This window comes from Vigna unguiculata, chromosome 4 (assembly GCF_004118075.2).
Source record: "Vigna unguiculata cultivar IT97K-499-35 chromosome 4, ASM411807v1, whole genome shotgun sequence".
NCBI lineage: Eukaryota > Viridiplantae > Streptophyta > Magnoliopsida > Fabales > Fabaceae > Vigna > Vigna unguiculata.
Genome location: NC_040282.1, coordinates 41,057,491 through 41,110,962, shown reverse-complemented (window position 1 = coordinate 41,110,962; position 53,472 = coordinate 41,057,491). Strand labels below are relative to the sequence as shown.

The window sequence follows — 53,472 nt, the reverse complement described above, 5'->3', positions numbered from 1 at the left end:
CACTAATTACTCATGTATCTCTATGTTTTGTTTTCCACTTTCATTCTTCTTTATTAACTTGTTTCTTTTTATTTATTTACTCTCTTTTTTCCCTTTTCTTCATTTATTTTCGTTTTCTATTTTTTATTATTTTATTTTCTAAAAAAAACATATTTGAAAATTATAAAAATTGCAAAAAAATAGAAAATAAAAAAAATAAAAATGTTCTCTTTCATTTCATTGTGTCTGTCCGGTCCGGTCGCTCGTATCGTGTTACACTTTTTTTTAAAAAAAAACACCAAAAATAGTTTTATTTCTCTTTTAGTGTTTGTCCGATCGCTCGCGTCGTGTGACACATATTTTCAAGTAATTCAAAAATACCAAAAAAATATAAAATTTCAAAATATAAAAATATCAACGTTTTCAAACAAACAAGCTTCTTAAGAACTATGTGATCCTTGATTTCACCGTGAGATACGTAGGAGCAAGGCCAGTCCTTGTCAGGTTCACCTCCCAAAATATCAAATCTTTTTCTCAAATAAGTTTTTCCAAATATCTTTTAAATAACTACGTAATTCTGATTTCTCATTTTAATGAGAATACGTAGGACCAAGGTCAATCCTTGTCGGGTCCAAAAAATTAAAAAATATATTTGTTTCTTTTTAGTATTTTTGTCTTATTATTTTTGGGGAAAATTAATATTTTGAATCTTTGCTTCTAGACTATTTTTCTTTTCTTCTTCTTCTCTCCTTTTGGGTTGTAATTTGAGCTTTGATTAAGGCATTTTCGACTGAATTTGTATCACGATTATTTAATCTTGCTTCGTGTGCTCCAAGGAGACCAACTAATTTACTTATCGATAGAGAAGATGGATCCGAGGAAGTTTTTATGGAAGCTACTATGGAATCATATTTCTCTGTGAGAGTGATAATAATTTTTTCTACCACTTTTTTTTCCTTAATTTCTTTTCCATATAACTTCATTTTATTCATTATTTCTTTTATTCTTCCATAGTATTCTTCAATGGTCTCAGATTCCTTCCTTCTGATGGTCTCAAATTCTCTTCTTAGATAGTGTAGTTTAACGGAGCGTACCTGTTCATTGCCTTCAAAATATCCCATGCCCTTTTTGCAGTTTCTGCATCCATGATCCTCCTGGTGATAGTTTCTCTCACAGCTTGTTAAAGAACAAACAATGCTTGGGCATCCTTTTGTTCAGAATCTTCTAGCTTTTTTCGTTCCTCCTCAAATAGAGTCTCAATATTATCTGGTTTTGTATAACCAGATTGAACAATATCCCACAATTTTTGTGAGATAAAATATGTTTTTAGTTTGAGTTTCCAAAGGTCAAAATTTTCACTAGTAAAAACTGGTAGGGGGACTGAAGAAAAGTGAACAATGTTAGAAGCCATAGATTAAGAGAAAAAACTCTCTTCTTTTGGAAGTATAAAAGGAAGGTTTTGGAAGTAATAGATAATTTTTCTACGCCCAATAAATGATCAAACGTAGCTCTAGTACCACTGCTAGTATTTTAAGGTTGTGAAAGGGATAGTTGAAGGGATAGAGAAAATGTGTAGATAGTAGAGTGTGAAAGTAGTAGTTGGAGAAGTGTATTTGTAGTTGAGAGTAGTTGTATTGGTTGTTGTGTTAGTTGTTCTTCATTGTTCCAAAATGGTAGCATACATGGATATTTATAGACCCATAGATTATTCTAGAAACTCCTAGCTAGAACTAATGCAAATACTCCTAGATTTTTCTACATAGTTGAATGTTCTTGATTTTTCTTTCTATCCTAAACTTTTCTCCAATACTCTAGAAGTTTCTTTACATTTCAACAACTATATCTTATATTTTTCTAGATTCTTCTAGAATTTGCATTATTCTTTAATAGTATCAAATCATTTGAGAAGGCTTTAATTTGGCATTGGAAATGATGTGGATGCCATTTAGAACCTAAGCTTTGGAAGGGAAAGGAATAACCGACGGTTGTATTTCCCATATTCTGCAATGAAACAACTTGCGTGATTAAATACTTATTAATAATAACTAGTCTGAATACTTTCTTTTTTTTAGTATTAGTTTATTAAATTAAAAGATCATTGCATATGTGAAGTTTTGATTACAATAACAACACAGAATTTTGAAACTTCAAAGTGTAACCAATTCTGGACAAACCCGATAATGTGTGGTACACTTTCATTTCGTGAAGAAAAGCAGATTAATTTGACAAACATGTCCACATTCTTGCAGTTACTAACAAAAAAGGCAAAGAAAAAGAAACATTCCTTAACTATTCAAATGAAAGTGTACAAGTATTTGAGCTCTTCATGCAAGACGATAATTCTCTTGCCATATCAAGTTTTTCTCCATGAGTATTATTATCAGCATCATTGCCAGTGCAAATTGTCATTGTCCGGAGATATTTTGCATTCTCCATAATATATCTTGCGAATTGAAACTCGTCTATGGAGCCACTGTAATCTTTAAGAGAACAGGTTTTAAGGTGTAATAAAATGCATGCAGGAACAGGCTCTGGGTATGGCAAAACTACTTCTTCATGGCCCGCAAAATCCAAATTAAGACTGATCTGATAACAACAATCATAAAAATATATATATTAATACTAATGTTTGAAGAAAACATAACAGAATTCATACTTGAAAAGCATAAATCATTAAACCTTAAAAATGCAAATGACAAGAGTTTGGAGCTTGGGACAATGCTTGAGAACTTCCAAAACCACATGCCAATCCTTGCTAAGTTGCACCATCAATTCAAGTTGAACTAAATTCTGAAAGTCAAAAGCCAGATTTCTTTGATATATCTGCAAGAGATACAAAATAATATTAAAACTTCAGAAGTCCCATTTTTTTCCATTAGAAATGGAGAGTAACAACAAACAAGTGTAACAGGCATTACCCAGTCTATGAACAAAACTTCAACATCCTTAACAATCTCCAATGGAAGTAAATGTTCATGGATGCTGGCCCTAACCAACTTGGGCAATCTGTTAAACGTTCCTTTACTTTCACAAACCAAATTCTTGACTTCCATGTCCTCAAGATTAAGACACCCAGAGAGAAGATTTGAAAGATCTAGATCTTTTAATAAACGAAGATGATTCAAATGCAAGATCTTAAGCAAGGGCAAGTCAACAAAGCAAATATCTTCCACTGTTAGGTTGGTCAATTTGAGAACTACAAGAGTTTTGCAGCTAAAGACCACAGAGGGTAGGACACAACTCATATCGAGATCGAGGTGTCGAACCTTAGCACTTCCACTCACTGCAACCTTAATCCATGTTTCGATATTTAAAGGATGCATAAAATAACATCTGAGGCGAAATCTACGGAGGGGTTGGTCCATATCACGCCAAAGCAAAAAAGAGTATACTGAGTGAAGAAAATGAGAGTATGCCTCTTCGACTTTGTCAGAAGAAATATCTGTGTGATTGTAATCAAAATCGAAAGAGGGAACTGAACGCCATAGAATGTTCCAGCGTTTGGAGAGAACACTGGTTGCAACAACTTCTTTGGTTGGAACAAAAGATAGAATGTGAGAAACTATTGAGTCTGGCAAATTACTGATCCTATCAGCCATGCTTTAGAATAGGAAGATGTGAATATAGCTGTTTCAGTTTCTTATAGGAATCAACTCACTAACTAACATATCAAATCCTTTGAGAAGAATTTGTTTCGTATTGGAATTGATGTTCATGGCTTAAAGAACCTAAGCGTTTGGAAAGTGAAAGGATGAATCTAGGGTTGTATTTCCCAGACTCTGAACTGAAACGACTTATGCAATGCTACTGCTTATTAATTGTACATAACTAATGATATTATTTATTAGTATAGTACCTGGTCTCAAATTGAAAAAATATTTGAGTTATATTTTAGACGTCGTTGAGGAAACAAAACAATTAATTTTTTTTTTTAAAACAGTAAAAGTAATGTAAATATTAAATCATTTAATACTATCTCTTATTATTGGAGTTATGTTGTTATATATAATCTTTAATAATATGTTAAGTATTTGGTATGTTTTGGCAAAATTAATTTATAATTTTCATATTAGTTGCATAAAATTAAGTGCGTAGTTGGTAATTATCTTTTCTTTTTTAAAAATTAGTTATATTGTATGTTAAATATCGTATTGTATTGTATTATGCTAAATTAGTTTTATTTCAAGATTGAAATGAGGAATTTATTTAAATAAGAAATTCTCCAAAAAAAAAATTAAATATAAGGAAAAGTTTAAACAAATCTATCATATAAAGATAAAGTTTCAAGAAGCATGGAGAAAAATTAAACTATATATGGTAATCAAGGTCATATTAAACAAGATTGTTCTTTTTTTTTAACTACGAAAGACAAGTTTGGAGAGAAGACGTAAGCAAACAAATATCATCAAAAGATAAAATCATGTAATACTACATGGGAAAGCAACACTTCCACCTCTTCAAGTAGTTCAATTAAAAATAAAGAAAAATAAATCGATCTTTGCTTGATATCTAATACTGAGTAATGAGTAAAAGTTATTTTTAAATTGTTAATAAATATTTGTGTTAAATAGTTTAGTAAAGTTTGTATTTGTTTAATAGAAGCTAACTTTATTTATTTTTAATATTCATATACATTTAAGTCGACATATATTGAGCGGATATTAACCATAAAAAATGTTAGCATCAATTTAGTGATAATAATCTTATTTAATTTGAATATTTTATTTTATTAAGTTATCGTTACCCTATAGTGAACGTTAAATATAAAATAAAATTAAAATAAATAAAGATAATATTGATTTAATTAGCGGACACTAATCTTATATATTTTTAAATTTTATTTATTTAAGTTAGCTTTCGTTAAATGGATGCTAAATATTAAGAAAAAAAAACTAAAATAAACAACAAGGTAATTTGCTAATAGGTAAGATCCCTGGGCCTAGGTAATTATTACCTACAAATTTTTATCGTAAGTAATTCATAGTCAATTCACAATTTGTTTACAGATTTTATCTATTATCTACGGATCTCGGTTGAACCTTATTACATTTTTTTTTCTAATAACATTAGTGCGGGATTAGTGGAGTAATCTCATTTATTTTATATATATATATATATATATATATATATATATATATATATATATATATATATATATATATATATATATATTTATAATTTGTGGGTTATAGGTTAAACTAAAGCCTATATATCTAGTTGTATGAGTATGAATTTCGAATTTTTCGATGAATCGAAGTCTATACTCATGATATAGGCTTTGCTTCTTTTGAAGCCTATACTCATAAGTATATGCTTCAGTTATCCTTGAACTGTTATCTAGAGTTACATAGATATTTTTAAAGATGTCAATGCGTCATTATAGGCTTTAGAACAGAAGCCTCATCTAATGTTGTCAAGACAGAAAGCATTCCACCATTGTCTTTGGTGTATTGAGTAGAGGCTCGGAAGGAGATTATTAAGATTCTGTTAGGTGTTCCAAACTCACATAGTAACATAATCCTCCAAAGGCAGTTGTTAAAGTTTGATCAAATGATTGTGTTCGGTTGAATGAATTAGCTGTACATGAATTGCTTGATTTAAATATTTGAATTTAGTTCTTCAGCTTTCATTTTTTCAAATATACTAGCTTACCCTTTGTTTTGTGATTTTTTTTTCTTTTTTTCCACTATAGTCATGCATTAAACAAGAGAAGGGATACTACACATGAGAAACCTAGAAGTGGTGAGGAATAGAGTAGCTGTGAGCAACTATAGTTGTGTTGCTTGTTTTATTACATGTTATTCCTCTATTTTTATTTTAAAAGCTTTTACTTTTGAAATATTTTATATTAATACTATTTGATGAATAATGTAATATATTTATATGGTCATACTTGTGTAGAAGAAAGGATGAAATACTCTGAATTAGTAAAAAGATTTAGGTTTTATTTTATTTTTGACAAAAAATGTTAAGTTGAATTTTTAAAGTTTATTACTCATTTAGATCTCGTTTTTTCCCAAAAATAAGTTGAATTTTTAAAGTTTATTACTCATTTAGTCGTTTTTATTCCAATTTGAAGATCTTTATAGGGCAGATTAATAAATTTAAAGGCACTACTACAACAGAGAGTATTAATGAAGCCATTTCTCAATATTCGTGGCATGTAAATATGCTCTGTTTTCTTAATTTTTTCAATTATAAACACAATTACACAACATTTTATAAACAATAGCTTATTCATAAACATTATTTGTTGGCACGATAGATTAACAATATTATATGCTGATTAGAAATTGTGGTTAACATCATTAATCCATAAAATGTAAAAGATTACATTACCATAAACGTATTTTCTTAATAGCTAAATCCTGTCTTAGCGAGTGATATTTTCTCATTATAAATACCTCAATTGATACTTAATATTACTACACAAACAATTCTGAACAAAAGGAAAAAAGAGTTTAAACTATACTAATTTAAGGTGAAGAAAAATAGATTAATTTGAAGCATAACAACATTCTTACAACACTAAAGCAAACAAGAAGAAAGCAGCAGTTACTGCTCAAAACTTAACTATTCAAGTGTAAAACTATTCTCGAATGAATTTAAAGCATTTATCATATCATGTTTTTCCTCATGAGTAAGATTAAAATGAGGGCAAACTTTCATGCTCTGTAAATATTTTGCATTCTCCATAATATACTTTTGAAATTGAAGCTCATCTGCAGAACCATTGTAACCTTCAAGAAAGCAGGTTTTGAGGTGTAATGAAATGCATGCAGGAGCAGTTTCTGGGAATTGCCAAACTACTTCATGGCCTTTCCGGTCAAATAAATACAAAACCTGATAAAAACAATCATAAAAATATATTAATACTAATGTTTGAATAAACGACATCAACAAACATCATACTTTGAATCATCAAACCTTATTACAAATGCGAATGGCGAGAGTTTGAAGCTTTGGACAATGCTTGAGCACTTCCAAGACCCCAAACCAATCCATGCCAAGTCCCAAAGTCAATTTAAGTTGAACTAAATTCTGAAACTCAAAATCCAGGTTTTGGTGATCTATCTGCAAGAGATACAAATAGATATATTATCTTATTCTCTTAGAAAAGGAAAATAATAACAAAGAAATCTAACAGGCATTACCGAATCTATGAATAAAACTTCAACATCCTTAACAATTTCCAATGGAAGTAAATGTTCATGGATGCTTGCCCTAACCAACTTGGGTAATCTGTTAAACTTTCCTATAGTTTCACAGTCTACATGCTTAGCTTCCAAGTCCTCAAGATTAGGACACCCAGAGAGAAGCTGCGAGATCTAAATCTCCTGAAAAACTAACAGAAAACAAGTGCAAGATCTTAAGCAAGGGAAAATCAACAGAGGAAATATCTGCCACTCTTGTGGACACCAATTTGAGAACTACAAGAGTTTTGCAGCTTAACACCACAGATGGCAACACATGTGTGAAGTGCAGATTAATGTCCATATGTTGAACTCTACCACTCATTGCAGCATTGACCGAAGTCAGGATATCTGTAGTATCATAAAACTTAGAGAAACAATTGAAACGAAATCTATGGATGGGTTGGTCTCTATTGCGAGAAAGCAAAAAAGAGTTCACCGACTCAAGAAAACGAGTATAGTCATCGAAGTCTTTGTCACGATCAAAGAGGTCTCCAACATAGTCGAAATGGAAAGAGGGAACTGAACGCCATAGATGGATCCAGCGCTTGGAGAGAACACTGGTTGCAACTACTTCTTTTGTTGGAAGAGAAGACAGAATGTCACAAAGGATATCATCTGGCAAACTGCTGATCCTATCAGCCATGGTTGAGAATATCTCAAGGGTACATAGCTGCTTCAGCTTCTTATAGAACAACTCACTGCCTAAGGTATCAAATCTTTTGATAAGAGTGCATTGGATTTGATGCGCATGCCATGAGAACCTTAGCGTTGGGAAGTGAAACGAAACACCTAGGGTTATATTTCCCATATTTTGAATTGAAACAACTTAAGTAATGGTATCACTTATCACCTATTAAACGCTGCCACTGATATTACTCAATGAAAATAAATGCTCCTTTCAGTTTCTTTTTTTACTGCACCAGTTCTTTGGTTCATGGTAATAATCATAGATGTATCATAATAATCATGTTTTAAAAATTAGAATACCAAAAGTGTACACAGCTGTTTCAGTTTTCTTATAGGAACAACTCACTGCTCAACGTATCAAATCATTTGAGAAGGCTTTAATTTCGCATTGGAATTGATGTGGATGCCATTTAGAACCTAAGCTTTCGAAGGGAAAGGAATAACCGACGGTTGTATTTCCCATATTCTGCATTGAAACAACTTGCGTGATTAAATACTTATCAATAATAACTAGTCTGAATACTTTCTTTTTTTTAGTATTAGTTTATTAAATTAAAAGATCATTGCATATGTGAAGTTTTGATTACAATAACAACACAGAATTTTGAAACTTCAAAGTGTAACCAATTCTGGACAAACCCGATAATGTGTGGCACACTTTCATTTCGTGAAGAAAAGCAGATTAATTTGACAAACATGTCCTCTTGCAGTTACTAACAAAAAAGGCAAAGAAAAAGAAACATTCCTTAACTATTCAAATGAAAGTGTACAAATACTTCATGCATGAGGATAACTCTCTTGCCAAATCAAGTTTTTCTCCAAGAGTATTATTATCAGCATCACTGCCAGTGCAGATTTTCATTGTCCGCAGATATTTTGCATTCTTTAAAGGACAAATAAAGAAACATTTTCTTCTACGGCCTTAGAATATCAGAGGTGTACATAACTGCTTCAGTTTCTTATAGGAACAACTCACTATCTAACATATCAAATGCTTTGAGAAGAGTTTATTTTGCGTTGAAATTGATGTCATGCCATGAGAACCTAATCGTTGGGAAGTGAAAGGAAAAATCTAGGGTTGTATTTTCCATATCCTGAATTTAAACGACTATACTGTATTTTTTTAATATTAGCTTATTACTTTAAAAAATACATGAGTTATATTTTAGACGTTGAGGAAACAAACAGTGAATGTTTTAAAGAACGGTACAAGTAGTGTAAATATTAAACCATTGAATAAGTTACTATCTCTTAATCAATTTAATACATTACTAATTATATATAATCTTCTAATTGTTGGTGTCTCAAATACGAGGTATAATTGTAAAGTTGACAGTAACATTGATGTACTTGGTATATTTTCAGTAAAATTTGTTTATAATTTCGATATTAGTTGTACAAAATTAAGTGCGTAGTTGTTAACTATCTTTTATGTTTCAAAAATTAGTTATATTGTATATTAAACATTGTATTGTATTGTATTATGATTATGATAAATAAGTCTAATTTAATGATTGAAATATGGAATTTACTTACATGACTGTACAAAAACTAGTACTTTCAATAGTAATTTATGAATATCATTAGTGCTCCTACATATATAATCTTATAATTGTTGGTGTGTGCAATATAAGGTATAATAGTATTAAAATTGACAATAAAATTGTTTTGTAATTTTTTTTGTAAAATTATTTTGTAATACTATTTGAATATTAGTTCTGTAATACTGTTAAGATATTATAATTGAATTCTGCAGTTTGGGGTTTAACATTAAGCCAATAACATTTTAAGAAGAATTTCTCAAATTTTAAGTTAAAAAGTTATTAATATATTTGAATAATTTATTTATTTCAATTATCTATTTTACCATTAATGAAAATTCATTTTTGTATATGTCATTATATGCAAACGATTTATTTTTTTAATATATATACTTCTTTTGTAATTTTACTTTTTAACAAATCATATGTTTTAAATTAAAATAATTATCATACTAATTATCATTATCTAATAACAAATCATATGTCTCTATACAGTATTTTACATATTTTTAAAATAAAACAATTTAAAATAAAAAATATTTTAAAAATAAAAAAATTTAAATTGTAATTTTAAATACTATTTGATATAATAAATTATGTGAGGGCGCAAAAGAAAAATGGTAATTTTAGAGTGGAAAGTGGATTATACAATTAGAAATCCATAAATATATGTTGAGTAATTGATAGGTTAGTTCTCATTAAAATAAATAACAATTCATTTTGTTATGATTTGTCGAGGAATATAGAAAAATGAAAAAAAATAAAAATATAATAAAAGAAAATTATTCAAATTAAATTGTTAAAAAATTATTTTTCTTTAAAAATTTGGATATGTGTCACACATAAATAGCACAACGTTCTTGCATTTTAGAAAGCCACGTATCACAAAAATTAAAAGTAATAAAATTTTCTACTTTTAGTTAAATTTTTGTATGCTGCTTTTTGTGTTAGATAAAAAATTTTCGTACTTTGTATGATTTCATTTGTATATTATATAGATAGATGTGACATCTTTAGGTTTAATCTACTTTAGGATTTCTTTTCAATTTGACTTTAAATTTCGTAATTTTATTTAATTAGGTTATTTTTGTTAACTCTGTCATATTAGTTAACGTAACAGTGTCCAACATGAACTGATATTGTGATATGATGTACTGTTGAATGATGTGGCCGTTATTTCAGTATAACGTCCTTTTTAATTTTAAACATATAAGTTAAGGGTTAAAAATTGGTCAAAATTGGATTTAGAGTTTCATTGAAGATACCATAAAGTATAAAAAATTACGATAATATATATTTATAAGAACAAATTTACATACAATATAAAGATAATATAACATTTTCATATAAAATAAAATATATTGATAATAAATTACAATAAACAAAGCATTAACATTTATATGAAAGTCAAAGGCAAATTATTATAGATATAATTACTAATTTGGTACCCAACTTTTTAGTTAAGTTTAATTTAGTACTTATACTTTTTGTTTGTTTAATTTAGTATCCCAATTATCTAAAAAAATTCAATTTGGTCATCTCCGTTAAGTTGACATTAACACCGTGTCTGTACAGGACACGTGTCAAGCCATGAAATTTTTATTTTTTTTATTTCTTTTTAATTTTTTTTTCAAAAAATTTAAAAACTGTCACGTGTCAGTTTATCATCGTGCCACGTGGCAGCTTACATTCATGACATGTGGCAGTGGTAATAGTTGTATTCAATTTAGTACCCCAATTTAAATTTTTGATTCAATTTAGTATCCTATTTTTTTAAAATGATTCAATCTCGTCCTTTCTAATTTGAGACCAAATTAGTAATTAAGTTTAATTATAACTTATATATACATGTTAAAATAATTGTTTTGAATTTATACATCAAATTGCTACACCTAAATATTCAAATTATTTTATTTTTTGCAAGTGTAAAAAATTTCATGTGTAAAAAATTATAAATGTTAAAATATAAAAAAATAAAATAATTAAAGTATTTAGGTGAAATGATTTGTTGTATATATTAGAAAAAGTTATCGTAACATGTATAAATAAGTTATAGTTAAGCTTATTTACTAATTTGGTCTCAAATTGGAGAGGACGAAATTGGATCATTTTAAAAAAATTGGGTACTAAATTAAACCAAAAATTTAGACTGAGATACTACATTGAAAACAACTATTACCACTGCTATGTGTCATGATTGTAAGCTGCCACGTGGCATGATGATAAACTGACACATGGCAGTTTTTAAAATTTTTGAAAAAAAAAAATAATAAATAATAAAATAATAAAAATTTCATAGCTTAACACGTGTCTTGTACGGACACGATGTTAACTCTAACTTAACGGAGATGACCAAATTGAATCTCTTTAAATAATTGGGGTACTAAATTGAACAAACCAAAAGTTTTGGTACCAAATTGAACTTAACCAAAAAATTAGGGTACCAAATCGGTAATTATACCATTATTATAATATAAATAACTGAATGAATTAAAATAAAAATAATCGATAATATAATTCTTAACAATATACAAATATTATAAATATAATCATTTCATTTTCTTTAAATTAAAATTAAAAAATTACACCTCACAAAACCGAAATTTACTATTTTGAACAAATCCATTCTTTAAATTAATGACCATAAACTTTTCATTGGTCAAATTTTCAAGGCTTAAATATAGTCCATATTTTTGTTGTTTTTATTCAATTTGGTCCCTATTTTCGTTTTGTGTTTAATTAGGTTCCCATTTTCTTCAAATTGTGGTCAATTTGATCCTTTACACTAATGGTGCTTAAATAGTTAACGTTTTTTAACAGTACATGTCACGTCACGTGTCAGCTCCTGGTTTTTTTAATTTTTTTAATTTTTTTTTAAATTTTTTAAGTTTTTTTTTTATTTTTTTTTTAAATTAAAATTTTTTAATTTTAAAAAAATTTCACATGTCAAGTCACAATTGTGCCACGTGTCAATGGTAGTGCCACATGTCAGTTTGTGGTAGTATTATTTTTTTTGTTCAATTTAGTCCATATATTTGTTATTTTTGTTCAATTCTGCTAGCCATTGATACTCAAATAAAGGAAAATGGTTAGATGTGAGAATAGCATGAGGTCTTGTCATGAGAATGACTTCATCTTTCTTATGACATAAAGAACTAACCCTAAAGAACTAACCCTGTGTGTGGTAGCTCGGGGAGAGCACCTCAAGAGAGTAAGTTGTATCACCACAGGTGCAAGACTTCACTAATCTGACTCTAGAGTACGTATCCACAGTGGCGGATCTTGATTAAGATTTTTGGGGGAGCCAAAATATTATACCTAGAATTTATATATTTAATATTTTTGTCACTCATTCACTTAAAATTAATACATAATTTAATATAGTTATAACTATAACAGAAAATACACATATCTAAATGATTGTCATTCATTTTTTCATATTTTTTAACTTGTCAAATAATTGAATCATAACTAAATTTTTCAGCTATTTTTTTTTTCAATGTAAATAATCATATTATATGTAAAATATTCATTTTCCATTTTACTAATGTGCACATATCAATTCAAAAGTCATCACAAACTTTCACTTATACGATGAGCAACCTTATTGTCTTGTCCTCATCTTCCATTCTTTTTTATCAATTTTAAAAAATGAATTTATTCTTTTATTTTTTTATCAATATACCTATCTATAAAACAAGTTTAGGACCAATTTCTTTTATTATAATATAATAAAAAATTGAGAGACATAATTACTAAAAAAAAGTATGATGATCGAGTTATAATTAAAAATCCTTTATAAAAAATCACATAATACATTACTGCATATACAAAAGGGTACTAAGATAAAAAAAAATGGCTAAATATTAAACAATTATTGCACTACCAAGTGAGACAAGATAAATAATAAGTTTCTGTTTAACCTCTTTTTATTCAATAATAGAAGAAAGAAGAAATCAGGTAAGGATGAGAGATGAGTACAATACGTAAAAGAACTCAAAAAACAATGTGAAGAGAAAATAAAAATGATCTTAACAATTTTATTTTATTATATTCAATTTTATATTGTACTATTTATTAACATTAAATGTTGTACTTTATAAAAGAAATAAAAAATACCTAATTTAATTTTCATTAATTTTCGATACACTATTATTTAATTTAAAGAAATAATTATAATTTAAAAAATTTTGAAAATATATATAATTTAAAAATTCTAAGAATATATAATTTAAAAAAGTAGGAGAGAGTTCGTGGCCCCGCCTGCCCCATTGTGGCTCCGCCGCTATGTATGCGGATAAATTGAGTCTAGTTGGATTGAGTTAAATATGTTCTATGGAGTTTGTGCGAATAAATGAAAAGTTTTGTATATGCAAAAAGGAAATAGTATTTTATTATAACTGAAATATTTTATGTAGTTAGCTTAGTCTCTTTGTTTTTCTGTCTATTTGTTGTTGTCTTCCTCATTTGCTATGGTTACTATTATGAAAATTATCAACTACGCACTTAATTTTATACAACTAATATGACAATTATAAATTTATTTTGCCAAAAACATACCAAATACTTCACAGAATATATATATATATATATATATATATATATATATATATATATATATATAACAACGTAACTCCAATAATAAGATATAGTATTAAATGATTTGATATTTACATTACTTTTACTGTTTTTAAAAAAAATTAAAAGTTTTGTTTCCTCAACGATGTCTAAAATATAACTCAAATATTTTTTTCAATTTAATAAGAATATTTACACTACTTTTTTCAATTTGAGACCAGGTACTACTCATAAATAATATCATTACATGAGATGTTTCAATTCAGAATATGGGAATTACAAGAGTTCGGGTTTTCCTGCTGGGAAATACAACCCTAGGTGTTTCGTTTCACTTCCCAAGGCTTAGGTTCTCATGGCATGCGCATCAAATCCAATGCAAAAGTAAATTATTATCAAAGGATTTGATACCTTAGTCAGTGAGTTGTTGTATAAGAAACTGAAGCAGCTATGTAACCTTGAGCTATTCTCAACCATGGCTGATAGGATCAGCAGTTTGCCGGACTCAATCCTGTGTGACATTCTATCTTCTCTTCCAACAAAAGAAGTAGTTGCAACCAGTGTTCTCTCCAAGCGCTGGATCCATCTATGGCGTTCAGTTCCCTCTTTCTATTTCGACTACAATCCCATATACTCCTGTGATTATGACAAATACAAAGAGGCATACACTCATTTTCTTCAATCGGTGGACTCTTTTCTGCTTTCGCGTGATAGAGAGCAACCCCTCCATAGATTTCGCCTCACATTTCACTGTATCCTTGAACACACCCTATCTATCAAGACATGGATTACGGCTGCAGTGAGTGGAAGAGTTCAACACCTCGACATCTATTGTCATCGGGGCATTGTCATGCCAACTGTGTTTAGCTGCAAAACTCTTGTAGTTCTCAAGTTGAATTTGATAACAGTGGAAGATTTTTCCTTTGCTGATTTGCCCTTGCTTAAAGTCTTGTACTTGAACTCTGTTAGTTTACCAAGATATCTGGATCTTTCACAGATTCTCTCTGGGTGTCCTAATCTTGAGGACTTGGAAGTCATGGGTTTGGCTTGTGAAACTAAAGGAAAGTTTAACCGTTTGACAAAGTTGGTTAGAGCCAGCATCCATGAAATCTTACTTCCACTGGAAATTTTCAAGGATGTTGAAGTTTTGTTCTTCGATTGGGTAATGCATGTGAGATTTGTTTCTTATTACTCTCCATTTCGAAGGAAAAACAAGGATTTGTTATGTTTTGATATCATTTTGTATGTCTTGCAGATGTATCAACGGAACGTGGACCTGGATTTTGACTTTCAAAATTTAGTTCAACTTGAATTGGTTTTGCAGGCGAGCGAAGATTGGCTTTGGGTCTTGAAAGTGCTCGAACATTGTCCCAAACTTCAAAGTCTTGTCATTTGCGTTTTTAAGGTTTAATGATTTAAGCTTTTCAAGTATGAATTTCCTTATTATCTTTTCTTCAAACATAAGTATTAATATGGTTTTTATTTTTTTTGTTTTCAGATCTTTCTTCCAATATTTTTAGCAGGCTATGAACAATATGCCTGGCCATATCCACAAACTGTTCCTGCGTGCATTTCATCACACCTTAAAACCTGTTGTCTTAAAAAGTACAGTGGTTCTATAGATGAGTTTCAATTTGCAAGATATATTTTGGAGAATGCGAAATATCTACGTACCATGAAAATATGCAGTATTGGGGAAAAAAATGATATGATAAGAGAGTTATCCTCATGCATGAAGAGCTCAGATACTTGTGCACTTTATTTTGAATAGTTCAGGATTGTTTCTTTTTGTTTGTACTTTTGTTGGTAACTGCAAGTATATGGACATGTTTGTCAATTAGTCTACTTTTCTTCACCTAATGAAAGTTTGTCGCAATATATCGGTTTTTTTTTGTCTTGTTAATGAAAACTTATTGTCATTTTTGGAATTCAAAGTTCATATTCGTAATGTAAGTGCGATTAGAAGAAGCCTGCCTCCAGATGACATAGCGATTCCTAGCGTTGAGCCATCGATCTCCGGAAGTCATGTTCGTTGGGGAAACCAATCGAAGAAACAGTACATGGTTCTAATCAATGAATATACTCTGGATCCGAGAAACTTCCAGGAGAGGCAATATTTTTTTTTATTTGGGTTCTTTTGATATTACTAATTATATGTATTCTTCTTTTATAATTGTTGGTGTGTGCAATATTATTTTATTAACAAAAATAAATATATTAAATAAGGATAATTGTAGTATATTTGTTAGACCTAGGTTATGATGGGGAATTTGAACAAAATACAAAAGCCAGATAATAGAGGATAGGGATATTAATGGTGCAAGCAAGGTAGGGCTAATAACTTCCCATACTTTATCTGTAAGATAAATATTTGCCCCGTACTTATATATGTACGTTGTACAGGTATTAGTTATATGGGTATCCGCAATTTTTTTTCAATATTCATGAGTATTCGCGGATATTTACAAAAGTAAATATAATATTTAATAACATATTTTAACTGTAAATTCAAATAAAACTACAAATGTATAAGATTCATAAATTTTATTATTGGTTGGTTCAATTTAGTTTTCCAATTGTTTAAAAGAGTTCAATTTAGTATTCTTCATTTGGTTGGAGTTAAACACCGTATCCATACAGAACACATGTGAAGCTGTGAAATTTTTAAATTTTTTTAATTTTTTAATGTTGAACTCGTGTAAATAATGAATAGTAGAATTGAGGATGTAATTTTTTTTTTGTAATAAATAATTAAATAAAGAATAATTTTAAATAAAATAAATATTTGAAATATTGTTATCATATGAATAAAAATAATTAATAAAAAATTTTAGAATTTTTAAAAATTTAAAATATATTTTAAACATTTTTTGACAATTTTTAATTGTTAAAGTATGATAAATTTTGTGACGATTTTTAATTATCAAACTATCATATATATCAATGTACAAAGTAAAAGATTATTGGTTACTAAAATAGTCATTATTATAAATAAAAAATTATAATTGGTGTCTAAATTGGTTTCTAAATTTAGCTACCAAGATTTTAGATATAAAGGAAATTGGTCATTAAACATTAGCTACTAAGTTTTCTTTTACCAAAGAAATTGGTTTTTAAATTAGTTTCTAATTAAGTAGTGACAAATGTAGGACCAATTATAAATTTTTAATCATAGTAATGACCATTTTAGTAATTAATAATTTTTAAATTGGTATATAAATTTATCACAATAATAACTAACAACTTTTGATCATTAAAATTGGTTATTAATGAAACATTTTCTTTTAATGAATAAGAATGAATTTTATAGCAATTTTTAGCCACTACTATTTTTTTTTTGACAACAATATTGACGTTTAAAATATTTTGATCGTAAATTATTTTTGACATATGTAATTTTAACGATTATTTTAATAGTCAAAAATTTAATTTGTGATGTTTTCACCCCTAAAATGTGTATTTTAACCTTCACAACTATCATATTTTTTTTAGTGATAGTTTATATATTAAGAAAACCATTTTTTAAAAACAGAATAAAAAATAAAAAAGATATAAAAATAATTAAACAACAACGGGAAAGAATAACATAATAGAGATATGTATATATATATATTAAAAGGTGTTATTCTAAAGATTTTGTTTGTTTAAAATTTATTTATATATCCCAAAAATTGTGTATTTTGAATATTTTGCTCATCGTAAAAAGAAGTTTGAATTCCATAAACATTACAAAATTTTGAAACTTCAGAGTGCTCCTAAACAATTCTGGACAATAAAAATGATGAAGGGTCCTTTGATTAGGTGAAGAAAGCACAAAAAAAGAAACAATTCTCCTTAACTATTTAATTGAGAGTGTACAGGTATTTGAGCTCTTCATGCATGAGGATAATTCTTTTATCATATAAAGTATTTTGTCATCAGTTAAATTAGTCTCAGGGCAGATTTGAATTTTCATGGTGCGTAAATATTTTGCATTCTGCAGAATATATCTTACAAACTGAATCTCATCGATAGACCCCTCGTAAATTCCAAAATCACAGGTTTTAAGGTACATTGAAATGCACTGTGGGATCGGTTGTAGGCCTGGCAAAACTGCTCCATCATCATTTTTCTGATAACAACAATCATAGAATAATCATAGAGTTATATTAATGGTAATATTTGAAGAAAATAATATAAAAACAAAACTCATATACCTGAAAATGCTCAAATCGGTAAGACTTAAAAAGGACGAGCACAAGATTTTGAAGCTTGGGACAATGCCTTAGCACTTCCAATACCTCAAGCCATTCTTTCCTATACACAAAATTTATTTCTAATTGAACTAAATTCTCCAAATCAAAACCGAGTTTCAGTGGACAAAGCTGCAAGAGATCGAAAATAATGTCAAAACATCATAAATCTTTTTTTTTCTTTAAAATAGAAAATAGAAAGTAGGCTTAAATAGTCATTTGATCTTAATTTTGGTCAAATTTTTTCAATTTGGTCATACTTTTAAAATTGTTTTCAATTTGATCTTACATTTTCTTAATTTCATTCAATTAGACAATCCTAAACCACAAAATTAAACAAACCCTACCTCCGCGATGACAAAATCTTCATATAATGAAAAGCAATCTTTGATGGTGGGTCACACAAAACCTCTAAAATCTCCAATTCAAAGAAATTCTCAAATTCTAATCAATCCCTGAACCTAATTCGACAAATTATAAACCTTAAAACTCTCTAATTAAAATTAGAAGGCCAGCATAGTAAAATAACAATCACATCATTAATTAGAGTGCTCCATGTCACTATTGGTCACTGTTGCTTTAACTATTTAGACAGAGTTAAGAAAAAGAATCCAATGAAATAAAATTAATGAAATATAAGACCAAATTGAAAACAATTTTAAAATGAGGACTAAACTGAAAAAACTTACCAAAACTAGAATCAAATGACTATTTAAGTCTAGAAAGTAATAACAAGCAAAGATCAGGGACATTACCGGATATATGATCAAATCTTCAACATTTTGAACAATTTCCAATGGAAACAAATGTCCAAGAGTCCTGACTCTGACCAATTTGGGCAATCGGTTGAACTTTACTTTAGAAGGATCAAAATTTATATTCTTGACTTCCAAGTCCTCAACATTAGGACTCCCAGAAAGAAGCAGCGAAAGACCTACATCTTCCGAAAACAACACAGTATTCAAATGCAAGATTTTAAGCAAGGGCAAATCGACGCAGGAAATATCTTTCACTGTTACATAGCCCAATTTGAGAACCACAAGAGTTTTGCATCTGAACACCATCGAAGGCATGACAATCTTCTGATCCAGATTGAGATCGAGGTGTTGAACCCTATTTCTTCCAGTCACTGCATACTCGATCCATTCCTCAATCCATGTCGAGATCGAGGTCTTGATGCCTACAGTGTTCATAAGAAAGGTAGAGCCACATCTGAGGCGAAATTTATGGAGGGATCGATTTGAATCACGCGAAAGCAGAAAAGAGAACACTGAGTGAAAAAAGTGATAGCAGTCCTCTCTGTGGTTTTTGTCATAATCCATACGGTAGGAGAAATCGAAGGAGGGAACCGAACGAAAAAGAAGGTTCCAGCGTTTGGAGAGAACGGTGGTTGCAACAACTTGTTTTGTGGGAAGAAAAGATAAAATGTATAAAAGGATATCATCTGGAATACTACTGATCATGTCAGCCATGGTTTACGATACCAGGATTGAAGACACTTGCTTCAGCTTTTTATAGAAATAATTCACTGCTCAAAATATTATAAAATATCTTCGATATAATATATCTATAGTTGATATATAATAAGATAATAGCTACTTATTATATTATTAGATTTTAAGAATGTTAAATTTTGTGATATGATAGTTAGTTATATGATAATTGTGAAAATAATACTTGACTATATTAGTCATCAAATTTGTTTAACACATTTGTTTGTCTATCTTTTAGGAACTTTATAATTACAATATTCAAGGGGAGAGGAATTGAATCTTACGTAAATTTTTGGGTTAAATATAGTTTTGATCCTTCAACTTTCAGTTAATTTTGTAATTAGTTCATTTTTTAAATTTTATACTAATCTAGTCCTTTCTCTTTAGAAATGCGTAGATTTAATTTTTCTTATTAGATTTTGTTAAGTTTATTTGACAATTTATGATAATATTTGAGTTAACATTGAAACGAAATTGTGTCAAACGGTGCAAATAATTCAAATACTATCATACGCTTGAAACGTGAGATAAACTTAACACAATTTGGTTAAAAAGATTAAATTCACACATTTTTAGAAATGAAGGACTAAATTGGTTAAAATTTTTGAAGAATAACTAATTCTAAATTTCACTAAAACATGAAAGACTAAAAACATATTTAACCCTAAATTTTTTATACAAAATTCAGATAATTCTCATTTTATATTATTTAAGTATTATACATTTTTTTAAATTCATGCTAATTTGAGCATCGTAGAGATATATGATAAAATCTGATAAAGGCAATATAAAATTATTTCAGAAGAAGGCTTTACATACCGCGAGAATATAGACGTTAGAAATTGAATGGGAAAACCGAGGGTTGTATTTTAGAACAACTTATCTATACCAATATATAAAGGGATTCCCCTTTTTGTGTCCACATCTCAAAATACTGATTTTACCATTTAAATATAATAATTTATTAAATTTTTAAAAATTGACCGCTATTTTTACAGGCTTTTTCTAAAATCCGCTATTTCTCATTCTTCTCCTTTTTCTTTATTTATCAATGATTATTCTGTCATCTGTTCTAATATATTTCATTTTATTTTCAATAAATATAATTTTAGTTTATATATTAACTTAATAACATTACAACACCTACTGATATAATATCATACATATTTAAATAATAATATACTTTTACTTTTATGTTTTTTTAATATTAATTTATTAAATTAAAAAAAGATTGAGTTATATTTTAGATCCAGTTAGGAAACAACACAATGATTTATTTTTGTCTTCTAAAAGTAGTTATTAGATTAATTTAATATGTTACTATCTCTTATTATTTTTCGTTGGGGCTGTTTTTCTTATTACTAGTTATATGTAATCTTCTATAATTGTTGTCAATAAATATTTTCCTTAACGATAACATTTAAGTACTTGCAATAAATTTATGATTTCAAAATCAGTTGTATAATTGTGGTAAAATAAATTTATGATTTCAAAATCAGTTGTATAAAATTAAGTGCGTTGGTAATTATCTTTTATTTTTAAAAAACTTACTTATATTGTATATACAATATTGTATTGTATTCTGATAAATCAGATTATTTAATGATTGAAATAGGTAATTTATTTACATGAGTGAGTGTACAAAGACTAGTACTTCATAATAATTAAAAATATTAAATCAAATAAAAAGTAATTGATTTAAAAAATATAAAATATATTAAAAAATAAAAAAATATGTTTTCATTTTAATAAAGAATGTTGTAATTTTAAATATATAAAAATAAAATAAAATAATATCCGTAATTTAAAATAGAGATATTTATTTCATTGAAAAGAACTTAGTAATATATATATATATATATATATATATATATATATATATATAATTGATATATTTATCTATTATATATATATATATATATATATTATTTTTATGTAATTATAATTTATTATATTTTTATAATAATATTAATAATGGATAATAGAAATATAAAAATAATAATAATAAGGTTTTTTTTTACTAAATGTAAAGTATCATTATATTATATACCTCAAAATATTATAAAATATTTTTAATATTAGATTTTATTATATTTTTAAGATATTTTGATATAATAATTAATTTTTTAATATATGTAAAATATTACAATATAATAATTAATTAAATGGTACTTTTTAAAAATAATACTCTACTTTAGTTAAAGATAGTAGAGTTTTATTTTTATAGGATAACAAATTTATTTAATATATTTGTTTATTTATAGTTTATGAACCTTATAACTATAATATACTATTATATGGTAGAGATTGAATTCTGACATAATACAAATATATTAAATAAATTTGTTTATAAATATAATATACTATTATAAGGGAAAGATTGAATTTTGACATAATACAAAATTTGTACAAATTTCAATCAACATTATTAATGTATTATACATATTTTTTAAATTCTTATTAATTAAACATAAAAGAAATATCATTACAAAAATACTTATAAATAGTGACCAACGACTAATAATAATTAGTAACTATATTAGTTATTAGTAATAATTAGTCTCGATACTTTTATTTTTATGTTTTTTTAAATTTAATTTATTAAATTAAAAAAAAGGGTTATAAATTAGAACAAGTTGAGAAAACAAAACAGTTTTTTTCTTTTCTGAAAGTAGTGGAAATATTAGATTAATTTAATATGTTATTACCTCTTATTATTTTTTATTGGCACTATTTTGTTGTATGTTAACATTAAGTAGTTATTAGTAATATATATATATTCTTTAATTATTTTAATTGGGAAAGTTATACAATTATATTTGATAAGAATAATTATATTAGATGACAATTTTTTTAATTAAAATTATAAAAGTAATTACAAAATATGTACTTTCTTCTAATGAATAATAAAATTTATAAATATATCTACTATAAATATATCTACTATAAAATTTATAAGAAGGTTAAAGAAAATTTACATTTTTATCCATGCTTATTTTATTAACAAATGTTCCATAATTTTGTTTCATTTTTGACATTATTAATTTTTTTTGTCTATTATTTTATAATTATGAATTATTTGATCATTTAATAAATTATTAAATAATAACTTATATTTAAAGTATTAATTTTTTTACATACTTTTTTTTTACTTCTAATTTTATTCTTTTATATGAGATGTTTATCTTCTTTTACTTATACTTTCCGAAAGTGTGCGAGTGTTTGAGGAACAAAGGCTTAGAAACTCGAGTCCAGATTCTTTTTTAGTTTTTTTTCTTTTGTTCTCTTCTGGACATTAAAAACACACCGGATATTAAATATCTTCTTAATATATTTTAGAATGTTAAAATCAATAATAGTATATTATAAAAATACAATAGAGAAATAGTGCAAAAAAGAATAACAGAGAATCCAAATTCCACTCTAACCACCTGCCATGGAGTCAAGTGCTATTAGTTATGTGTTTTGTTCCTGTAATAATAGTCTAAAAAATGTAAAATACTGAAAAAGGCGAAAAAATTACATTTTTGTAGTGAAAGCAAATATACAGATGAAACTTGGCAACTTACATTCCATTTATAAGAGTTAAATTCCTTTGGAATAGGATATATTTCAAGATCAAAGGTGAATGATATGAACCACACACAAGTGTTATCCAACCTTTTGGAATTTTGATTGCCGCAGAATAATTGCTAATAAAACATAATTTTTTATAGTGATAGTTTCTTGATACAATTTTACTTAAATGTATTACAAATTACCACAACATTATTTACTAATAATAAGTTGAAGTATATACTCTTATAAAACTTACCACAGTTGTTATGCATAGAAAAAGGGCTAGAAAATTAGGCATAGATAAAGCCTGCTTGGGGTAGTTATTTTAATATAGGATACAACTTGTTTAGTGAAGTTTTTTTAACGCATGATACGATCTGTTCATTATAGTTTTTGTAATGCAAGATGCATTCGGTTTTATGTAGATTTTGTACCGCATAATATGATCTGTTCAATGTAGTTTTTGTAATTTTTGAAGTAATTTTTGTATCATAGAATACAACTTGTTTAGTGTATTTTTTGTAACATAATATACAATCTGCTTACTCAATGTAAATGATGTAAATTTACGCATGATATAACTCGTTCGATCGATATAATTTTTGTAACACAAGATATAATTTGCTCCTAACCTAACTGGAATTATTTTGTAATTTTCAAATTCCTTCTCATTTGATTTACAAAGTCTTAGAATTTCTTGTCACCTGTGAGTATCCAGATTTCTTCTCATCTACATATTAGTCATAGAATTTCTTTTCACTAGCATTTTATAAGTGAGTCTTTTTATTTTTCTCAATTATATTTTACAAGTGAGTCTTCATGTTTCTTCTTAACCCTTCTAACAAAATATCTTATTCATTTTTGGACTCTTCGTACATTTGAAGACTTGCTTTACGTTTGAAAGATATTCTTAGGAGATTGATTACTCCTTTTTTAGAAGTAGACCCGGTCAGTAAAGAGATGAAGTTGCAATAATATATTACGTTTATTTATTTGAGTACTACCACGCTCTCTATTTTTTTTTTTTAATTTGTTGAATTATAAAATTATTTGTACCAATATCTCATTTGTTATTAAAAACTTAATTATATTAAATCTATATACATATAATAATATATTTATGTTCCCATAATATATTATATTTAAATATCGTTGAAGTATTATTTTATAATATTATATTATTTCTTAAAAAAAATGTTTAAGATTTTCTTAACTAAAATATTATTCACCAAATCTTATTTCTTAAAAAAATTAAAATAAAATAAATATTTTAAAATATATCTACCAAACCTTTTTATTTTTTACCTAAAATTAATCATATTTATATATTATCCTAATTATTAAAATTTCTAGTACATCACATAATTTAATCAAACATTTTTTAAACTTTTTTTAAAAGCTATTCAGTTATCCGAACACAATAAAATGTTGAGAGTTATCCATCTTTACTTATATTTTATTTGATAATATGATAATTTGGTTTGATGTTTTTATATTATCAAAGTGAAAGATAAAAAAAAAAGATAAAAACACTAATTTTTTGGGTTTTAAATTTTTTTATTATTTGTTAAATCAATTTCTTTTTATTTTATTTAATATTTTAAATTATTCAAACAAATAGTGTTGACTACACTAAATAATGATGTTCATAACTTACTATGAAATACCAATCTTTATACACTCATGTAAATAAGTTAACTATTTCAATGATTAAGTGAAACTAATTTATCAGCATGCAACATGAGGAAGTGTTATGTGTCAAAAAGTTATTGTTTGTGCTTCTTAATTTGTTAGAATTATAGATTATAAATTTCTAATTTGTTACATTTATAGATTTTAAAATCATTAATTTATTTTACCACGAAGTACTTGAATTTCAATGTTAACTTACAAGTATACCTCATACTGCACACAACAAATAGAAGATTATATATAATAATTAGTAATAACAAAACAGCTCCAATAAAATATAAGAAGAGATAATAACATATTAAATTGATTTAATGCGGAATATGGGAAATACAATATAGAGATTCTCCAACGTTGAAGTAAATCCATCAGAATTCAAACAATATGTATGATATACAAGTGAGGAGTAATGTAGTTAAAAATAAATAAATATATTGACCATAATTTGTTAAACTATGATAATCAAATATTATGTTTTAAAAGATATTATATAATCAATTATTATAGTATAATACTTTATATATACTAAATAATTAATTATCATATATATTAAAAGTATAACAATATTATTATATCGTAATTAAGGTATTAACCTATCAATATTTTAGAGATATTATCAAAAGATTTTAGATATATTTGATAATATCTCGGGTAGTAAGCGGTGAGTTGTTCCTATAATAAGAAACTGAAGCAGGTGTTAGGGTTTTGATTTTCTATACAAAACTGAATAAAGTGTGTACACTTTTCATATTCTAAACCATGGCGGATCTGATCAGCAGTATTCCAGATGAAATCCTTTTACACATTTTATCTTCTCTTCCAACCAAAGAAGTTGTTGCAACCAGTGTTCTCTCAAAGCGCTGGAACCCTCTTTGGCGTTCAGTTCCCTCTTTCGATTTCTCTATTGGTAATGAAAACCGCAGAGAGGCCTACGATCACTTTCACTCAGTGTCCTCTTTTCTGCGTTCGCGTGATAGAGATCAACCCTTCCTCAGATTTCGCCTCAGTTATTTTTTCAACTGTTTTGATCCTACCATTCGTTATAGTTATAGAGCCATTCATGATACTGAAAGCATCATCAAGACACAGATTGAGGATGCAGTGAGTGGAAGTGCAAGAGTTCAACACCTCGACCTCTGTTTGGATCTTTACATTGTCATGCCCTCTGTGGTGTTTACCTTCAAAACTCTTGTATTTCTGAAATTGGCCAATATAACAGTGGAAAATATACCCTTTGTTGATTTTCCCATGGTTAAAATCTTGCATTTGAATCGTGTGCACTTCTCAGAAGGTATAGATATTTCACAGCTTCTCTCTGGGTGCCCTAATCTTGAGGACTTGGAAGTCAAAAGTATACTTATCAATGCTGAATTAAAGTTCAGCAGATTGTCCACCTTGGGCAACATGGCTGCAAAATTTTTGCCATTCGAAATTGTGAAGAATGTTAAAGTTTTGTCCACAGATGTGGTAATGCACGTGAGATTTGTTTGTTATTACTTTCTATTCTTAAGGAAAAAAAGGCATTTCTGATTATATTGTTTTTGTATCTCTTGCAGTTCCGTTCGCATGATTGGATTTATGACTTTCAGAATCTAGTTCAACTTAAATTGGATTTCCTGTATATTCAGAATAATTGGGTTGAGTTCTTGGAAACGCTGAGGCATTGTCCCATGCTTCAAACTCTTGCAATTGGTTATATTGGGAAGGTTTGATGATTTAAGCTTGGAAGTATATGAATTTTCTTGTTATCTTTTCTTCAAACATTATTATTAATATAGTTTTATGATTGTTGTTAACAGATCGGTTTTGGTTCATCTGCGCAAGGCCATGAAGAAGCAGTGTTGCCAGACCCACAATCTGTTCCTGCATGCATCTCATCACACCTTAAAACCTGTAGTATTGGATGTTACAGGGGTTCGATGGATGAGTTTCTATTTGCAAGATACATCATGCAGAATGCAAAATATTTAAGGACCATGAAAATCAAAATTTTGTCTTACAATGGGGAGAAACCAGATATGATAAGAGATTTATCCTCATGCAAGAAGAGTTCAGACACTTGTAAACTATCATTTGATAATTAGTATTCAATAGTTAAGGTTTCTTTTTGTTTGTTTTTTCATTAGTATATATAGTAGATGTTGACATGTTTTTCAAACTATGAAAGTTTGTGACATATTATCCCTCTTGTCCATAATTATTTGTTTATGAACACTCTGAGGTTTAATCTTTGTAATTTGCCCTAAGAATACCTGGGGTGTGGCTAAAGAGTTCGAGAGACCTAAAACAAATTTGAAAAATGAGGTCTTTTATTTAAAATTTATTTCTTCTTCTCAATTCTCAATTTTTTCACAAACATGTAGAGTTTATTTCAGATTAATCATTAATACAAATAATTAAAAATATTATTGCTTTTCTCACCTCAATAGTAATTTTTTTTTCTCTAAACTTGAATTATCTTTCTACAGAAAATTCAACTTTTAACTTTGAAATATGTTTCAATTAATTTATTATCCACAAAAAACTAAATCATAATCTAACTAATAGTTTTGTAAAAAAATTCCAGTTCCTCGTCAAGATATATGCAAAAAAAAAAAACTCCCAAAACATGTAAATCGAAAAGTACCAAGAAACAAAATTAGAAAAAAGAAAAGCATTTCTAATTTTAATACAAATCCAAAACAGAATAAAATAACGACAACACAAATAGAAAAGAAAAACATAGTAACTAGAGATGATGATAAAAATTGGTACACACGGACATTATGATATTCAATTTGGCAAAAGTTATAAAAAATGACTCTTAGAGAAGAAGGAAGTAACAAGAGATAAAAGTCACTCAGAGATAAAAGGATAAAAAAAGAAAATAAAATAAATTTTAGAATGATTATAATGGAATAAATATAACTAATCATTATCTCCCTTCCGTAAACAAAATTATAATTTACTAAATAAGTATTTTACCCCATTAATTATCATTTTTAATACTAATAAAAATTATAAGACATTAAATTTAATTAAATTTTATTCTCAAACATCAACTTATAATTAATTGAATAGAGCTATATTAGTAATAAAATAATTTTTTGAGACTTTTTTGTTAAACATAATTTTATAATTATTTTAATAGAGGTATATTAGTATAAAAGAATTAAAGTTTTTTTTTTAAACAATTTTATAATTAATTTAATAGTTAGTAGTAAAAAAAATTATTTGAGACCTTATTTTTTAAAAGATTTAGAGTGAGTGTTTTACCTACTTTATCCTTGAGTCAGTATGAAAAGAATATTCGATAATAACGTCTCAAAACTTCAATTTAGAGGTAATTATTATCAAAATAAAAAAATGTTATTCATCACGATAGTATTTATGCACTAAGTAAATCCGTTGTATTATATGGATTGAGGTTAACTACTGATTCTAACCTCGTCGTACTGTTAAACTATTTTTTGGCAACAAAAAGTTATATATTAATACACATTTTTGTTTATAAAAAAATTGGTACAAATAATTTTATAATTCAACAAATTAAAAAAACTGAGAGCGTGCAGTACACAAATAAATAAATGTGATATATTATTGCTACTTCAGCTCTTTCGTGACCGGGTCTACTTCTAAAAAGAAGTAACCAATCTCCTAAAAATCTTCCAAAGCAAGCCTCCATATGTACGAAGAGGAGTCTGAAAATAAATAAGATATTCTTTTAGAAGAATTGAGGGGTGAGAAGAAATTTGAAGACTCACTTGTCAAATATAGGTGAGAAAAATATAATGAAGACTCACTTGTCAAATATAGGTGAGAAAAATATAAGATTCACTTGTAAAAAGCTAGTGAGAAGAAATCCGAAGATTAATTTGTAAAATGTAGGTGAGAAAATATGAATACTCACTTGTAAAATGTAGGTGAGAAAAAATCCAAAGACTCACTGATAAAATGCAGGTGAGAAGAAATCCAAAGACTCACTCGTAAAATGCATGTGAGAAGAAATTTGAAGACTCACTTGTAAAATGCAGGTAAAAATAAATCCAAAGACTCGCTAGTAAAATGCAAATGAGAAGAAATCTAAAAACTTAGTTGTAAAATGGAAGTGAGAAGAAATATGAAGACTCACTTGTAAAATACAGGTGAGAAGAGATTTGAAGACTCACTTGTAAAATTAAATGAGAAGGAATTCGAAGACTACAAAATAATTCAAGTTAGGTTGGGAGCAGACTAGATCCTACGTTACAAAAATTACATCGAGAAGATTGTAGCATACGTTACAAAATCTACATCGAGCAGATTGTATCCTGCATTACAAAAAGTACACTAAGCAGGTTGTATCATGTGTTACAAAAACTACTTCGAGAAGGTTGTGTCCAGTATTACAAAAACTACATCGAACAAGTTGTATCATGCGTTACAAAATCTACATCTAGCAAGTTGCATCATGTATTACAAAAACTATAATGAACAGGTTGAATCATGCGTTACAAAAACTACACCAAGTAGGTTGTATCCTATGTTAAAAAAATTACTTCGAGCAAGGTGTATCTTATTGAGCAGACTGTATCATGCATTCAAAAAAAACTACACCGAGTAGTCCTCCTACATTACAAAAACTACATCGAACATGTTGTATCCCGAGTTACAAAAACTATATTAGCAAGTTGTATCCTACATTATAAAACCCACATCGAGCGAGTTATATCCTACGTTACAAAAACTACACTTAGCATATTGTATCCGATGTTATTTGCCATTTTTTTTAAGAGTTTTATTTCACATGTAATTATTTTGTGGATAATTATTTCTTACAAACTATTAAATTTGCAAGTATTTCTTACAAAATTTTATTCGAAAAATGTTTTGTACAAAATCTTTTTCAAAAAAATTCGCAGCAATTTCTTGCAAATTATTTTCTATATTAAAATTTGTAAGTATTTCTTACAATTTTTTTAAAAAATAAAATTAATTGGAAATATGTATTTATTTTTTGTAATTTCTAAATCACTCGAAAATTTTGGATTTGAATACTAAAATTGAATGCTTAAACTCTCATCCAATTTGCTTTACTTACGACTATAATTTAACAGAAACCAATTTTTACTCCTAAGACATTTGAGGCACAAAAATATTATGATAAACTCGTTAAGATTTTCGTAACAAATTTGTTTTATAAACAGAAATGTGTATTAATATATAATTTTTTGTTGCAAAAAAGTAGTGTAAGTAATTAACCTCATTAATCCATATAATATAAAGGATTTACTTAGTGCATAAATACTGCCATGATGAATAATATTTTTTTTTTATTTCGATAACAATTACCTCTAAATTGACCTTTTGAAACGTTATCACTGAATACTATTCGTACTGCAGATTACAAAGATTAAACATCAGTTCATAAACAATTAATTCTTGACATGAGGGATAATGTGTCACAAACTTTCATAGTTTGATAAACATGTCAACATATACTATATATACTAATGAAAAAACAAACAAAAAGAAACCTTAACTATGCAATCCTAATTATCAAATGATAGTTTAAAAGTGTCTGAACTCTTCTTGCATGACGATAATTCTCTTATCATATCTGGTTTCTCCCCATTGTAAGAGTAAATTTTGATTTTCATAGTCCTTAAATATTTTGCATTCTGCATGATGTATCTTGCAAATAGAAACTCATCCATCGAACCCCTGTAACATCCAAAAGTACAGGTTTGAAGGTGTGATGAGATGCAGGCAGGAACAGATTGTGGGTCTGGCAACATTCCTTCTTCATGGCCTTGCCCAGATGAACCAAAACTGCTCTGTTAGCAACAATCATAAAACTATATTAATAATAATGTTTGAAGAAAAAGATAACAAGAAAATTCATATACTTCCAAGGCTTAAATCATCAAACCTTCCCAATACAACCAATTGCAAGAGTTTGAAGCATGGGACAATGCCTCAGCGTTTCCAAGAACTCAACCCAATTGTTCTGAATATACAGGTAATCCAATTTAAGTTGAACTAGATTCTGAAAGTCATAAATCCAATCTTGCTGACGGAACTGCAAGAGATACATACAAAAACAATATCATCGGAAATGCCTTTTTCTCCTTAAGAATAGAAAGTAATAACAAACAAATCTCACGTGCATTACCAAATCTGTGGACAAAACTTTAACATTCTTCACAATTTCCAATGGAAAAAATTTTGCATTGCCCAAGGTGGACAATCTGCTGAACTTTAATTCAGCATTGATAAGTATACATTTGACTTCCAAGTCCTCAAGATTAGGGCACCCAGAGAGAAGCTGTGAAATATCTATACCTTCTGAGAAGAGCACACGATTCAAATGCAAGATTTTAAGCATGGAAAAATCAACAAAGGGGATATTTTCCACTGTTACATTGGCCAATTTCAGAAATACAAGAGTTTTGAAGGTAAACACCACAGAGGGCATGACGATGTACAGATCCAAACAGAGGTCGAGGTGTTGAACTCTTGCATTTCCACTCACTGCATTCTCAATCCGTGTCTTGATGATGCTTTCAGTATGACGAATTGCTTTATAACTATAATGAACGGTAGGATCAAAACAGTTGAAAAAATAATTGAGGCGAAATCTGAGGAGGGGTTGATCTCTATCACGCGAACGCAAAAAAGAGGACACTGAGTGAAAGTGATCGTAGGCCTCTTTGCGGTTTTCATAACCAATACAGAAATCGAAAGAGGGAACTGAACGCCAAAGAGGGTTCCAACGCTTTGAGAGAACACTGGTTGCAACAACTTGTTTGGTTGGAAGAGAAGATAAAATGTATAAAAGAATATCATCTGGAATACTGCTGATCAAATCGGCCATGGTTTAGAATATGAGAATTGTAGACACTTTCTTCAGTTTTGTATAGAAAATCAAAACCCTAACACCTGCTTCAATTTCTTATTATAGGAACAACTCACCGCTTACAATCTCCAAGATATTACCAAATATATCTCAAATATTTTGATAATATCTCTAAAATATTTATAGGTTATTGATATACTTTTAATATATATAGTAATTAATTATTTAGTATATATTAAATATTATAATATAATAATTGATTATATAATATCTTTAAAACATAATATATATATTTGTGTAACAATCCATTTAATTTAATAAACTAAATCAAAGGAAGCATCACACTAAATAATATCTTAGCGCACTCTCGGAGTTTAAACACAACTCCTTACAACCCAATGCACACAAAGAAACAAGTTATAAAGTTTAATAGAATTATATAGAAATCTAAAAGACATCCTAGTACATGGGCCATAACCCTAAAAAAAAGCTCAACAAGAACATGAAGTCCAACCCAAGTAGACTATGCAGTGGAATCATCTCTATGTTGATTACGAGTACCTCTCGCATATGCTCCCATAAATAAATTGATGATCATCGCAAGGGTAGAAGAACAACATACAAAGTAATCAAACAAGCAAAGGGTAACCTAGAGCCAAAAAGATTTTGTCACGTAAATAGATATACTTTCACAGTCCAACAAACATCATCCAAGCATGTTATGACCTTCCAAATCAATACACTAAGACTCAACTCGACTCATCCGGATACATATAATCTGGTCGGATTCGGCGGATGCTTGCACTTGTGGTGGATACCTCTGCTCACCCCCGAGCTAAGTGTTACAAGTGTTACAATGTTTCAAATCCCCACACACAAGGTTAGCCCTTAAATGAGTTTCAAGTCTCCTACTACTCTTACCCCTTAGAGTGTCAGGATGCAACCTTACCTTGAATCATTACCAAACTGTACAGATGGGGCACCACCATATACTCCCACTAACAAGGGCCACAAAATTATGTCCCGATCACTGAAGCACAACCTTGAAACCCCACCTAGAGATCTCAAGGAATTACGCACTGGCCATCGACCAATCATGCTCAAACAATCGAATAATATTTATCATGCAGATAATCTCAGGCCAACCTTTATAAACCATACTCGTTCATATTCAAATGTAGAATCATGATGGAGAAAACAATAACATAAACAATATACCAGAGAATGCAGTGAATATAATTTCCCCTAACTTGCAAGAATCTATGAGGAGCAATGATCAAAGAGTAGCAATAATAAATCACCAAAGACACAAATAAAGGCACCAAGATTTTAACGTGGAAAACCCCTCAAATCAAGGGTAAAAACCACGAGTCGTCCAGACCAAAGAAATAGCTCCACTATGATCAACAAGAGTACAAAAGAGTCTCAATCAATAGCACAAATTAGTGCCAACACCCAACCAAATAACAAAGCAATAAAGCTTTCAAAATAGAGAAGAACAAGAGAGGAAAACCTATAATATCACTGCTGCAATTCGAAATTAATATCTCGCAACTCAGACCTCGTATCAACGATCCGACCGGTTAGAATGAAAAGCAATGAGTTCCGAACCTGTTGTAAAATTTTAACCCGATCCAACGGTGAACGAATCTGCAGTGCCGAATTTACAGTGACAGCTCTGTGAAAAACGTGAACAGAATTTTCCCTTTACCTCTCCTCCATGTGTTAGGGCTTTCAGTGTGTTCTGACTCTATTGTTTTGCCTCTATTTATTTTATAGGCCCCTCTCCACTAGGTTAAGTGAGACATGGGCTTCTCAAGTTTTAGGCTTTTTCTCCACATAGGAAGGGAGCCTAATACCCAACAAATCTCCCCCTCACAACTATGTGGAGATGACCGCCAAACAGGCGATCTCACAACAAACTTCAAACTTCCTTCTTGGCAAACTTTATTAAATAGCCCGAAGTGGACTTTCTGGAATCAATGTCCCCAGCCATATCTGAGTTTGAGTAACCCATCAAAGGAGGTTTATCACCTCCAAAACAAAGCTTCATATCAATTGTACCATGAAGATACCTCAAAATCTATTTCACAGCATTTCAATGCTCTCTATCTGGGTTTGACAAAAATTGACTTACTGTACCAACAACATGTGCAATATCTGGTCTTGTACACACCATCGCATACATCAAACTGCCCACCGCAAATGCATAAGGAACTCTACTCATATTGGTCTTCTCAACTTCATTTGAAGGACTCTGTTTAACACTCAGTTTAAAATGAGTAGCAAGAGGAGTACTCACAGCTTTAGCATTTTCCATGTGGAATCTCTGCAACACCTTCCTAATGTATTGCTCTTGTGATAGATAAATCTTCTTTTCTCTCCTATCACGTGAGATATGTATGCCAAGAATCCTTTTAGTAGCTCCCAAGTCTTTCATGGCAAAAGACTCACCAAGTGTCTTCTTTAACCTGTCAATTCTGGAAATATCTTTCCCAACAATAAGCATGTCATCAACATATAATAACAGGATAATAAAGTCATCATTAGAAAAACTTTTAACAAAGACACAATGATCAGAAGTAGTCTTCTTGTAACCTTGCTCACACATAAAAGACTCAAACTTCTTATACCACTGCCTTGGAGCATGCTTCAAACCGTATAGACTCTTCCTTAGCCTACACACATAATCTTCCTTACCTTAACAAGAAAACCATCAGGTTGCTTCATGTATATCTCTTCCTCCAAATTACCATGAAGGAAAGTTGTCTTCACATCCATCTGCTCAACCTCCAAATCAAGAGTAGCAGCTAAACTTAGCACAGTTCTGATGGATGACATTTTCACCATAGGTGAGAAAATCTCATTGAAATCAACACCCTTTTTCTGTCTGAAACCTTTCACCACTAATCTGGCCTTGTACCTTGGAAGTGTAGAATTTGAATCTTGTTTCACCATGAAAATCCACCTAGTTTCCAATGCCCTTTTGCCCTTAGGCAATTTTACCAAGTCGTAAGTGTGATTGTCATGCAAGGATTTCATCTCATCTTGCATTGCATCCAGCCACTATTTCTTCTCTTCACCATCCAAAGCCTCTTCAAAATACTCAGGTTCTCCACCGTCAGTCAATGTTATGTACTTATCACAATAATACCTTGTAGAAGGTTGTTTCTGTGTATTAGACCTCCTGAGTTGGACTTGAGGTGATTCAGGTATATCACCAAGATCATCATCATCATGTTCCTCTTTAGCATCGTCAATTGGAACCTCTACTCCACTTCCAACCTGTTGATCATCAACATCACCATGTTGCTCATTGTCTTGAGCTTCCGTTTCAACATTCTCCAAATTGTGAGCGGGCAACCTCATCGGATTACCATCAGTGAGATTACTATCTTTCTCGGGTGTGGTCTTCTCCACCTTATCAATGTCTTCAATGGTCTGGTCTTCCATGAATTGTACATCACGGCTTCTAACAAGCTTCTTCTCAACAGGATCATAAAACTTGTAGCCAAATTCATCCTCACCATAGCCAATAAAGATACATTGCCTTGTCTTTTTATCTAACTTGGATCTTTCATCCTTAGGAACATGAACAAATGCCCTGCAACCAAAGACACGCAAATGATCATAGCTAACATTCTTACCAAACCAAATTTTGTCTGGCACCTCAGTATTCAAAGCAATTGCGGGACTGAGATTAATAACATGCACAACTGCAAGCAATGCCTCTCCCCAAAAGTGCTTAGGCAAATTTGCTTCCGAAAGCATACATGTAACCCTTTCAACCAAGGTCATGTTCATCCTCTCTGCTAGACCATTCAACTAAGGATTTTTAGGAGGAGTCTTCTCGTGTCTAATACCATGCAGTCTGTAATAAACATCAAAGGGTCCACGGTACTCACCACCATTATCACTATGAATGCATTTCAGCTTCTTGCCTGATTGCCTCTCAACCATAGCATGAAATTCCTTAAACTTTTCAAGTACTTGATCTTTCCGCTGAAGAGCATAAACCCATAGCTTCCTGGAATAATCATCAATAAAAGTAACAAAGTAAAGTGCACCACTAAAAGACTTTACCTTTAATGGGCCACAAACATCAGAATGCACCAATTCAAGCAATTCTGACTTCCTTGAGGGAGGATGCTTCTTAAAAGATACTCGGGTTTGTTTACCAACCATGCAATAAGAACATTTCTCCAATGCATTCCTCAATCCCATAAGCACATCCTTTTTAGCTAAGCAGTTAAGCCCTTTCTCACTTATATGACTAAGCCTCTGGTGCCATAAAGATGCCTCCATATACATAGCATTCACACTGTCTTTAGCAACCAAAGCTTTAGTCCAATACAATTTAGATTATTTCTCCCCTCTAGCCATAACCAAGTTACCTTTAGTGAGCTTCCATTTACTAGAACCAAAGTGATTGTCATAACCACAATCATCAAGCAACTGCACAGAGATTAAATTAAAACGGACATCCAGAGCATGTTTGACTCCTTTAAGCAACAAATGCACTCCCATATTGGTTTGCAGGCAAACATCACCAACACCAATCACTTTAGACTCACCATCATTACCCATCTTCAACACTCCAAAATCACCAGAAGTGTAAGATGTGAAGAACTCCTTCCTAGGTGTAACATGCAATGTAGCACTACTATCAATAATCCATATGCTCTCATAAGATACAAGATTAACAGACTCAAAGTCACGAAGAAGAACAAGATCACCATCTGTAGCAGTAGTGACAAGATCATCATCATCATGGTCATTCTCTCTCTACTTGCCTTTCTTGTCTTTGTTCTCCTTTTTCCACTTAAAACAATATTTCTGAATGTGCCTAGTTTTATGACAAAAATGGCACTCTAAATTCTTGTATCTTGACTTGGACTTGCTCCTACTCTTCTCTCTACCACTTTTATGTTCCTTTTTTTTACTTCTCCCCATAGCTTTTGTAACAAGCATCTCAGATTGAGATGAAGAACCATGTGTCTTCCTTCTCATATCTTTATTAAGAGCACCACTCTTTGCCATCTGAAAAGAAACAACACCATTCGAGGCAGAGTTCGTAATTGAAACCCGAAATACCTCCCAAGACTCTGGTAGAGTATTAAGCAACCATAATCCCATAACTTCGTCATCAAACTTTATGCCCATTCCTGACAATTGATCTAGGAGCCCTTGAAACTCATTTAAGTGATCAGAAATAGAAGAATTCTCCCTGTACCTCAAATTCATGAAGCAATTTAACAAATATAATTTATTATTGCCCGACTTATAAGCATACAAAGACTCAATCTTCTCCCACAAAGCTCTGGCATGTGTCTCATTAGCAATATGATTATAAACATTATCTTAAACATATTGCCGAATAAAACCACATACCTGTTGGTGCTCAAAGTCCCATTCTTCTTCAGACATAAAATCTGGCTTCTGTTTAGTAAAGACCGGAAGATGCAATTTCATGACAAACAATAAATCTTTCATCTTGCCCTTCCACAAATGATAATTTGTACCATTCAAAACAACCATCTTTACATTTGCCTCCATCATTCAAGCAAGTAAATATAGCCCAACCAAGAGCTTTGATGCCACTCTGATGGGGAAAACAATAACACAAACAATATACCAGAGAATACAACGGATATAATTTCCCCTAACTTGCAAGAATCTATGAGGAGCAATAATCAAAGAGCAACAATAATAAATCACCAAAGACACAAATATAGGCACCAAGATTTTAACGTGGAAAACCCCTCAAATCAAGGGTAAAAACCACGAGTCCTCCAGACCAAAGAAATAGCTCCACTATGATCAACAAGAATACAAAAGAGTCTCAATCAATAGCACAAATTAGTGCCAACACCCAACCAAATAACAAAGCAACAAAGCTTTCAAAATAGAGAAGAACAAGAGAGGAAAACCTATAATATCACTACTGCAATGCGAAATTAATATCTCCCAACTCAGACCTTGTATCAACTATCCGACCGGTCAGAATGAAGACCAATGAGTTCCGAACCCGCTGTAAAAATTTCAACTTGATCCAACGGTGAACGAATCCGCAGTGCCGAATTTACGGTGACAGCTCTGTGAAAAACGTGAACAGAATTTTCCCTCTACCTCTCCCTCTATGTGTTAGGGCTTTCAGTGTATTCTGACTCTATTGTTCTGCCTCTATTGTTCTGTCTCTATTTATTTTATAGGCCCCTCTCCACTAGGTTAAGTGAGACATGAGCTTCTCAAGTTTTGGGTCTTTTCTCCACATAGGAAGGGAGCCCAATACCCAACAAATCAATACCAACTCATCCTTCCCAAAACACGAATAATGATTTGTATTTCCATATCATAACCATGTCTCTTTGATACCAACTATCTCATTTAAATCTCATTCCAAGTTCATACCAAAACCATTCATTCAATTCAATAACCACAAATTTCCATGCATTTCACAAGCCTCATACTTTAAATAGAGTAGATCCATACATCAAACAGTCCATAACTACCAAATAGAGAAAAACAGTGTGGCCTGCAGCAGGTCTCGCTCAAGCCAGAGGCCTTCACTCAAGCGAGGGGAGTGCCCTCGCTCAAGCTGCAGGCTCTCGCTTAGGCGAGACTGCGATAGAGGGCCTGGGAAGTTTCGCGAAAGCTCGTTTAGGCGAGGCCATCTCGCCTGACGAGATGGTCTTTCGTTCAAAACACAACTCGCTCGCCTGAACAAGTATTCGAGCAAAACTCATGGGCAAGGTACTGCTACTCTCGCTTAGGCGAGATGAGCTCGCCTGGGCGAAAATAACAGTTTCCTCCCACTATTCGACGCCTACAACCCAGAAAACAACACACTCCCATACAAATCATTCAGACACCATTACATACACATCCCATATTATTTTACGCACGAAACAGATGGAACAAACCACACACTTCAAATACAGAAAAATGGTCTAGCTTCCCTTACGTGGAAAGGGTTAGCCAAACAACTCTGACACTGAAGCGAATGTGTACGAGCACTCCCGGAGCATATTTAAGATCTGAGGAACCCTAAAAAATATAAGGCATGAGATTAATTACACAGAGCGCTAAAGGGAAACATGAAGAACTAAACCATGGATGAAGGTTAAGGGTTCGTGAACAACTTACGTGGTAGAACGAGGCCAAACTGACTCAGATCTGACTAGCAGAGGTTTGTAACTGCTCTAAGAAGGAATGGAGGAACTGTCTCTACAAAGTGAAAGAGGAAGCATTAGGCCAGACTTAGGGTCTGTTTTCCCTTTGGGCCAGCCCTTAGACCCAATAGTGTGGGGCAGCATTTAAGAAATAAAAGGGCAGAAAAAAATGGGCTTTACAATTTGATTATCATATCTTAACCAAATATAGTTAATATATTTATTTATTTGTAACTACATTACTCCTCACTTATATATCATACATATTGTTTAAATTCTAATTGATTTACTTCAACGTTGGAGAATCTCTATATTGTATTTCCCATATTCCGCATTAGATCAATTTAATATGTTATTATCTCTTCTTATATTTTATTGGAGTTGTTTTGTTATTACTAATTATATATAATCTTCTATTTGTTGTGTGCAATATGAGGTATACTTGTAAGTTAACATTGAAATTTCAAGTACTTCGTATAGTTCTGGTAAAATAAATTAATGATTTTAAAATCTATAAATGTAACAAATTAAGAAGCACAAATAATAACTTTTTGACACATAACACTTCCTCATGTTGCATGCTGATAAATTAGTTTCACTTAATCATTGAAATAGTTAACTTATTTACATGAGTGTATAAAGATTGGTACTTCATAGTGAATTATGAACATCATTATTTAGTGTAGTCAACACTATTTGTTTGAATAATTTAAAATATTAAATAAAATAAAAAGAAATTGATTTAACAAATAATAAAAAAATTTAAAACTCAAAAAATTAGTATTTTTATCTTTTGTTATCTTTCACTTTGATAATATAAAAACATCAAATCAAATTATCATACTATCAAATAAAATATAAGTAAAGAGGAGCAACACTCAACATGTTTTATTGTGTTCGGATATGTAAATAGCTTTTAAAAAAAGTTTAAAAAATATATGATTAAATTGTGTGATGTCCTAGAAATTTTAATAATTAGGATAAATATAAATATGATTAATTTTAAGTAAAAAATAAAAAGGTTTGGTAGTTTCATTTTAAAATTTTTAATTTTTTTTAATTTTTTTTAAGAAATAAGATTTGGTGAATAATATTTTAGTTAATAAAATGTTAAACAATTTTTTTAAGAAATAATATAATATTATAAAATAATACTTCAACGATATTTAAATATAATATATTATGGGAACATAAATATATAATTATATGTATATAGATATAATATAATTAAGTTTTTAATAACTATGAGATATGAGGTAATATTTGTTACGAAAATCTTAACGAGTTTATCATAATTGTCATAAGTAAAGTAGATTGGACGAGAGTTGAAGCATTCAATATTAATTTCAATTACTTTTATTTTTAAAAAAAATTGTAGGAAATAATTACAAATTTTGGTATAGAAAATAATTTGTAAGAAATTGTTGTGAATTTTTTGCAAAATATTTTTCGAATAAAATTTTGTAAGAAATACTTGCAAATAGTTTGTAGGAAATAATTATCCACAAAATAAATACCTGTCAAATAAAACTCTTAGAAGATATGGCAAATAACGTAGGATACAATATGCTAAGTGTAGTTTTTGTTACAAAGGATACAACTTGCTCGATGTAGGTTTAATAACGTAGGATACAACCTGCTACGTATAGGTTTTGTAACCCAGGATACAACATCCGTAGTCGGTGTAGTTTTTGTAATGTAGGAGGTCTACTCAGTGTAGTTTTTTCTAACGCATGATATAGCCTGCTCGGTGTAGTTTTCTTAATGCAAGATACAACCTTCTCAGTGTAGGTTTTTTTAACATAAGATACAACCTGCTTGGTGTAGTTTTTGTAACGCATATTCATTATAGTTTTTGTAATACATGATGCAACCTGCTAGATGTAGATTTTGTAACGCATGATACAACCTGCTCGATGTAGTTTTTGTAATACTGGATACAACCTCCTCGAAGTAGTTTTTGTAACACAGGATACAACTTGCTTAGTGTACTTTTTGTAATGCAGGATACAATCTGCTCGATGTAGATTTTGTAACGTATGATACAACCTTCTCGATGTAATTTTTGTAACATAGGATCCAGTCTGCTCCCAACCTAACTGGAATTATTTTGTAGTCTTCGAGTTTCTTCTCACCTGCATTTTACAAGTGAGTCTTCAAATTTCTTCTCACTTCCATTTTACAAGTGAGTCTTTGGATTTCTTCTCATTTGCATTTTACAAGCGAGTCTTTGGATTTATTCTTATCTGCATTTACATGTGAGTCTTCGGATTTATTCTCACATGCATTTTACAAGCGAGTCTTCAGATTTCTTCTCTTGCATTTTATGAGTGAGTCTTCGGATTTCTTCTCACTTACATTTTACAAGCCAGTCTTTAGATATATTCTCACATGCATTTTATCAGTGAGTCTTCAGATTCCTTCTCACCTGCATTTTACAAGTGAGTATTCAAATTTCTTATCACCTACATTTTACAAGTTAGTCTTCGGGTTTCTTCTCAAAAGCGTTTTACAAGTGAGTGTTCTTATTTTTCTTATCTATATTTTACAAGTGAGTCTTCAAATTTCTTCTCACCCTTCTATTCTTCTAAAAGTATTTCCACTTTTATTTTCAGACTCTTCGTACATATGTAGGCTTGCTTTACTTTTGGAATATTTTTAGGAGATTGGTTACTTTTTTTAGAAGTAGACCCGGTCAGGAAAGAGCTGAAGTAGCAATAATATATCACATTTATTTATTAGTGTACTAAACGCTCTCTATTTTTTTAATTTGCTGAATTATAAAATTATTTGTACCAATTTTTTTATATACAAAAATGTGTATTAATATATAACTTTTTGTTGCCAAAAAATAGTTTAACAGTACGACGAGGTTAGAATAAGTAGTTAACCTCATTAATCCATATAATATAACGCATGTACTTAGTGCATAAATACTATCGTGATGAATAACATTTGTTTTTTATTTTGATAATAATTACCTCTAGATTGAAGTTTTGAAACGTTATCATTTAATATTCTTCAATATTTCGAAGAGGAGGTGAAATTTTTCTACAAAACTATTAGATTAGGATTTAGTTTTTTTATGGATAATAGATTAATTGAAGCATATTTCAAAGTTAAAGTTGGATTTTATGTAGAAAGATAATTCAAATTTAGAGAAAACAAAATTACTAATGAGATGAGAAAAACAATAATTTTTTAATTATTTATATTAATGATTAATCTAAAATAAACTCTACAGGTTTATGAAAAAATTGAGAAGGAAAAAAAGACTTGAGATTTCAAGATACTACAAATTTACTATATATCGAGTTTACTTTCTTGACAACCAGAACCAGGTTGTATTGTTTTAACTCATTCATTTTATATGTTTATCTTGAGTAGTGTTTTATATATTATAATTTTTATTTCATTTATATATATATATATATATATATATATATATATATATATATATATATATATATATGTCAAATATAAAATTTGAATCAGGCGGTTCAAAATTCCAATAGAAGAGAATAATTGAGGCTTTAATTGTATCACATAAAAGAGCTATGAATAAACTTATCAAAAGAGATAAGAAAAATGAATTAGAAAATACAAGTGGGTGTTGTTTGAATGAACAAGATAATAATAACATAGATATAGGCAGTGGCGGAGGTTTGTGTAGACAGCCCCCAAAAATTTTGAATTTTTTTTATATTATTAGTATTTTGAATTTTTTTTATATTATAGATATATATTAGAAGATATATTACAAATTAATGATGATTAAATTAAACATTTTATTATAGATATTAGAAAATATATTACAAATTAATGATGATTAAATCAAATATTTTATTTCTTTTATAAACACAATAATTAATGTTAATAAATAATAAAATATAAAATTAAACAATAAAAAATAAAAATATTTATCAATATATTTTTTATTATTTTTTCCATTATGACTTGAGTTTTTTACAAATTGTTCTCATCTCTCATTCTCACATGTTTTCTTTTATTTTTGAAGAGAAAAAAAATCTATTATTTTTGCTCTTATTTCTTCTTTGTTCTCTTCCATTCTCGAGAAAGAAAAGAAGAAGGTAATTTGTATTGTGTGTTTTTTATAATTAGATTTTAAGTGTAGTTTGATTATCATCGAATATTCTTTTAACAATCTTTTAGATATGTGTGATTTCTGTTTTAGTTATCATTATAATAAATTATGTATTCATTTTTATTGTTTAGTGACAATAATTAAATGTATAAATTTTGGATGTATTATTTTGACTCTCTCAACAATGTTGGTGAAAATCCGCCACTCGATATAGATAAATGCAACAATAGAGAAAGAGAAATAGTTACTGATAAAGATAATTTTGATTTTCAAATTCAGGGTAACAAAGAAAAAATTAAGAGACTAAATGATGATCGTACAAAAGTATATATTATCCAATTTGTTTCAAATAAATTTGTTTTAAATTTCCCAAACTTTTTAGCCACTCCATACTCCATGAGTATTCGTACCGCAAATTACAAAGATTAAACCTCAAGTGTTCATAAACAATAAATTCTGAACAAGAGGTTAATGTGTCACAAACTTTCATAGTTTAAATAAACATGTCAACATCTACTATATATACTAATGGAAAGACAACTAAAAAGAAACCTTAATTATTCCATAGTAATTACCAAATGAAAGTTTACAAGTATCTGAACTCTTCATGCACGAGGATAAATCTCTTATCATATTTTGTTTCTCCCCATTGTAAGAGTAAATATTGATTTTCATGGTCCTTAAATATTTTGCATTCTGCATAATGTATCTTGCAAATAGAAACTCATCCATCGAACCCCTGTAACATCCAAGAGTACAGGTTTTAAGGTGTGATGAGATGCATGCAGGAACAGATTGTGGGTCTGGCAACACTGCTTCTTCATGGCCTTGCCCAGATGAACCAAAACTTACCTGTTAACAACAATCATAAAACAATATTAATAATAATGTTTGAAGAAAAAGATAACAAGAAAATTCATATATATACTTCCAAGGCTTAAATCATCAAACCTTCCCAACACAACCAATTGCAAGAGTTTGAAGCATGGGACAATGCCTCAGCGTTTCCAAGAACTCAACCCAATTGTTCTGAATATACAGGTAATCCAATTTAAGTTGAACTAAATTCTGAAACTCATAAATCCAATCATGCGAACGGAACTGCAAGAGATACAAAAACAATATCATCAGAAATGCCTTTTTCTCCTTAAGAATACAAAGTAATAACAAACAAATCTCACGTGCATTACCAAATCTATGGACAAAACTTTAACATTCTTCACAATTTCGAATGGCAAAAATTTTGCAGCCATGTTGCCCAGGTTTGTCAAACTGCTGACCTTTATTTCAGCATTGATAAGTATACATTTGACTTCCAAGTCCTCAAGATTAGGGCACCCAGAGAGAAGCTGTGAAATATCTATACCTTCTGAGAAGAGCACACGATTCAAATGCAAGATTTTAAGCATGGGAAAATCAACAAAGGGGATATTTTCCACTTTTATATTGGCCAATTTCAGAAATACAAGAGTTTTGAAGGTAAACACCACAGAGGGCATGACAATGTAAAGATCCAAACAGAGGTCGAGGTGTTGAACTCTTGTATTTCCACTCACTGCATCCTCAATCCGTGTCTTGATCATGCTTTCAGTATCACGGATGGCTCTATAACTATAATGAACGGTAGGATTAAAACAGTTGATAAAATAATTGAGGCGAAATCTGAGGAGGGGTTGATCTCTATCACGCGAACGCAGAAAAGAGTACACCGAGTGAAAGTGATCGCAGGTCTCTTCGCGGTTTTCATAACAAATAGAGAAATCAAAAGAGGGAACTGAACGCCAAAGAGGGTTCCAACGCTTTGAGAGAACACTGGTTGCAACAACTTCTTTGGTTGGAAGAGAAGATAAAATGTATAAAAGAATATCATCTGGAATATTGCTGATCAAATCGGCCATGGTTTAGAATATGAAAAGTGTACACACTTTCTTCAGTTTTGTATAGAAAATCAAAACCCTAACATCTGCTTCAGTTTCTTATTATAGGAACAACTCACTGCTTACAACCCCAAGATATTATCAAATATATCTCAAATATTTTGATAATATCTCTAAAATATTGATAGATTAATACCTTAATTACGATATAATAATAATATTGTTATACTTTTGATATATATAATAATTAATCATTTAGTATATAAAAAATATTATAATATAATAATTGATTATATACTATCTTTAAAACATAATATCATAACTTAACCAAATATGGTTAATATATTTATTTATTTGTAACTACATCACTCCTTACTTATATATCTTAAATTCTGATTGATTTACTTGAACGTTGGAGAATCTCTATATTGTATTTCCCATATTCCGCATTAGATCAATTTAATATCTTCTTATATTTTATTGTTTTCTTATTACTAATTATTTATAATCTTCTATTTGTTGTGATTTTAAAATTCAAGTACTTCGTATATTTCTGGTAAAATAAATTAATGATTTTAAAATCTATAAATGTAACAAATTAGAAATTTATAATCTATAATTCTAACAAATTAAGAAGCACAAACAATAACTTTTTGACACATAACACTTCCTCATGTTGCATGCTGATAAATTAGTTTCACTTAATCATTGAAATAGTTAACTTATTTACATGAGTGTATAAAGATTGGTACTTCATAGTAAGTTATGAACAACATAGAATGCAACCTGCTAAGTATAGTTTTTGTAACCCAGGATACAACATACTCAGTGTAGTTTTTGTAATGTAGGAGGACTACTCGGTGTAGTTTTTTTTTTTTTAACGCTGCTTAGTATAGTTTCTGCTATATGTTGATTTTGTAACGCATGATACAACATGCTCAAGGTAGTGTTTGTCATACTGGATACAATCTCCCCGAAGTAGTTTTTGTAACACAGCATACAACTTGCTTTGTGTACTTTTTGTAATGCAGCCGTATGCTCGAGTTAGATTTTGTAACATATGATACCAATGGCGGATCTTGACCAAAAGATTTGGGAGAGCCAAAATAATATAAAGTAATATACTCAAAATTTATATATTTAATATTATTGTGACTAATTCAATAAAAATGAATACATAATCTAGTACATTTATAATTATCAAAGAAATTACACATATCTAAAGGAATGTCTATCGTTTTTTCATATTTTTGAACTTATAGTAATTGAATTATAATTAAATTTTTCAGTTAACTTTTTTCGATGTAAATAACCATATTATCTGCAAAATATTCATCTCCCATTTTATTAACATGCATTTGATTAAAAAAATATTCACAAGCTTTCATTTCATTTTTATGCAATAAATAACCATATTATCATGTTTTCATCTTCACCAGTAGTTTCTCTATCAATATTAAAAAATAAATTTATTCTTTTGTTTTTCATTAATATACCTATTTAAAAAATAAGTTTAAGACTAAAAAATTGAGAGAATAATTACTAAAAAAAACTATAATAATCAAGTTACAATTAAAAATCGACTATGAAAAATCGCAATACATTGTTTCTTCTTCTATATTAATAAAAAATAAATATACAAAAAGGTCATGAGATAAAAAATAATGTTAAATGTTAAATAAATAGTTCACTATCAAGTGAGACAAGAGACAATTACCGTATTTATTTATTTAATAATTGAAGAAAAATATGAAAAAATGAGGATACAAATACTAAGTTTATGTCTTTTTTTTAGTAATAAAAGAAAATAAATAAACATGAAAGAAGAATACAACATATGAAAAATTCAAAAGACAATGAGAGAGAAAATAAAAAATATCTTAATAATTTTGTTTCTTTATATATTTAATTTTATATTTTATTATTTATTATTTATTATTGCACTTTATAAAATAAATAAAAAAATACTTAATTTAATTTTTATTAATTTTGAATATAATATTATTTAATTTTAAAAACATAAAAATAATTTTAAAAAAATAAAAATAATTTTAAAAATTTATATAATTTAAAAAAAAATTAAATACAAAATAGTGAAAAAAAATAAAAAAAATTTGGGGGAGGGGGGGCCGGGACCCTCGCCTGCCCCTTGCATCCTCCGCCACTGTATGATACAACCTTCTCAATGTAATTGTTGTAACGTAGGATCCCGTCTGCTCCTAGCCTAACTGATTATTTTGTAGTCTTCGAATTCCTTCTCATTTAATTTTATAAGTGAGTCTTCGAATTTCTTCTCACATGCATCTTACAAGTGAGTCTTCAAATTTCTTCTCACTTCCATTTTACAAGTGAGTCTTATTTCTTCTTAAAATTTGCAATTTACAAGCAAGTCTTTTGATTTATTCTTACCTACATTTTACCAGTGAGCCTTTGGATTTCTTCTCACATGCACTTTACATGTTAGTCTTGAGATTTATTCTCACATGCATTTTACAAGCGAGTCTTCGAATTTCTTCTCATATGTATTTTGCAAGTGAGTTTTCAAATTTCTTCTCACTTGCATTTTACAAGTGAGTCTTCGGATTTCTTCTCACTTGCATTTTACAAGTGAGTATTCAGATTTCTTATCACTTACATTTTACAAATTAGTCTTCGAGTTTCTTCTCACTGGCGTTTTATTAGTGAGTCTTCTTATTTTTCTCACCTATATTTTACAAGTGAGTATTCGAATTTCTTCTCACCCTTCGATTCTTCTAAAAGAATATCTTATTTACTCTTCATACATATGGAGGCTTGCTTTACTTTTGGAAGATTTTTAGGAGATTGGTTACTTTTTTGTAGAAGTAGATCCGGTCAGGAAAGAGCTGAAGTCGCAATAATATATCACATTTATTTATTTGTGTACTAAACGCTCTCTATTTTTTTGTTGAATTATAAAATTCTTTGTACCAATTTTTTATAAACAAAAATGTGTATTAATATATAAAACACTCACTCTAAATCTTTAAAAAAATAAGGTCTCAAATAATTTCTTTTACTACTAACTATTAAATTAATTATAAAATTATTTTTAAGAAAAAAAACTTTAATTTTTTTATACTAATATACCTCTATTAAAATAATTATAAAATTATGTTTAACAAAAAATGTCTCAAAAAATTATTTTATTACTAATATAGCTCTATTCAATTAATTATAAGTTGATGTTTGAGAATAAAATTTAATTAAATTTAATGTCTTATAATTTTTATTAGTATTAAAAATGATAATTAATGGGGTAAAACACTTATTTAGTAAATTATAATTTTGTTTACGATAGGGAGATAATGATTAGTTATATTTATTCCATTATAATCATTCTGAAATTTATTTTATTTTCTTTTTTTATCCTTTTATCTCTGAGTTACTTTTGTCTCTCGTTACTTCCTTTTTCTCTAAGAGTCATTTTTTATAAGTTTTGCCAAATTGAATATCATAATGTCCGTGTGTACCAATTCTTTTTTCCTATTTTGTTTTTTGGTACTTTTCGATTTACATGTTTTGGGAGTTTTTTTTTTTGTATATATCTTTACGAGGAACTGGAATTTTTTTACAAAACTATTAGTTAGATTATGATTTAGTTTTTTGTGGATAATAGATTAATTGAAACATATTTCAAAGTTAAAGTTGAATTTTCTTCTGTAGAAAGATAATTCAAGTTTAGAGAAAAAAAAATTGCTATTGAGGTGAGAAAAGCAATAATATTTTTAATTATTTGTATTAATGATTAATCTGAAATAAACTCTACATGTTTGTGAAAAAATTGAGAATTGAGAAAAAGAAATAAATTTTAAATAAAAGACCTCATTTTTCAAATTTGTTTTAGGTCTCTCGAACTCTTTAGCCACACCCTAGGTATTCTTAGGGCAAATTACAAAGATTAAACCTCAGAGTGTTCATAAACAAATAATTATGGACAAGAGGGATAATATGTCAAAAACTTTCATAGTTTGAAAAACATGTCAACATCTACTATATATACTAATGAAAAAACAAACAAAAAGAAACCTTAACTATTGAATACTAATTATCAAATGATAGTTTACAAGTGTCTGAACTCTTCTTGCATGAGGATAAATCTCTTATCATATCTGGTTTCTCCCCATTGTAAGACAAAATTTTGATTTTCATGGTCCTTAAATATTTTGCATTCTGCATAATGTATCTTGCAAATAGAAACTCATCCATCGAACCCCTGAAACATCCAATACTACAGGTTTTAAGGTGTGATAAGATGCATGCAGGAACAAATTGTGGGTCTGGCAACACTGCTTCTTCATGGCCTTGCGCAGATGAACCAAAACCGATCTGTTAACAACAATCATAAAACTATATTAATAATAATGTTTGAAGAAATGATAACAAGAAAATTCATATACTTCCAAGCTTAAATCATCAAACCTTCCCAATATAACCAATTGCAAGAGTTTGAAGCATGGGACAATGCCTCAGCGTTTCCAAGAACTCAACCCAATTATTCTGAATATACAGGAAATCCAATTTAAGTTGAACTAGATTCTGAAAGTCATAAATCCAATCATGCGAACGGAACTGCAAGAGATACAAAAACAATATAATCAGAAATGCCTTTTTTTCCTTAAGAATAGAAAGTAATAACAAACAAATCTCACGTGCATTACCACATCTGTGGACAAAACTTTAACATTCTTCACAATTTCGAATGGCAAAAATTTTGCAGCCATGTTGCCCAAGGTGGACAATCTGCTGAACTTTAATTCAGCATTGATAAGTATACTTTTGACTTCCAAGTCCTCAAGATTAGGGCACCCAGAGAGAAGCTGTGAAATATCTATACCTTCTGAGAAGTGCACACGATTCAAATGCAAGATTTTAACCATGGGAAAATCAACAAAGGGTATATTTTCCACTGTTATATTGGCCAATTTCAGAAATACAAGAGTTTTGAAGGTAAACACCACAGAGAGCATGACAATGTAAAGATCCAAACAGAGGTCGAGGTGTTGAACTCTTGCACTTCCACTCACTGCATCCTCAATCTGTGTCTTGATGATGCTTTCAGTATCATGAATGGCTCTATAACTATAACGAATGGTAGGATCAAAACAGTTGAAAAAATAACTGAGGCGAAATCTGAGGAAGGGTTGATCTCTATCACGCGAACGCAGAAAAGAGGACACTGAGTGAAAGTGATCGTAGGCCTCTCTGCGGTTTTCATTACCAATAGAGAAATCGAAAGAGGGAACTGAACGCCAAAGAGGGTTCCAGCGCTTTGAGAGAACACTGGTTGCAACAACTTCTTTGGTTGGAAGAGAAGATAAAATGTGTAAAAGGATTTCATCTGGAATACTGCTGATCAGATCCGCCATGGTTTAGAATATGAAAAGTGTACACACTTTATTCAGTTTTGTATAGAAAATCAAAACCCTAACACCTGCTTCAGTTTCTTATTATAGGAACAACTCACCGCTTACTACCCGAGATATTATCAAATATATCTCAAATATTTTGATAATATCTCTAAAATATTGATAGGTTAATACCTTAATTACGATATAATAATATTGTTATACTTTTAATATATATGATAATTAATTATTTAGTATATATAAAGTATTATACTATAATAATTGATTATATAATATCTTTTAAAACATAATATTTGATTATCATAGCTTAACATATGGTTAATATATTTATTTATTTTTAACTACATTACTCCTCACTTGTATATCATACATATTGTTTGAATTCTGATTGATTTACTTCAAGGTTGGAGAATCTCTGTATTGTATTTCCCATATTCCGCATTAAATCAATTTAATATGTTATTATCTCTTCTTATATTTTATTGGAGCTGTTTTGTTATTACTAATTATATATAATCTTCTATTTGTTGTGTGCAATATGAGGTATACTTGTAAGTTAACATTGAAATTCAAGTACTTCGTATATTTCGGGTAAAATAAATTAATGATTTAAAAATCTATAAATGTAACAAATTAGAAATTTATAATCTATCTCTATAATCTATAAATCTAACAAATTAAGAAGCACAAATAATAACTTTTTGACACATAACACTTCCTCATGTTGCATGCTGATAAATTAGTTTCACTTAATCATTCAAATAGTTAACTTATTTACATGAGTGTATAAAGATTGGTACTTCATAGTAAGTTATGAACATCATTATTTAGTGTAGTCAGCACTATTTGTTTGAATAATTTAATATAAAAGAAAAAGAAATTGATTTAACAAATAATAAAAAAATTTAAATCCAAAAAAATTAGTGTTTTTATTTTTTATTATCTTTTACTTTGATAATATAAAAACATCAAAATAAATTATCATATTATCAAATAAAATATAAGTAAAGAGGGACGTTTGGATAACTAAATCGCTTTTAAAAAAAGTTTAAAAAATATATGATTAAATTATGCGATGTTGTAGAAATTTGAATAATTAGGATAATATATAAATATGATTAATTTTAAGTAAAAAAAAAGTCTGGTAATTATATTTTAAAATATTTATTTTATTTTAATTTTTTTTTTTTAAATAAGATTTCGTGAATAATATTTTAGTTAAGAAAATATTAAACAATTTTTTTAAAGAATAATATAATGTTATAAAATAATACTTCAACGATATTTAAATATAATATATTATGGGAACATAAATATATTATTATATGTATATAGATATAATATAATTAAGTTTTTAATAACTCATGAGATATTGGTACAAATAATTTTATAATTCAACAAATTAAAAATAAAATAGAGAGCTAGTACACAAATAAATAAATGTAATATATTATTGCAACTTCATATCTTTACTGATCGGGTCTACTTCTAAAAATAAGGAGTAATCAATCTCTTAATAATCTTTCAAACGTAAAGCAAGTCTTCAAATGTACGAAGAGTCCAAAAATAAATAAGATATTTTGTTAGAAGAACCAAAGGGTAATAAGAAATATGAACACTCAATTGTAAAATATAGGTGAGAAAAAGAAGAAGACTCATTTGTAAAATTCTATTGAGAAGAAATCTGAATATTCACTTGTAAAATGTAGGTGAGAAGAAATTTTAAGACTTTGTAAAATCAAATGAGATGGAATTTGAAGACTACAAAATAATTCCATTTAGGTTGGGAGTAACCTATATCTTGTGTTACAAAAATTACATCGAACAAGTTGTATCATGCATTATAAAATTTACATCATCTACATCAAGCAAGAGATACAAAAAGTACACTGAACAGGTTGTATCCTGTGTTACAAAAATTACTTTGAGAAAGTTGTATCCTGCATTACAAAATTTACATTGAACAGATTGCATCCTGTATTACAAAAACTATAATGAACATGTTCTATCATGTGTTACAAAAACTACGCCAAGTAGGCTTTATCTATGCCTAGTTTTCTTGCCCTTTTTCTATGCATAACAACTGTGGTATAAGTTTTATAAAAGTATGTACTTCAACTTATTATTAGTAAATAATTTTGTGGTCATTTGTAATACATTTAAGTAAAATTGTATCAAGAAACTATCACTATAAAAAAATTATGTTGTATTAGCACTTATTCTGTGGCAATCAAATAATTCCAAAAGGTTGGATAACACTTGTCAAGCTTCATTTTTACCTTTTCTGAATTCTTAATTGAGTCATGCATTCTGCACTTGTATATTTGCTTTCACTACAAAAATGTTGCTATTTGTAAATTTGTTTGTTTTGTGAGCATATTTGAAATGGATTGTCCATGAACACCTTTTTATTTCTAAGCCTTTGTTCCTCAAGCACTCGCACACTTTCGGAAACTATAAGTAAAAGAAGATAAAAATCTTATATATTTGTAGGGTTAAATATATTTTTGGTATTTTAATTTTTAGTAAATTTTGGAATTAGTCTATTTTGAAACTTTGGACTAATTTAGTCTTTCGTCTTTCGAAATACGTAGATTTAGTCATTTTAATCAAATTTTGTTAGGTTTATTTGATGTTTCGTACATATTTAAGGATTGTATTTGAGTTGTTTATAATGTTTGATACATTTTTGCTTTAATGTTAAGTCAAATATTATTATAAAACGTGATTGAAATATCAAATAAATCTAACAAAATTTGATTAACAGGACTAAATCGACGTATTTCAAAAGATAAATGATTAAATTAGTCCAAAATTTTGAAATGAACTATTAAAAAGAAAAAAACATATTTAACCCATATTTTCATTAATAATTTGGGAGCATCCATTGCAGAAGTAACACACGATACTTTGTAGCAGAGTATGGCAAGAAGCACAAATTGACATGTATACGAGAGACAGTAACAGATCTACATATACACGAGAGAGGACAAACGCATCCCTGTATCTTCTTTTATTGTATTTATAGTATATAGTAAATTTATATATCACAATATAAATAATTTGTATTATTAATAAATATATATTAATTTTTTATATGGTTGTGTAGACAATTTGTATATTTTAAAAAATATTATTTGAGAAATAAAAGTAAAATTTATTTT

The 53,472-nt window shown here is 29.0% G+C and overlaps 8 protein-coding genes across 8 annotated transcripts; 2 read left to right on the top strand and 6 right to left on the bottom strand.

The window, feature by feature from the left end:
* Positions 1–2,268: 2,268 nt before the first annotated feature.
* On the bottom strand, positions 2,269–3,578 carry LOC114180925 (F-box/FBD/LRR-repeat protein At5g56420-like). The gene is made up of 3 exons (XM_028067219.1): positions 2,898–3,578; positions 2,659–2,802; positions 2,269–2,565 (listed from the first exon to the last, which is right to left on the bottom strand). The coding sequence occupies exons 1-3, from the start codon at positions 3,576–3,578 to the stop codon at positions 2,269–2,271; spliced, it is 1,122 nt and encodes a 373-aa protein (XP_027923020.1).
* A 2,974-nt stretch (positions 3,579–6,552) lies between these two features.
* LOC114180924 (putative FBD-associated F-box protein At3g50710) lies at positions 6,553–7,818 on the bottom strand. Its single transcript, XM_028067218.1, is given in 4 exon segments — positions 6,553–6,854; positions 6,915–7,053; positions 7,134–7,302; positions 7,304–7,818. Coding segments are annotated over 4 exon segments (1,125 nt in total).
* Positions 7,819–14,250: 6,432 nt separating this feature from the next.
* Positions 14,251–15,749, top strand: LOC114180923 (F-box protein At4g09920-like). The gene is made up of 4 exons (XM_028067217.1): positions 14,251–14,271; positions 14,427–15,140; positions 15,234–15,383; positions 15,477–15,749. Exons 1-4 carry the CDS (start codon positions 14,251–14,253, stop codon positions 15,747–15,749), a joined length of 1,158 nt encoding a protein of 385 aa, XP_027923018.1.
* Positions 15,750–17,816: 2,067 nt separating this feature from the next.
* LOC114180922 (F-box/LRR-repeat protein At4g14103-like) lies at positions 17,817–19,682 on the bottom strand. Its single transcript, XM_028067216.1, has 3 exons — positions 18,966–19,682; positions 18,175–18,342; positions 17,817–18,089 (listed from the first exon to the last, which is right to left on the bottom strand). Exons 1-3 carry the CDS (start codon positions 19,680–19,682, stop codon positions 17,817–17,819), a joined length of 1,158 nt encoding a protein of 385 aa, XP_027923017.1.
* A 6,027-nt stretch (positions 19,683–25,709) lies between these two features.
* Positions 25,710–27,034, top strand: LOC114180921 (F-box/FBD/LRR-repeat protein At3g26920-like). The gene is made up of 3 exons (XM_028067214.1): positions 25,710–26,417; positions 26,507–26,656; positions 26,750–27,034. The coding sequence occupies exons 1-3, from the start codon at positions 25,710–25,712 to the stop codon at positions 27,032–27,034; spliced, it is 1,143 nt and encodes a 380-aa protein (XP_027923015.1).
* Positions 27,035–29,183: 2,149 nt separating this feature from the next.
* LOC114180920 (FBD-associated F-box protein At4g13985-like) lies at positions 29,184–31,785 on the bottom strand. Its single transcript, XM_028067213.1, has 5 exons — positions 31,084–31,785; positions 30,841–30,990; positions 30,652–30,745; positions 30,261–30,305; positions 29,184–29,239 (listed from the first exon to the last, which is right to left on the bottom strand). The coding sequence occupies exons 1-5, from the start codon at positions 31,783–31,785 to the stop codon at positions 29,184–29,186; spliced, it is 1,047 nt and encodes a 348-aa protein (XP_027923014.1).
* An 11,799-nt stretch (positions 31,786–43,584) lies between these two features.
* Positions 43,585–44,942, bottom strand: LOC114180919 (F-box/FBD/LRR-repeat protein At3g26920-like). The gene is made up of 3 exons (XM_028067212.1): positions 44,235–44,942; positions 43,996–44,145; positions 43,585–43,896 (listed from the first exon to the last, which is right to left on the bottom strand). Exons 1-3 carry the CDS (start codon positions 44,940–44,942, stop codon positions 43,585–43,587), a joined length of 1,170 nt encoding a protein of 389 aa, XP_027923013.1.
* Positions 44,943–48,983: 4,041 nt separating this feature from the next.
* Positions 48,984–50,308, bottom strand: LOC114180917 (F-box/FBD/LRR-repeat protein At3g26920-like). The gene is made up of 3 exons (XM_028067211.1): positions 49,601–50,308; positions 49,362–49,511; positions 48,984–49,268 (listed from the first exon to the last, which is right to left on the bottom strand). Exons 1-3 carry the CDS (start codon positions 50,306–50,308, stop codon positions 48,984–48,986), a joined length of 1,143 nt encoding a protein of 380 aa, XP_027923012.1.
* Between the last annotated feature and the right edge of the window lie 3,164 nt (positions 50,309–53,472).

What these genes read in the sequence shown, in the direction of transcription:
- LOC114180920 (XM_028067213.1), bottom strand. Translation starts at nt 31,785, where the DNA reads ATGGCCGATTTGATCAGCAGTATTCCAGATGATATTCTTTTATACATT. An exon ending in AAGTTTTGTCCACAGATTTG is followed by an intron (nt 30,991 to 31,083) that starts GTAATGCACGTG and finishes TATCTCTTGCAG; the next exon opens with TTCCGTCAGCAAGATTGGAT. An exon ending in CAATTGGTTGTATTGGGAAG is followed by an intron (nt 30,746 to 30,840) that starts GTTTGATGATTT and finishes TGTTGCTAACAG; the next exon opens with AGCAGTTTTGGTTCATCTGG.
- LOC114180917 (XM_028067211.1), bottom strand. Translation starts at nt 50,308, where the DNA reads ATGGCGGATCTGATCAGCAGTATTCCAGATGAAATCCTTTTACACATT. An exon ending in AAGTTTTGTCCACAGATGTG is followed by an intron (nt 49,512 to 49,600) that starts GTAATGCACGTG and finishes TATCTCTTGCAG; the next exon opens with TTCCGTTCGCATGATTGGAT. An exon ending in CAATTGGTTATATTGGGAAG is followed by an intron (nt 49,269 to 49,361) that starts GTTTGATGATTT and finishes TGTTGTTAACAG; the next exon opens with ATCGGTTTTGGTTCATCTGC.
- LOC114180925 (XM_028067219.1), bottom strand. Translation starts at nt 3,578, where the DNA reads ATGGCTGATAGGATCAGTAATTTGCCAGACTCAATAGTTTCTCACATT. An exon ending in AAGTTTTGTTCATAGACTGG is followed by an intron (nt 2,803 to 2,897) that starts GTAATGCCTGTT and finishes TATCTCTTGCAG; the next exon opens with ATATATCAAAGAAATCTGGC. An exon ending in TTGTCATTTGCATTTTTAAG is followed by an intron (nt 2,566 to 2,658) that starts GTTTAATGATTT and finishes TGTTGTTATCAG; the next exon opens with ATCAGTCTTAATTTGGATTT.
- LOC114180922 (XM_028067216.1), bottom strand. Translation starts at nt 19,682, where the DNA reads ATGGCTGACATGATCAGTAGTATTCCAGATGATATCCTTTTATACATT. An exon ending in AAGATTTGATCATATATCCG is followed by an intron (nt 18,343 to 18,965) that starts GTAATGTCCCTG and finishes GATCTCTTGCAG; the next exon opens with CTTTGTCCACTGAAACTCGG. An exon ending in ACCGATTTGAGCATTTTCAG is followed by an intron (nt 18,090 to 18,174) that starts GTATATGAGTTT and finishes TGTTGTTATCAG; the next exon opens with AAAAATGATGATGGAGCAGT.
- LOC114180919 (XM_028067212.1), bottom strand. Translation starts at nt 44,942, where the DNA reads ATGGCCGATTTGATCAGCAATATTCCAGATGATATTCTTTTATACATT. An exon ending in AAGTTTTGTCCATAGATTTG is followed by an intron (nt 44,146 to 44,234) that starts GTAATGCACGTG and finishes TATCTCTTGCAG; the next exon opens with TTCCGTTCGCATGATTGGAT. An exon ending in CAATTGGTTGTGTTGGGAAG is followed by an intron (nt 43,897 to 43,995) that starts GTTTGATGATTT and finishes TGTTGTTAACAG; the next exon opens with GTAAGTTTTGGTTCATCTGG.
- LOC114180921 (XM_028067214.1), top strand. Translation starts at nt 25,710, where the DNA reads ATGGCGGATCTGATCAGCAGTATTCCAGATGAAATCCTTTTACACATT. An exon ending in AAGTTTTGTCCACAGATGTG is followed by an intron (nt 26,418 to 26,506) that starts GTAATGCACGTG and finishes TATCTCTTGCAG; the next exon opens with TTCCGTTCGCATGATTGGAT. An exon ending in CAATTGGTTATATTGGGAAG is followed by an intron (nt 26,657 to 26,749) that starts GTTTGATGATTT and finishes TGTTGTTAACAG; the next exon opens with ATCGGTTTTGGTTCATCTGC.
- LOC114180923 (XM_028067217.1), top strand. Translation starts at nt 14,251, where the DNA reads ATGGGAATTACAAGAGTTCGG. An exon ending in AAGTTTTGTTCTTCGATTGG is followed by an intron (nt 15,141 to 15,233) that starts GTAATGCATGTG and finishes TATGTCTTGCAG; the next exon opens with ATGTATCAACGGAACGTGGA. An exon ending in TTGTCATTTGCGTTTTTAAG is followed by an intron (nt 15,384 to 15,476) that starts GTTTAATGATTT and finishes TTTTGTTTTCAG; the next exon opens with ATCTTTCTTCCAATATTTTT.